Source organism: Humulus lupulus, chromosome 5 (genome assembly GCF_963169125.1).
Source record: "Humulus lupulus chromosome 5, drHumLupu1.1, whole genome shotgun sequence".
NCBI lineage: Eukaryota > Viridiplantae > Streptophyta > Magnoliopsida > Rosales > Cannabaceae > Humulus > Humulus lupulus.
In genome coordinates, this window is record NC_084797.1 from 240386928 (window position 1) to 240459016 (window position 72089).

The window sequence follows — 72089 nt, forward strand, 5'->3', positions numbered from 1 at the left end:
GAAACGACTAAAACTATAATACATTTTTTTAAACTTAATTACTTTAAGGAACTTTTCATAACTATGAGGGAAAAAATATATACATTTTAATATATGAGAATTCATTTCTTAAATTTCATTTTTTTAATAGGATATGAGAAGAATCTAAAAATATAAGAAAATAATTATCTTATTACATGAGAAATATGGGAATTTGGCGAACGAAACATAAATTTCTGGATGGTTTTTGTGCAAACATGAAATTATTATGGTATTTTTGAAACATAATATGATAAATATAGTATGTTTCAGAAATGATAAAGTTTATATGATCTTTCAAAACAAAAGATGTAACACATCAGTAAGCGAATTGGTTACTAAGTTTTTTCTTTTTTAAAAAAAAAAACATATTACTATAGACTATTTAGTTTTATATTATTAAAACAGTTTATCATTCTCAAAAACATAAAACTATGGTGCACTTACAGGCATAATCCTAGCTGCAATTTAGTAGCACTTTTAATTGAAATGACTTAATATTTTAATTAAATATGTGGAATTTAATATTAAATTTCAATGCAATTACGGTATGCAGTGGCGTTGAACATTTTAAAATATAATACTTAAATATTTGTATGAAGTATCCTGAAAAAATGCACCAAAGTTGAGTTTGTATATTTAGGTTAGTTGTTGACTTCATAAGGTTGCTTGCTCACCAAAAATTCCAAATTACAAGAAAACAACTTAGCAGAAGGAGTAGCATTGTCCATGTTGGTAAGTGAGGCCGAGATTGAGAAATTTTAGTTTTCTTTCTTAGTTTATTTGTAGGGCCATATTAATAAATTAGCTAAGAAACCTTCACGAGATGACCAGTTTTTGTTTGAGAGCCATCTGAATCCTGATATACAAAGGTTGTACGTACGTACGTGTATGATATTCTAGTCCAAAAAAGAAAGCAAAATATAATAATTTTGGAATGGAGCTTAAATTAATAGGTAGGTGATAGCTGATATAAATAGCAGCATGCAGTGCGAATCCAACACGCCAACCATGCAAAGATATTTGCAGAGAACAATCTTTCATATCATTTCATTTGCCTGCCATACGCATACTCATACTCATACACATAATTTATTATATTTGCAATAATAATTAACATATAGGATAATTCATGTTGGCGTTATATATTCTTACATAATTTATATATTCTTTTGTACAATATAGACTTATCCTCTGTGATAGACTACACTTTAATATTGTGTTTCACCACACTACTATAAAAATGATTATTTGTGTTGTCAAACTACTAGAGCAATTAATTTTTTGCGTTCGTTTTAAAAGTGAAATAGAATCACATGAAGCAAATCTGCTTGACATTTGCGTCAGTGACCAACTGTCATAAATGTAACATTTGTGTCAGTTTTCCACTGACGCAAATACTTGGCGTATTTGCATCAGTACCTAACTTCCACAAATGTTACGTTTGTGACAGTTAGACACTAACGTAAATGCTAAGTGTTTGAATCAGTGGAGAACTGCCACAAATGTCACGTTTGTGACAGTTAAGCACTAATGCAAATGCCAAGTAGGTTTGCACCAATTTTTAACTGTCATAAATATAACATTTGTGGAAGTTAGGCACTGACGCAAATGACAAACGTTTGCGTCAGTGGAGAACTGCCACAAATGTCACGTTTGTGTTAGTTGGGCACTAACGAAGATGATATGCTATGATAGATTGTTCTTTGCAAATATCACAGAGTATGCATATGGCATGCTTTGCTTAAATGTTCGCATCAGTGCCCAATTGATGCAAATCATCTGTTACAGTCAGTTTGACACTGACGCTAACGCTGCCCTTATCAGTGTCATCTGGTCACTGATGCAAACTTCTCCCAACAACAGTATCAGTGTTACAACTGATGCAAATACCATTTTATTTGTGGCAATGCTAATTCTCGGTCAAACTAACGCGTTTGACTGACACAAAAGTGTATTTTAGTGTAGTGCCACTAATATTTCTTATTATTGTTGTGTAATATAAATCACCATGTCTTAATAATTAAAATATGTGTCATAGAAATTTCGAGTTATAATTATAACTTTTTGCTATCTAGTTTTAATAGATGTTGATTTGGATCACATCCAATGAACAAGTCATAAATTTAAGGGTTATTTATCAAAATGATCTATTTTTTAAAGTCATTTTGCACTCTAACCTAATTTTAATAATTCTTGCAAAATGATCTTTCATAAATTAGACAGCTAGTCTTAAATTTAGACAGGTAGTCGAAAAATTCAAACAGTCGGTCGAAAATTTTAAACAACTGATTGAAATTTTAGATAGCTCATCGAATTTTAGATAGCTAATCGAATTTTAGATAGATGTCATTTTGTAAAATACTATCAAAAGTACATTAGAATGCAAAATTACTTAAATTTTTATTTTACTTTACACCATTCATCAACTTTTCTGTTCTTTTCTTTACATAATTTAAATAATATTTATTTTTAAATACTTTTTACAAAAAAAAAATTGAAGTGTAGCATTAGATAAAGAGAGAGAAATTAATAAAAAAATAATTTAGAGGAATAGTGTCCTATAAAAGTAGCTCAACTATGTAGCAAAGGTTACATAGATTTTTTTAGACAAATTCTTTAAAATTTAGATATTACTCTATTTTACCTTACATTTTTATTTTAGATCCATTTTTTTTTAATAAATTTGAGATCCATTTGATTGCATTTCTAAATATTTTTTTTTTAAAGATTAAAGGCATTTCTAAATATTTGAACACCATAATATTACTATTCAATGAGATCTTTATTTATCATATATTTCATTTATTTTGGTCATTTGTTAACTTTGTCCTTTATATACATATGTTCCAGCTGTCCAGGTGAACACACATAACCAAAACATTTCCACGTTATCATGTTCTCTAGCCGAAAGTGCTTTTTTTTTTCTTTGGTTAAACACAAGCTTAAATTAAAAATAACAAAAATACCAAAAAAAGAAACAATTTTTTTTATTTGAAAAATTAATTAATTTATGTGTTTTCATTATTCTCGAATGCAACAACAAATCTCGAGCCGACATACTTTCATAATTTCAAATATAAAAATAATTTTCTTTAATTTTTTCGAACATAATTTATAAATGTGAATTAATTACATTTGTCAAAAAAATATGGGAATTAATTACATAGTACAAAAACTTTAGACAATTTTCTAATTAATATTCTCACATAAAATACTTGCACTAATATGTGTCATACTCTAAGGAAAAAGTCAATAGATTTAATGCGGACAACGGACCTAAGTAATTGCGAAGCAGGTGATTACAACCCAAACCCAACTTTGTGAGTTCTTCCATGGCGATCGATGATCATTCCAAAAACCAAAGTCACATTAAAAAAAAAAAAAAGCCAAAAACAGAGCAACTTCTCAAGAGTTTACCCAACGTAAACCATTCCAAAAAGGAGAAAAAAAAACCCACAAAAAAATAATAAAAAAATGAAGAGAGAGAAAACAGGGAATAATCACTGCCTGGTGGAGGAGGACGAGGAGGGTGAGTCTGGAGAGAGAAAGTTTTAAGTTTTAAGAGAGAGAAATGAAAAGGGTAGGAGGAGGTGGGGAAGGGGGAGCAGAAAAGGAGGAAAATTTGGGAGAAAAGTTAAGGAGGAGAGTGGTTTTGGTAGGGAAAAGAGAGGGGCCCTGTACTCCAGTAGCGTCCTCATGGAGACTTTTTTCACTTTCTGGCCATCAAACCTTCATTAAAGACCCTTCTTTTACTTCTCAACCTCCCATTACTGCTGCTTCTTTTTCTGTCTCTGTTAGAAAGCTAGGAGCTGCTCTTTGGGAGCTTCAGCAATACTTGCCTCTTGCTAAAATGAACCGGGGTGTGCACAATAATGGTGGTCCTCCTCCTCCTAGGCTGCGTCACCACCTACACCCTCATCATCACCTTCATAGAGGAGACAAGGCTGCTCTTGACCTTTCTAACTTTCTGGCTGATAACTCTCCCAGCTCTCCTGAACAGGTTGGTACCTGCTAAACCGACTCTTCTTTCTTATGTGGGTTTTTCATTTTATCAGTTTTGGGTTTTTTTGTTGGTTGTGAATTCTTCTGATTGATTTTGAAGTTGGGTTTTCTTATTGAAATTTATGGTTGCGGAGAAGGTTGATTGTGGTTTTCAAGGGTTTGGTTGATAAAGCTTTAATTTTTTGACCTTCAAAGAAATGTGATTTCAAGAACTTTAACTTGTTTAAGCTTAGTACTTTGAACTTCCTTGATAGGGAGGCCTCTGTTCAGCTGGTAAGGCTGTGTTTGGTCTTCGTTATGTCATTGCTGTGATTGTTATTATATCATTCCCATTGTTTTCTTATCGAATTTATTGTGTCATTATCATCACCAACTTTTTAAACCTTGTCTGTATTTTTGTTCAGTTATAAATGTAGACTTCTCAGTCAAGTGCCATTGTACTCTTGTTCTAAGAAAACTTTGCAAGCCAATTTAATTTAGTGCTAAAACTTTGTTAACATCTAAAAGTTCTAACAACATGTGATAAATCAAATATTTGGTGAACATTTCTTGCATAGAACAAGTGGGTGTTAAATCAGTTTTGAGTTCAGTGGACTCTCCTTCCAGTCATAAATTTACTCTTTTAGCTTGTTCTTGAGGCTGCAACACAAATGTGTTTCAGCGTCGGCCTTGTGGAATGGCAATTTCTGAAGTTTCCCAGTTGGAGATTATCTCCTTGACAACTGATTTTTCCCTGATTGCCATGGCAGCCAGCTAGTGCAGGCAGTTTGAGGAGGCATGTCGCCGCATCATTGATGCAACACCATCGAACAATTGAAAGGAGCAATCATCACGCCTTGCAACCTGTATCTCCAGCAAGTTATGGTAGTTCTTTGGAGGTAAGCATCTTCTTCTTCTTTTTTTTTTTACCAATGCTCCTTTCTCATTAAAAATTATTTCCAATTTGTCTAAATTGAACATAATTTGGTTACTAAAAGAGAAATTTGTACCCAAAATATATATATTTTTACAGTTTTTGCAAAAAAAAAACATATCTTTTTTACCATTTTTATTTTTACTGTATTAAATATACATGTGGTATTATATTCAGAAACTGTATTTTTTTAAATATAAAAACTTAAAAATTGTATTTTTGAAAAAAAATCTTTCTAAGACTGTAAAAATGAATAATTTAAAAAAAAAAAAAAAGTTTTGACTTTTGCTTTAATCTATTACTTAAATCCCCCAATTTCAAGCGAAACCTTGTGTGAGCAGGTGGTTGATTAATGTTTTCCATGCTTTTCTCTTTCAGGTGGCACCTTATAATCCTGCCATTACTCCTACAAGCTCTTTAGATTTCAGGGGAAGAATTGGTGAATCACATTATAATCTTAAAACATCCACCGAACTTTTAAAAGTATTAAATAGGATATGGAGCTTGGAAGAACAGCATGCCTCCAATATGTCGTTAATAAAGGCATTGAAAACAGAGCTGGATCATGCCCGTTTAAAGGTAAAAGAGTTGCTTCGGGAACGACAAGCAGATCGACATGAAATAGATGGTTTGGTGAAGCAATTCACTGAAGATAAACTTGTAAGGAAGAGTAAAGAACAGGATCGTATTCATGCTGCAATTCAGTCTGTGAGGGATGAGTTAGAAGACGAGAGGAAACTGAGAAAGCGATCAGAGAGTCTACACAGAAAATTAGCTAGGGAGCTTTCTGAGGTAAAATCTACACTTTCTGGTGCTCTGAAAGAGCGGGAAAGAGAGAAAAAGTCGAGGAAAATGTTAGAAGACCTGTGTGATGAGTTTGCTAAGGGCATAACAGAATACGAACAAGAGGTTCGCGCTTTGAAACAGAAAGCTGATGGTGATTGGACTGGAAGGGCAGATCGTGATCGTTTGATTCTCCATGTATCTGAATCTTGGCTTGATGAGCGGATGCAAATGCAGCTAGAAGAATCTCAGTGTGGTGTTTCTGACAAGGGATCAATAGTGGAGAAATTAAGGCTTGAGATAGAAACCTTCCTTCGAGCTAAACATATGCATGCTACTAAAACTGAAAAATTGGTGTCAAGAGAGCGTAGGAATTCACTCGAGTCTGTCCATCTGAATGAAGCTGTGAGTGCACCTCAAGATGTGGATGATGATGACGACGATGATGATTCATTAGGCAGTGGTTCTCAATGTTTTGAGCTTCAAAAACCAAACAACACAGCGTTCAAATCGAATGGGAATGAAGCTGAAGATGATTGTCTTGATGACAAGGTGAAAGTGAGCAACACGAAGAAAAAAGACGAGTCCAGTGAGAGGATAAATGGGCGTAATCCATCTAGCTTGCAAGTTAAGTTTGAAGAAAAAATGGCTAGGGCTGTGTCATCTGATGGAAACAAGAAATCCCAGTTGGTAAATACAGAGCTGGGGAGAAACGTAGAAGAGAAGCCAAATGAAATAAGTATATCCCAAATGCCTGAACATCATGAAGCGACTGAAGAGACAAGCTATGAGAAAACAAAGAAACAAGACGAAATACAGCTGCTTAATTCGAACGAAACAGTTGGAAATCTTATAAGAAATCAATATTTGATGTCAGATGGAGGAAATCTACATCTTGAGAATAATAACAGCGAGGCTTCTTGCAGTAACTTGGGATGGAGGAATCATGCTAGTCCAGTACGACAGTGGATGTCAAAACTCACATCCCCAGAACTTGACATCCCCGAGTCTTCCTCAAAGTTGCCTGCGGGGTTGAAGGACAACACTTTAAAGGCAAAGCTTCTTGAAGCAAGATCAAAAGGTCGACGATTACGTCCAAAAGTTTCCAAATTTTCCTTTTAACCACTCTCTTTTTAAGTTCTTGTTGAAGGGTGTTTATTCAGGCCTATTAGGTGGTGATTGGTTCTGCATTACTTCTCAGCTATGGGAAGTTTTGTCATGTGAATATAGGCCATGGTACTCGCCTAGGCGGGTTCTGAATATCTTTGTGCTGTTACTCCCATAACTATTTTTATAGTTTCATCTTCCTCTTCTGTAATTTTGCAAATTCAAGCCTGTATATGAGTGTAATGTTGTTTCATAGATAAAGACCAATAAAAGAGACTCAAGACCAACTACAATTTTGGATATTGACCTCTTGAAATCCACAAGAGAACATGGTTGGACCCAGCTCTCCCCTTAACTACTTGGGTAGCAGAGATGTGACATGGTGTTTTGTGTGAGCCATTTTTGTTTTTGGTATCATATACAACAAATTTTCAACACTGCAGCTGTTTGAAGTCAAATTCTTTGTGGGTCTCTTCATATTTTTTTGCCCTTTTGAAAATTGGTGGGTCAGTTTCTGTTTCCTTTGAGGCCTTGTTTGCACAGTAATACTTTATTTTCATGGGGTCTTTATAACAAAAAATTACAATATTTTTGTTCTTAGCAAATTAATAATTCTTAGCTAGAGTATATTTTTTTAATAAACTTATTTTATACATATTTGGTAGGTGGGAGAAACAAGTGGACGGATAAGAGGAATGTAGAGAAGGAAAAGAAAGATAGGCAGATTACAAATACTCTTAACTTCACTATTTAAAATTCTTCTATTAATGGAAGAATACATTTTTTTTTATTCTATTTTTTAAAACTTACATATTCTCTACAAAAATTAATAAATATAATAATTTTACTTTTAAAAAAATTAATATTTATCATTTTACTTTCATCTGTTTTCCCCAAATAATTTGGACTGAGAAGTTTAAGAAAGAAGTGGAGTGTGAATTGTGATGGATAAAAATGATAATAACTCTATAAATTTATGTTGTTTGGTATTGAGATTGAGAGATAGAAATTATGATGATTAAAAGTTTAAATGTAAAATTACCATCTTATCTATTATAAAATATATAGTTAAAATGGTTTATACATTTTTTGACCCTGTATTTTTTCACATTATTTGTTTGGACCCTGTGTTTTGACAAATTACTTTTTGGACCATATGTTTTGTAAAATTGTTAAAATAGAACCCTAAATTCAATTTTAATTAAGATAAAATTGAATATAACAACACAGTTTTTAAGCAGAATGATTTTATTTTTGTTCTGAATTGTTAGTTTGGTAAATTATTTGTGATTTTAGTTGAGAAAACATTGACCAAAATCGGGTTTATGGTTCTATTTTAACTATTTTACAAAACATAGGATCCAAAAAATAATTTGTCAAAACACAGGGTCCAAATAGGTAATGAGAAAAAACACAGGGTCCAAAAAAATATAAACCCGTTATTTTTTGTAAGGATATTTATATAATATTTTGCCTTGTTCTCTAGCTATTCTATATTTTTGGAGGGATTCATGTTAGAGAATTAGGAGGGCATCCCTCCATTTTTCCTCTGCCAAACAAATAATTTTCTCTCCTAACCTCTCTATCTTTTTCAAAACATAGAAAGACTATAACTTTCCACTCTCTCTCCCTCCTACTTCTACATCCACTGTACTCTCTCTTCTTAGTGTTTAGGAACAAATAAAGAGATAAGATACCAGAGAAGAGGTAGAGCTTAGCAATGGGAGGAACTGTGTTGGAGTTGTTTGAAGTTGGGCCCTGCAAAGATGCCTACCAGATGGGCTTTCTAATAGGCCAAAGGTTTGCAAACCAGATTAGAAGCAGGTTGGGCAATGATCTCATTCTCCAAAATCAGCTTCGCCCTTTTGCACAATCCTCACAATCACAGCCGTTGATTCAAGCTCTCTCTTCCAACAACCAAAAGAGGTTCCCAAGATATTGGGATGAGCTTGTGGGTTTGGCAGAAGGTAGTGGTGTGGCTGCTCTTGATGTGAGTGAGTTGTCTTTTTTCTTATGTCGTTTGTTATGTTTTTTGTCGTTTGGTTCAGAAATGAGGTTTTTTTTTCTGGTTTGCTACTGCAGATAATACTGATTAACTTCAGGAAAGAGATTCTTCCATTTCTTCCTAAGACAGAGTTGAGCAATGTTCCTACTGTGGATGATGTCTCAGATGACTGTTCTGATGTTATTGTTATTAGTGATTCCATGGCCATTGTTGCTCACAATGAGGATGCAAATATTGCTCTAATTGACCGCACGTATAGCATAAAAGTTTATACACATTTACAATTTCTAACACCTAGCTCATTATATGTTCAATGAAATGCCCAAGTCAAGTCCTTTTTTTTTTGGCAGATATTTGATCAAAGGATCTCTTTCAAATGGGTTATCATTCCTTGCTTACACATACGCAGGAGAGCTCCCAAGTTGTGCTTTTGGGGTCAACAGTCATGGGCTAGTAAGAACTCTCTTGTTGAACCACAACATTCTTTTGATCTCTAACCTTTGTCAAAAGGGAAAGTTTGATCAGAAAACACACTTGATCACATGGCTCTGGCATTTGTGTAAACAAGTCTTAACTACTACATTATGTGACTCTAACAGGCATTTACGCTGAATTCGGTTCCACCATCTGAAAATGAGATTGAAGCTGGAGGAATAGGGCGAAACTTCATTTCGCGAGACCTACTCGAAGCAACAAGCATTGAGGATGCATTATCCGTAAGTGTTGAGCATAGAAGAACTTATTGAGTTTTCATGTTTGATTTTGATGGCTCTAACTTTTAATAATATGGTTTGCAACTTCAGAAAATCCGTTCTTCAGAAGTCTCTGTGGGGCATAGTTACAATCTAATCGAAATAGGGAGGCGTAGGATTGTCAACGTGGAAACAGCGTCCAGAAATCGAGTTTCGATCCATGAGATTGGCAAAACACCATACTTTCATGCAAACATGTATCTCCATCTTCAGGTTCCTCAGGTAAGTTTAATAATGTATCTCCATATGACCTAAATCAAGCTAAAAGAACCATATCACACTAAGGCCTGTTTAAAATAATGCGTACTCATGAAATAAAAAGTTAAACTGATGCTGAGTGTAGTGAATCTTTTTCAATTAATAACAAATTGAAATCATTATTCCATGAAGTTGCAAGATGAGAACTCAATAAGCAGGCAAAGAAAAGCAGCTGTGCTACCAAAAAATACAACAGAAGAAATCCTAGCAGTTCTTGGAGATTCAGAAGATCCAAAATACCCCATCTACATGACAGGTACTACTAGAACATAAAAAATTCTTTGATTTCCTATAAATGTCTTGATAACCTTGCTTGCCTTCTCTTCAGGTCCAACGCTCTACACTTTATGCACAGCTGTAATAGACGTAGACCAGCAAACACTGTCGATTATTCAAGGAAATCCACATAAAAGAGAAGTTTCACACATCTTTGATCTGTCTTCTAGAGATTTCAAGCGGCTATAACAAAAAGCTTATAGCAAATTATTACCTTTAAAGATTGTATTCAAGAAGACATGTTTCTGGAGCTCCTATGCACGTTCATAAAGGCCCAACATGTGCCCATCAACACATCTCATTGCTGCAACCTGATCACAATCAAATTATTTCATAATTTTTGAACTCTGAATAACATTGTAATGAAGCACACAAGTCAATGACTTTCATTTCTTCCCTATTTAAGTATTTTGTACTACCTTTCCATGGATCTCATATTTGATTGGACCATCTAGTTCAGCTCCTAATGCCATTAATTTTGTTACTGTACTGTTGATGTCTGTTACTGTGAAAGATAATGATGAAGAGTACTCCTTCTGTATTGCACGATCACTGTAACCCCAAATTAGCAAACACATTATAATAAGGTAAAAATATGTTTAAAGCATTCTCCATCAATAACCATACTAAGAAAAGAGCCAAATGCTAGTTGAAACTTAACAAATAATGAAAAGAAATATAAAATAAACACACAATTACAATTGGGTCCAGGAGTTTACTCATAACCAAAAGAATATGGCTCTTTTCTCTTTTAGACAAATTAGCAAACACATAGAAGGCAATGGAGATGGAAAAGAAAGATACTTTACATTGGGGATTGCATGAGAGCGAGTTTAAGTGGACCAGACTGAAGCTCAGCCCAACGGAGAGTGCAGACGTTAACGGTGAAGTCCAGTCCCTCCGAGTAGAATCGAGCTGCTTTGGGCACGTCCTTATGAAGCTGCATTATCCACCTAAATGAAACTGCCATTTTTCATCTGCGGAAGACTTGTGAGTAAGTAGTGAGAAACATAAAACGAAACTAGACAATTATGAAGAAAAAGAATCTCACAAAAGTCTGGTTTAATTTCACAAATACCTTTCTAATATGAGAAATTGGTGAAAATAGCCTCTTATTTTAAGTGGCTTTGCATCCTGACCTACTTTTGATAATTTTTTGTAAAATGATCTCAATCTAAAATTCGACCAGTTGTCTAAATTTTTCGACGAGCTGTCTAAAATTTTCAACTAACTGTCTAAATTTTTCGACCACCTGTCTAAATTTTCGACTAGCTGTCTAAATTATGAGAGGTCATTTTACAAATAATTATAAAAACTAGACTAGAGTGTAAAATGTCTTTAAAAAATAGACTATTTTGACAAGAAGCCCTTCTAATATTTGGGACTAAAACATTTGTTATTGAAAATCGTTCTCCTATTAGGCCGGATTTGGGATAGAGAATGAAGGTGGGCTTACATGGACTAGGCTTGGGCCTATCTGACCCGGCCCAAGACCATTTGGGGAGGGGAGGAGTGGACCAAGTCAGCAAACTGACCACATCTTCCATTTCACATGAATACCAATCAAAATTTTGGTGTTGTTTTTTTTGCACTGAAGTTTGTATCAATGTTTAGCCTTGGTTTAATTTGGTATTATGTTACTAATACAATTAGTAAGTGAAAGCCGGTTAACTTCTTAACTCATCTACCCACTTTAATTTGCATATTAAAATTATATTCAACTCAAATTATTTTATGGGACCTTGTCTAAAGGTGAAACAAATCTACTAACAATACTCAGAATTATTACAAGTTACAATACACTAAATACAATTTAAAACTCTCTTTTGAAATGTTTTATAAAACAAGCAATCAACTCTCTATTTTAGTGAAAATCTTCAAGCAACCATCCTCCTACTAGTATTATGGTTTGTTGGACTTCCTCTAGCTGCTGGACTCCCTCCAGCTTCAACTCGAGCTGCCCTCGAGACTCAGCTTGAACTCATTTCAAGTTTTAAACTAGAAAAATTGAAATGAATGGTCAACTTTTACTAAAATGCCATGTGCCAATGATCAATGAAGTAATGAATGCTTCAAATCTTTCGAAAAGAATGTTTCTCGATGGAATAACTTTTTAGTCGCTAAAAATGTAGAGTTAACACGCACAAAACAAATATATATACTAGGACACAAAAGAAGAAAACCAACTAAGTAAAACATGTGCTGAATTAATAATCAAGTACTACTGAGCTTTCAATATTATAGCATGAAAACCATGTCTAAATATGAAATTCAAAACAGGACAAAAATTTACATTTACAGTAAGACAGTATAATTAACAAAAAAAAATGCTTACCTTAGTGAATATGGTAACTTTGATCGACCATCAAAGTTATTTAGTGCATTAAAACTTTTGCTGCAAGTAAAAAAGATTTCTTAAGATCATTTTGCAAAAAAAAATCAGCATATTTTTTTCTTTGTAATATAGAGTTAGGGATAGTATATTGTATAATATGAAATAATTCATTACATGTCTCTTCTTATTATTGAAAATTAGTATGGTATATAAGGGAGCATATATCTTATATTGTGATGCGGGCACCATCTTCATTGCATTATCTAGTGACAATGGATCTAATAAATTAGATTATTTTGACTTGGACCCTGTCAGGGTGGTTGGTACGAGATTTGAGTTTGTAGGAGTAGACTTAGAGAGAATTTAAATTAAGGGAATGTAAAATTCAAGTATTTAAAGAGGTTAAGATTATACTCAAATCATGTTAAAAAATGGAATTTACTTGAAAACACAAATCCTCAAGCCATTAAAAATAAATTTACCAAACACGAGATAAATTTGACATTCTAATTCCCACCAAACCAATCTAACATACCAAACACCTCTTAGTCTAACATACCAAAAGATGCATGCTTTCTCGTAAATATCTTCAAAAATATATATTCTCACTCATAAATGTGAGAATGAGAATCCATGACAAATAATTTTTTATACATGGTCATTCTACAAAATTATATTTTTGAAATAAAATAACATTGAATTAAGCCAGACCCCGACTCATGTAAAAAATATCTATTTATGCTCGCATTTATTTAATTATATCAACTAATTCATCTTAATCATCCCCACTCAGATTACCAAGTAATACTAGTTCACTTACAATTTTTTTTTCAATATTGAAGAAAATTGAATTTCCTTCATAGTTGAGGCTCGTCAACTTCACATGCTAATGGCATTTAGAGGTATAAAAAAGAATAAAACAAAAAATAGAGAGATGTTGTGTGAAATAACCAGCTATATAAGTTTATAAATATCTTAATTAGTGCTAGAGAATCTCACGTCAAAAAAAGTGTGAATTTTTTATGGACAAAATAATTTAAGGCTTTTGGTGAGTTTTTATTTATTTATCTTATTTTTAATAAATTTGGGAGCTTCCAATGCACTTATCTCATTTATTATATTGTATTATATTATTACACGTAGATGACTCCAAAAATAATTTTTCTCACTATTTTCTTTTGAATGTATATTAATTATCAAGACTAGTATGTAAAGGAAAGAGTTTGATGCAAAATGACTATTAATAGTGTATGAAAGTAAGTAAATGTTTATGTTTTTAATTTTATAGTAAAATAATTTAACTGCATTTTTTAAATTACATATTATCAAATATGTCTTTTAACAAATTATTATTTTATTCTAAATATTTAATATTATGGTATATGTATATTAATTTTGTTTAATTAATTTTTATTTTAAAGTTATTTTGATTTTTTTTATGAGTTGTTTAATGATATATCGTACCACAAAATACATTTATTGAGTTGAAAAATAATATACAAACAAAACTTACAAAATTATTACTAAAAAACGTACATACTATACTAACAAAACTATATACTACAATTATCTATAGTAAGATAGAAACTAAATATCATAAAAAAAATGATATATCATACCACAAAAAATATATATACTAGTTGGAAAATAATATATCGACAACCCATAAAAAACTTAAAAAATCAATACAACCTTAAAATAAAAACTAATTAAACAAAACTAATATATATACTATATTGAAGTCATACACTCCTAAATAAATAAATAAAAATTCAGAAAATGACAATTTAGATAATCAACAATGTAAAATGGTCATTTCTCCACAATTTTAAAAATAAAAAAATTAGCTTCTTCATATAATTATTTTGATTCATTTACCATAATTTCTTAACATCATAATGTATTACTTATTATTTTTTAAAATAATAAAACATGTGGAAATGCATCTGGCCAAATTAAAAGGAAGAGTGAGTGAATGTTTAAATTTTATTCCAATCTTAGGTAAATGGCATATGGAATATGCTGTAGCCCTACACCTTTCTATATGGAATATGGTAGTGTATGTATATGGAAGTAATATATGTTTAAAAAATTATCTCTCTAAACATATATATATATATAAATATATATGAGAATTCTCTTATAGGTTCTTCACTTTAAGCTCTATCGGTGGAGCTATTCAGTGTTCTCGATCTGTAAACAGTTTTTGACACGATTTTTTTTTATGACCGTGTATGTTGTAGTTGTTTAGAGCATCCTGCAAATTTTCTGAAAATTCCGAATAGTTTACAGTACTGAAAATTAAGTTCAAACATGTTGTTTTTTATGCACATAAAAAAATTAATTACGTGTGTAAGAACATATTTGAACACTGAGAACCCCACTGGTAGGACTTAAATTGAAGACCCTATAAAAAAAAATTCATATATATTTTACAGGGTTGTAATTATAATTTGAACAGTTTTTGGTGAGAATTAGTAGAACATAGTCACATACTTTATTTGGAATAAACCATTAATTCCAATTGTTTATTTTAAATTCATGATTCTGGTTTAATGTCTTGAAAAGAAAAATAAAAAGATTGCGTATGGGAATTTGCAAGTAAATTTAAGACATCTCAAATTTAACGTATACTACAAGTACAAGATGTGTGACACTTTGGTTATATATAATATACTATTAATCATTCCTTTATATACATATTTTCTTTAATCCTTCCTATATATATAATAGTATAAATTCACAAATTTATATTTTGCTTAGTTTTATTTATAAAATTTATTAATTAATTTTATTAGATTTGTATGATTATTATTTAAATTTCAAAAGAATAAACAATATTATATATAAAAGAATAACATAAACTTATTAAAAAAAAAATTAAACCAAAATATTATTTATAATTTTTTTTAAATATATATATATATAATACTATAACTTTTTAGATCACAAACTATCATACTGAAGATATAAAACATTCATGATATTATTCACATTATATCTTAATGATTGAATAATAAATTTTTTTATTCTTGATAAAAGATAAAAAAAATTTAAATAGAAGATAAATATTATTATAATTTTTATGTAGTTACACATTCATATTATTTATATACACACGATACTTATATATAATATATTTATAATATTTATTGTTATTCAATATAAATAAATAAATAAATATTTATATAAAGTTAGATCAAATAAAAAAATAACATTTTAAATATAAATAATATTTTTTTAATAAGAATATGTATTATATATTATTACTCTAATGATATTTTATAACATTTAAATTTATATTAATATAATTATTAAATATTATTATAATAATAATATTTAAATTCAAATTAATATAATTAGTAAACAATTAGGATTATATATTTATATTAATATAATTATTAAATACCTAATCTTGTATTATATATTCTTATAGTTATGATATTTTATAACATCTTAATTTAAATTTATATTAATATAATTATTAAATATGTAGTCTTATATTAAATATTATTATAATTATGATATGTTATAATATTTGAACTCATATTAATATAATTAATAAATATCTATTTTTAATTGGTTTTAAAAGTATATTCCGTTAAATATTTAGAATATTCCGTTAAAATTAACAAACAAAAAAAACTGTAAAAACTCAGAAAAATTGTTAACTACACATGTTTACCCAAAAAACAGCTGTTGATGACGTGGCAAGAATTTTCGACACGTGTCAGATATACTGTTCGCCTATCGACTAGAAACATTTCTACATGCAGAGATCAAGTTTTATATATGACCAGACTGATCGTATACTCCGTGCATTTATGTAAAGATCTGTACAGTTGTAATGATATCCGAGAATATCTCTTCATTATGACTTGAAGATCCGTTTATTAAGGGAAGATATTATTACTTGATTCATGTAACCCTTCCTGAGCCTATAGATATGCAAGGAATAGCTCAGGGAAGGGGATCGATCTTTTTCTCTTTTTCCGAACTCTATTACTATTATCCATCGTTTGTATTGCTTTTCTTCCTCTAAGGTCTGTGAAACTCAGGAACTCTAGTTCTTTGATCACACCTTTGGAGTTCAATACTAATAATAGTATCAAGTGAACGTAGGTTATTACCAATCACTGGGGCTGAACCACTATAATTCTTGGTGTTCTTTATTTTCCATTAGATCGTTTTCTCAGGCTCTTTATTATTTTTCTATCGTTTTCTAGACTCCGTGTCATTGACCAAAACGAGGGTCAACATTCTGTTGCTTTCATTGAGAGTCGAACTCAAGAAGATCTAATGGCAAAAACTACCAAGAAGACTGGATAGGCTGCCGCTGCGCCATCCCAACCTCCTCCCCCAAATGTGGCTGAAGATGAACCTCATTTGGAGTTTGATGAGGAGGAGTTGGACTCTGAGACCCTGAAGACAACACGGGGGGTGTATCAAGACGAGTTGGCCAATCTGAGGGCCAATAAGGAGAATGCTGCTGAGATAATGGCGTCGCAGCAGAGGGAGATAGAGCACCAGCGCCAGGAGCTGAGCGAGCGTCAGACGGAGATGGACCGTCGGCAGAGGGATACCATGGCAGCCCTTGAAGCAGCCATCCAGTTGGCTAGGAATTAGGCTGCGCCAGCCTCACAGCCTGATCAACCCCCAAGCGGGCCACCTCAAAGGGGTCCCAATCCTAGTCCTCCGCTCCAGCCAATAAGCCCTCAGAGGCCAGAGCACCCACCTATGCCTCAGGATGATGTCCCACCAATGGATCCTGAGACGCAACCTCCGTCTCAAGCTGGTCGAGGCAATCCCCTGCGCTCGAGGCAGAATAGGGCTGGGCAACAGCCCCGCAGCCCTAGACGCCCAGGGGGTGAAGAGCCGCATCCGCCGAGTAGGGGGCAGCATCCTTCTGCCAACAGAAGGAACTCAGAAACAGGCTCTGCGGTGAGGGGTCCCCCACGGCATGACAATGCACGGGGACCCAACGACCAACGCAAGCCTCCCCCTAATGCTCGAGAAATACCAGCCCAAGGAGGCAACAGAGGAAATAACCGGTTGCACCATAGCCAGTCACGGTTCAGAGATGGCCACGGCTACAATGAGGCCGACTCAGGCAAAGAAAATGCTGGTCAGAGGAACGAAGAGAGAGGTGGAGGCAGGAGCCCCCCACCTAGAGAAGACCGACCAGCAGGTCATAACGTTGGGGGGCAACCTAGACAAAATAACATCTTTAGCCGACTCGAAGCCAGCGAGCAGCGGCAAAGAGACGATGACTTGAGGGATGTACTCAACGACCGCCGAGAAAGGCACAATGAGTACATTCCCCCGACACCAGAGGCCCCAGCAATTCCAGAAGCCGTTCAGGCTCAAATCGATGCCCTGAACCAGGCTGTGCAGCAGGTGGTCGGGGGGCAGACATCACACATTGAGTACGATCGGAGGAGAGGCACCCCTTTCGTACAAAGGATTGATGTAGCAGAAACCCCCAGCAAGTTCAAGAAGCCAACTCTGCCAAATTTTGACAGGTACGGAGACTCGGTATCTCATGTTAACAAATTTGAGATACAGATGGACATTCAGAAAGTCCCTGAAGATGCTCGCTGCAGGATCTTCCCAGCAACACTTTCTGATGCCGCCCAGGAATGTTTCTTTAAGTTCCCTCCTGCAAGTATAGTATCCTGGGAGATGTTCATAAAGGAGTTTTACGGGAAGATCTACATGGGTCGTGTGCACCCCACCAAGGCGAACCAACTGGTCGAGATACGCCAGAAAGAGGGGGAGCCCTTGAATGAGTACGTCCAGCGCTTCATGCGAGCTGCAGCAGGAGACAAGACTATGGGCGATGAAGGCAAAATGATGGCCCTAACTGCTGGCGTTAGGCGCCATTCTCCCCTCTAGAGTAGCCTCAGAAAGCATGGGGTTAAAAGTACCCAGGAGTTTTTAGATCGAGTTGATCGATACATCAAGCTTGAGGACGTGATTTCTAATGAAGGAAAATCGCAAGAAAAAGACAAGGGGCCCAAGGAAGAACCTGCCAAAGCCGCCAACGGGCCTAAGCCCAATGGCAACGGCAAAGGCAACGGGAATGGCAACGGTAAGAATGGTGGAAAGCGGGCAAGTAACGAACCCTCGACCTCCGAGAGTAAGCGCCCCAAAGGTAATCGGTATGAACCGAAATTCACCAATTACACTGCCCTTGTTGAAAGCTGAGCCGAGGTTTACCAGGCGACCAGCACGAGCGTGCCCTACAAACGACCCGCACCAATAAGGAAAGATATCTCCAAGAGAGATTCAACAAAGTTCTGTCGTTTTCATAACGACTACGGACATGACACCAATGAGTGTAACCAGCTGAAGGACGAAATTGAGTTCCTGATAAGACAGGGACATTTAAGAAGATATGTGTGAGCCGCGGGAGGATCTCAACGCGAGGCTCAAGGTGGTAACGAGTCGGCGCTTGCACGCCAGCACTCGCCACCTTTACAGCCAGCTCCCGTGGCAGGTACCCTACTCACCATCTGCGGAGGCCCACATCTTGTAGGAGATAGTGGAAAAGTGAGGGAAAGATATGCTCGAACCCTACACCACAACCAGGACATCGAGATGATGAGTGTCGAGGATCGTGCACCAAAAAAGGTTCGAACAGAGGAGGAACTGATCACCTTCTCTGACGACGACGCCCAGCATGTGCGATTCCCACACTCCGATCCGTTGGTCGTGGATGTCCAGATCGTGAATATGATGGTAAAAAGGGTGTTGGTCGATACAGGAAGTTCGGTCAACATCCTCTATAAGTCCTCACTGGAAAGGATGAAGTTGTCCGTAAAGGACCTAGAGCCATGCAACCAAACCATTTATGGTTTTTCCAGAGAAGGGCTCGCCCCGGTAGGGTCGATTAGACTCCCAGTCACAGCAGGCGCTGCACCCGCCAACAAGACATTACTCACTACTTTTATAGTAGTTGATTGTCCTTTGGCGTACAATGTTGTGATAGGGAGACCAATTCTGGTTGACCTGCGAGCTGTCACTTCTATATGGCACCTCGCCATGAAATTCCCAACGGACGCAGGGGTAGGATGCGTGTTGGGAAACCAAAGGGAAGCGAGGGAGTGCTACAACGCCTCGATCACCAAGGCAAAGAAGGGTGTATCGAGAAATGCCACCGGGAAGGAGTTGCAAGTGGCAACTGATGATCAAGCCCGCTCAGGTGATAATCTTACCAAATAGGGCATTGCCCAAAGTGAGGATAGAGACTTAGATCCTCGCTTTGGGGATTTTGAAGAAGAAGTGAGCCCCATCGAGGACCTTGAAGAGGTCCAACTCGATAAGGAAAATCTGACCAGGGTTGTGAAAGTCGGTAAAAACTAAGAGACAACAACAAAACAAGCACTGGTGGAGTTCTTAAAAGGGAACCAGTATGTCTTTGCCTGGGCGCATAAAGACATGGTCGGGATAGACCCTGCAGTCATCAGCCATGTCCTGAACATCAACAAAAACTTTCCACTAGTGCAACAAAAAAGAAGGCTGCTTGACAAAGACAGATCAAGGGCCTTGAAAGAGGAAGTCGAGAAGCTGAAGGAGAATGGGTTCATCAGAGTGGCGTTTTATCCATCGTGGGTCTCCAATCCCGTACTCGTGCCCAAGACGAATGGCAAGTGGCGTACGTGCGTGGATTTTACAGACCTAAATAAAGCCTGCCCCAAAAACTGTTTCCCACTCCCGAGGATCGACCAGCTGGTCGATGCCACTGCAGGACACGGGACCCTCTCATTCATGGATGCATACTCGGGGTATAATCAAATTAGTATGCATCCCCCTTATGAGGATCACACAAGCTTTCGAACTGATGCAGGGCTCTACTGTTATAAGGTGATGCCCTTTGGTTTGAAAAACGCTGGTGCGACTTACCAGAGACTCGTCAACCACATGTTTAAGGAGCTGATCAGTACGAACATGGAGGTCTACATTGATGACATGCTGGTTAAGTCAAAGAAAGCAGAAGGGCATGTAAAGGATCTGTAGGAATGCTTCAATGTCTTGAATAAATATAGGATGAAGCTAAATCCCCTTAAATACTGCTTCGGAGTGGGATCAAGGAAGTTCTTGGGATTTATAGTTAACTCAAGAGGAATTGAAGCTAATCCCGAGAAAATAAAAGCCCTGATCGAGATGAAGTCGCCAGCGAAGATAAAGGATGTCCAAAGCCTGACTGGTAGGATTGCTGCTCTAAGTAGATTTATTTATAAATCAACAGACAAATGCGTCCCATTTTTCAATCTACTTAGAGGCAATAAGAAGTTTGAATGGACAGATGAGTGCGAACAGGCCTTCCAAGCACTAAAAACGCATATGGCGCAACCACCCATCCTATCAAAACCAGTCGATAAAGAGACTTTGTTCATCTACCTGGCAATCACGAATTATGATGCTAGTGTTGTTCTTGTAAGAGAAGAAGAAGGTGTGCAGAAGGTTTTATATTACGTAAGAAAAAGGTTGATCAGAGCAGAATTGAGGTATCCCCCCATTGAAAGGTTAGCCTATTGCTTAGTTTTGGCCTCTAGGAAGCTGCGGCCTTACTTCCAAGCTCATCCGATTACGGTAATGACCGACCAGCCTCTTCGACAAATCTTGCAAAAGCCAGAGGCTGCCGGAAGGTTACTGAAGTGGGCAGTCGAACTCGGGCAGTTCGACATATCTTACCTGCCGCGAGCAGCGATAAAAGGACAAGCCTTTGCTGACTTCATCGCCGAATTCACAGAGCCCACATGTGGCGAGCAAATTGAGGAGCCCAGCAAGCCTGAATGTCAAATCCAAGCACCCCCTTGGAAATTGTTTACAGATGGTTCATCTAACAAATCCCACGCAGGAGCAGGAGTGATATTGATAACGCCGGAAGGGCATCGATTTCACTGTGCAATTAGATTTGACTTCACTGCTTCTAACAATGAGGCTGAATATGAAGCATTACTCGCTGGACTGCGGTTAGCCAAGGATATGAACATAAAGGTGCTTGACGTATATAGCGATTCTCAGCTGGTGGTGAATCAAGTCTTGGGAGAGTACCAAGCGCGAGGTTTGAAAATGGTCACCTATCTAAACAAAGCAAAAGATCTGTTAGCCCAATTTGACAGATACAGTCTCCAGCAAGTACCTCGCGATCAGAATTCCAATGCGGACACTTTGGCAAAACTGACAAGTGCAAAGGATGCTGATACTCTAAACATAGTGCCAGTCGAGCGACTATCAGTACCAAGCATCCAAGCAGAAGAAACCACTCTGGTCATCCAGATGGCGGACACATGGATGGCACTGTATGTAGAATATCTGTCAAACCGTGTACTATCAGCAGACAAAAACAAAGCTAGGACCCTTCAGTGGCAAGCTGCTAGGTATATCCTGGTCGATGGAATCCTGTACCGAAGAGGATACTCACTGTCACTCCTAAGATGTATTACAAAGGAGAAAGCCAAGGAGTTGATGAAAGAGGTACACGAAGGTTTTTGCAGGGACCACGCTGGGGGGCAAAGTTTGTCAAAAAAGATCTTAAGACAAGGCTATTTCAGGCCAACCATGAATGAAGACTCAATGGAGTTCGTGCGAAGATGTGACAAGTGTCAGAGATTTTCTAAGATCCCACGAGCAGCTCCCAATGAGTTAAAGCAGATGCAAAGTCCATGGCCCTTCGCAGTTTGGGGAATAGATCTAATCAGATCCTTGCCTACAGGAAAGGGTGGTGTAAAATATGCAGTGGTTGCCGTCGACTACTTCACCAAATGGGCCGAGGTTGAGACACTCGCAACCATAACGACCAAGAAAGTTCTCGAATTTGTGGTCAAGAACATCATTTGTCGCTATGGATTACCAAGGAAGATAGTCTCGGACAACAGTACCCAGTTTGACAGCGATCTATTCACAGACTTCTGCAAACTGCATGATATTATCAAAAGCTTTTCCTCAGTTGCTCATCCCCAAGCAAATAGGCAAGTTGAAGTAGTTAATAAAACGCTAAAGGATACCCTGAAGAAAAGACTTGAAGAAGCTAAGGGAGCATGGCCAGAGCAGTTACCTAAAGTCCTTTGGTCGTACAGAACTTCCCATCGGACAGCAACAGGTCATACCCCGTTTTCCTTGGCATACGGGTATGAAGCTATGTTATCTGTCAAGTTAGATGCACCCTCACATCGCAGATTAACATACGACCAAGACTCTAACAGCCAGCTACTGATGGAATCCCTGGACTCGATTGATGAAAGGCGTGAACAAGCCCAACTTCGAGTAGCTGCTTACCAACAGAAGGTCGCCCGGTATTTCAACTCTAAGGTACGAGATAGAAAATTCAATGTTGGAGATTTTGTACTTCGAAGAGTTTTCCTTAACACCCGCGACCAGGCTGCTGGAGTACTCGTGCAAAATTGGGAAGGGCCTTACCAAATTGATGAGGTCCTACCCCCAGGCACTTATAAACTTGCACGCTTAAATGGAGATCTCGTTCATCGCTATTGGAATGGAGAACACCTGCGCAAGTTTTATCAATGAACAATTCTTCTAAAAGAATTGGCTTGTATAAATTACATTTTACAAGTTTTGGAAAATGTAAGATCTTATTGATCACTCATACAGACATGTTTAGTCCATTTATTACGAGAAATAAAAGGGACTGTGCTCAGCCAGCCATTTCTTGCCAACTATTGTATTTATTACAAGTATTTGCTCATTACGTGTGTTTTGCTGTATTATCATTTTATTCATATAAACTACGAGCAGTAATGTTTGAGCAGGTTCTGGTCAAGGCAAGTCACCAAGGACCTAAAACTCCTCGATCACTTGGGGGGCATATAAGGTACAAGTAAGCAAAGCATATCGTTAAAAGGTATGTAACACATGAGCAAAATAAGTGAAAGCATGCTACGGTACTTAGAGTATTTTTCAAAATTTTATATTTTGTTAAATCAAACCAAAGTACTATGCTAAGTTTGGTCATGCGAACAGATGTTATAATAATATGTAAATATGTTATAATATCAAAACGAATCCTTTTACACCGCAAGCAGTCACTGCTCGGATGTAATTGTTTAATTAAAAGGAAAAGATGCCCATGCAGCAAACAAAAATTATATATTGTCTTTACATCACGACCCGTAGGTCGTGTAGTTGAAAAAGATGAAATATAAGAGAAAAAAAAAAGACTAAGGAGCTGGAGGATCTTGGGGAAGGTTCTGGTCGACAGCGCCTGCAGCCTCGTTGCTTGCCCCGTCCATCCCAGCGGCCAGCGAGATTTCAGGGGAACCAGCAACCCTTGATTTTTCTTCCTCAGCCAACTAAGCAGCGCAGCGAGCAAGCTAGGCAGCCCTCGCAATTTCTGGAAGGTAGTCAAAGTTGGCACCCTGATTATGCTTCCAGAAGTCATAGAAGCATCAAAGGATGGCACTCTTGTACCTCTCCAAATTGCCAGTGTTGGTTTTCTCTAACTCCTCAATCCTGCCCTCCAGAGTAGCGGTCTCCTGCCTACTCGTGACCAGATCCACCTCGAGCTGTTGGGCCGCCCGGAAGTTAAAGCGGTTGGACTCCCTAAATTGGTTCCTCTGCTCGCGAACCTTTTCCAGAGACTTCTTTTTCTCATCCGAAACCTTCACTAGTTGCGCCTTTTCCTCCTCCACCACTGCCAGCTACTCAGCATGTTTGGCCTAAGTAGCCTTAATTTCAACCTCGTGCCATTGCTCCGAGGTTCTGGCCTGCTCGGTGATGGCGCCCAGGCGGATTCGGTCGGCAGTGAGGGTCAGCATGGCCTACAGTCAGAACAGAAGTAAGACAAAATAGTAAACTAAAAGAAGACATGTTTTCGCAGAGAAATGGCTTACACTGGTGAACTCGTTCAGGGCACGGTTCAGGATTGGGTTGACCCCCATCGTCTCTGTAGCAGCCATTGCCTCTCGGAAGTGGTCGTGCTTCGCGATCTTGGTGATCCTCTCATTGATCGGTTTATAGGCGCGACCAACCATCTCGCCCCCGGTAGGAGTAGGATCAGCCTGCTGGAATTGGTCGGTCGGGGCCGCGAGAGGAGTAGTCGATCCAACCGGAGCAGAAGGAGTCTGTTGCTCGTGGGGAGGAGTTGGAGTTGCGGTGGCGGAGGGCCTGTCTTCCGAAGGGCCTTCATTCCGAGCTTTCTTCACTTAAGGCGCTTTGATCGGGGAGGTCGCGGCAGCCTCAGGAGTACTGTAGAGGTCGAATACATTGACGGAGTCCATGTCTGAAAAAGAAAAACAAAGTTGTACAGTTAGATGGCATAAATGACCAAGTGTATTACGTCAGAAAAAGAAGCAAAGAAGGATTGCAAAGTCAAATACCTGAGCTATTATTACTGGTCGCTATCCTAAAGACTCTACTAGCCTTATACTCAGTCTTTGACATGAAGAAGTCTGGACCTAAATGTGGAGCATATTTAAAGTTGCCATCCTCGTCGAATAGATGACAGGGAATTGGCAAATCGTTTAAAAGGGAAATAACTATACCATTGTCATCCGACGAATCGTCAGAAAGTTCAACAGGCTCGGTGGCCTTCTTTTTTCCTTTCCTCAAGGGGGCCGATGGCCTCTTTGCTGGGGGAATGGCAGCAAGTTCCCTGATTGTGACCCTAGTTGGCCTCCTCCATGGAGGTGGCACTGGGGGTTGCTGCTTGGGTTCCTTCTCGGCAAAGGCATTCCTTGCTGAAGGCACCCTTGTGTCCTAATGAGGGGCCAAGAGGCCAACCAGCCTAAGGTTAACCTCCGTAACCAGATGCTTGACGCTCTTTTCTGCGTCAGTCATGCTGGCTAGGAGCACCGATCTCAACTCCATTTCTGGAGTTGGGTCTGGTCGCAGCCATGGACCTAAAAGATAATAACAGTTTAAGAGAATGTGGAGGAAGACAGGAAATGAAGAAATGACGACTAGTGATACGAAAGTTTTACCTCCATGTGCGAAGGCCAGGTTGTCCGCGACTAAGTCACTCGTGAGGAAGTACTCCTGGTAGTACCTCCCCACGTTTGATATATAGGTCGTGTTAGTCAGGAAGGTGCGCCCGGTTTATTGATGACAGAAGTGAAAAAACCCCGTGCCTTCTTGGTTTGGGTTGGATTTGAGGTCAAACAGATAGTTGACCTCATGAGGCGTTGGCACGGGCCATTTCTTTCGGCTGTATAAGATATAGAGTGCAGCGAGCATTCTATATCTGTTTGGGGTTATTTGAAATGGGGCAACTCTGAAATAGTTGGCTACCCCCTGGAAGAATGAGTGAAGAGGCGAGGTAGCCCCTGCCTCGATGTGAAACCTCGACCAGGCGCTGAAGGCGCCCCCAGGAAGGATCGCTCTTTGGTCTTGGCTGGGTCTGACTAAGGTCACCCCCGTGAGATCGTATTTCTTAAGATAATTGGTGATCATCCTGATCGTCACCTTGCTCGCAGGAACCAAATGCCACTCAACATCTCGCTGAATGGCGTGTCGGGGTCTGGCATGTCTTTGGATGTTGGGGTTGGAGGCATTTTTGTCTCGACCACTGGTCGAGGGAGCGTCAGCCGAAAGAGTAGGCTGATGAGAAGAATCAGAAGTTCTCCTTTTTTGGGCTTTGGTTTTTGTGCGAGCCATGTTTTGAGTCAAGACACGGGAAGTGTTTCGATTGGCACAAGAAAATGGAATTTCAGGTATCAATGAAGAAGGTTGTTCTTCGTCCTCGAGCAGTTGAGCTAGTAGGTCGTCGTCGATGGGTCTCTCTCCTCCCCACGGGTCTTGCATGTATATTGCGAACAGAGAAATAAGGAGATGAGACGTTGTACAGTCCCAGAATTTTACTTAGCTAGTTAGATAGTAGTATAAATAGCAATATCTAGTATTAGTTTGTAGTATGTTAGATTTCGTGGATTTTGGTTCAAACCGGGACTTAGTTGGAAACTCCTAGCAATAGTTATGGATTTTATAAGTTTAACCTATAGTTTAAGAATATTAATTATAACATAAGGTTTGATTAATATTGTTAGTTATTAATATGATAATTATTATAACCTAAGGTTTAGATAGAGGTAATAAGAATATGACACTTGTAATGAGCATGGTTATTCCTAAGGTTTAGATAGAGCCAATAGGATTATGACACTTGTCATATGCATGATTATTAAGGAATTATTATTTTAATGATAAAATCAGGGAAATATAATACTTAGTCTTCACTAGAATCTATTAGGAGCATGACATTTGTCACAATTTTATTTATTTGTGGATTAGGTTGTTATTTAGATAATTAAATAGATTTTCCGTAACTTTAGGGTAGTGTAACTTCTGACCTATTTTTGACCTAGTTATGTTATGAATTTCGAAAAATAATATTTCTAAAAAGTTGTAGATAATTGAATTATCTTTATAACGGTATAAAGATGGTCTAAATCAGAGTCCTACAGTTCTAGTTATGTTGATTTTACTGTAGGTAAATTTAGAGTTACGAGATTTAGGGAGTTAGAAGTTAGGATTCTATTTGTTTTTATTATTTTTGTTTTTAATTTTAAAAATCAAGCTTTGACTCCTTAAACCTCTCTCTAAACAATTTGACCAAGTCCTAAGCCTTTGAATGAAGAATATTCAAATATTTTCAATTAAATTCATTATTTTTATTTAAAGCCAAAAAGAAGATTTTTATTCCTAGAACTCTATAAATAGGACTTAGAACCCAGCTCTTCTCCTCACTCTTCAGCTGTGATCATACTCTAAGGTGTTAGTGAGAACATAAGAGTGATACACTTGGGTGGGAAAGGAAAAAAGCTTTGCCATTCTTAAGCTTTATAAAATACTTGGGAAGTGAGGTTTAGTATATTTCGGTATTGGAGTTAGACCAATCCATAAGGTCAACTAATGTACTATTATTCTTTAAGTTCAATCCTTTAAAAATCTTTAGTTTCTTTAGCCCTTTTATTCAGATCCTAACTTGTGATATTGGTTTTGATTAGGCTCTTGAAACTTAAAGATCTTTCTTGGTAAGTTTCGTCTTGAAGGTTTAGTTTCCACATTTATTCTTTACTCTTTAGAAATACTCTCTATTCTTATTATTGGCTTAGGAGTGTTCCAAGTCCCGCATTAGTTCTCATATCCCGGTTTTGGTAAGGAAAATATGATAGTTTCTATATGCTTATGTGTATGTTTATGCTATAGTACGCTATGTTATGTTTATCTGGGGCTCATAGTTGCTTAGTGCCCTAGTGTTTATTATTTTTATGTTTATAGTTATGATTTACCCTACCTCAGATATTAGACAGGGGACCTACATGGGTTATCATATACTATCATGTGATCTACCCTACCTTAGATATTAGACAAAGGACCTAGATGGGTTATCATATACTATCATGTTATCTAACCTACCTCAGATATTAGACAGGGGACATAGATGGTTTATCACATGTCTTAATGGCCATTAATAGTGTAGTCCTATATGGTATACGTCTTTATAGTCATATGTTCATATGTTTATGTTTATGTTTATGCTTATGATATATGTTTTTATAGTCATGTGTTTTTAGTGTATGCTTATGATTGATTATGTATGTTTTATAGTATATGATGTAGTTTTATGCTTATGTATGTGATGTATGTTTTTAGTAGGTTTTCATTGCTGGGCATTAGGCTCATTCCTTTATTTTTAGTGTGATGCAGGAAATTAAATATGGAGGACGGAAGGATTCTTGGAAGCTTGGCATATGTGTTGAGGATGAACGGACTGAGTGGACTGCGTGTCGATCAAGGATGACGTTTATTTTAGTCTTTTAAATTATGTTTTGATGTAATTCCGCAATTAGTATTTAAAGTTTATGTTTTTTTGTTTTATCAAACAATGTTTTTACGTTTTAAATAATGGGTACCCATACCATATTTTACATTCTATTTTGTAATATTTACTTTGGAATTTTAATAAAGTTATTATTTTTTCTTATGTATGTTTTCTTCAAAGTAGCACTAACTCTAGTAGTTTTAATGGTCCATGGTCTTAGAAATAGTTGGGTCATTACAGACGCCCAGCCTGGGAGCTTATGTTGAAAGTTGGAATAACGTTGCTCGCGTCTACGACCAGCAGCATTCTAACCAAAACACTAAGTTTTATGCGAACAGTTTGAAAAACGGTTCAAAAAGTGAAAATAAAAAGTTTTTCTCGAAAAAGTTTTTTCAACTCCAAAGGGGCGGGAAAAACCCAGTTTTTCAGCTAGCGTAAAAATCGAATTTTTACTTCGATTTTATGCCCGAAACCTATGATCCTGACTATCAAACTGATTCCCAACTCCTACAGAGCAAAACTACACTACCCTATCAAGCATCAAACTGTATACATAAAATCCTTACGAATTTTTACCCAAGAACATAAAAAGTTTCGAAACTCAAAAGCAGTATGCAAGGCATCTCAGAGGGTTTAAAAAATTTACCTAGATGAAGTTTGAAGATTCTGAAGTGGAGCGACTTCGGGCAAGCGAACGAAAGATCCTTGGAACGGCGACGGAAAACCTTCGAAGTTTTGAGCTCTGGGATGGAGTTCTTGAGAGTTCTTGGCAAGAAAATGGCGAGTAAAATGTTAAAAGGTAAAAGTGAGGATTATTTATAGAGGCTGAGATGTGTTAAAAAGGGGTAATCATGAGTTACCTTTTTCAAGGCATGGGGGAGTGTAATAGTCGCCGAAAAGGTTACTTGGAAACCGAAAAGGCATGATTGGATGTGATTAGGTCATAGGTTTCAAGAGCGCACGAGAGGCTCTGACAGATTTCGTGGGGTATTCGACAAGTTAGTTTCCTAAGTTTACTTATTGTTGGTCGCAATAAATAAACTTGGGGGCAAATGTTTACCCAAAAAGCAGCTGTTGATGATGTGGTGAGAATTTTCGACACGTGTCAGAGATACTGCTCGCTTATCGACCAGAAACATTTCTACATGCAGAGATCAAGTTTTATATACGACCAGACTGGTCGTATACTCCGTGCATTTATGTAAAGATCTGTACAGTTGTAATGATATTCGAGAATATCTCTTCATTATGACTTGAAGATCCGTTTATTAAGGGAGTATATTATTACTTGATTCATGTAACCCTTCCTGAGCCTATAAATATGCAAGGAATAGCTCAGGGAAGGGGATCGATCTTTTTCTCTTTTTCCGAACTCTATTACTATTATCCATCGTTTGTATTGCTTTTCTTCCTCTGAGGTTTGTGAAACTCAGGAACCCTAGTTCTTTGATCACACCTTTGGAGTTCAATACTAATAATAGTATCAAGTAGACGTAGGTTATTACCAATCACTGGGGCCGAACTACTATAATTCTTGGTGTTCTTTATTTTCCATTAGATCGTTTTCTCAGGCTCTTTATTATTTTTCTATCGTTTTCTAGACTCCGTGTCGTTGACCAAAACGAAGGTCAACAACACACTTTTTATACATGAAGATATGCGTTTTTTTAAAAAGGTAAATATTATTTTAGTCCCTATGTTGTGTAAAAGTTATGGATTAGATCCTCTATTTTATTAAATGACAATTCAAACATTGAATTTTGAAAAATAAAACAAAATAATACTTGGAGCCTGATTTTAGTTAAAGTAATTTAAAATATAAGATCAATTGTTGGATACTTAATAAAAATACGATGGTGTTCAGATAAGCATATAAGGTTGACGAGAGGGAAATATTATATGTAAAATTATTTTGACTAAAATCAGGCTCAAGATATTATTTTGTTCCATTTTGTAAAATTCAGGATCCAAATTGTTATTTAACAAAACAAAAAGTCTGATCGTAACTTTTTATAATACATGGGGCAAAATAGTATTTATTATTTTAAAAATTCTACTACAGAGTAGAAATAATATTTAACATAGTTTTAATCAATTTTTTGAAAAAAAAAATTATGAAAGCTCCAAAATACTCTTCAATAAAAGTATGACTAAAATGAATTATGTATTTAAATATGAAAGTTTTGTTTTATTTTATTGTATTGTATTCAAATGTGTTGCTATATTTTATTTTAGATAATTAATCAATATAATTTAAATAAGAATAGTTTAGAGAAATTTTTTAAAATATATCTTATATTGACTAAAATAAAATAAATTTTATTTCTAATTGGTTTTGGCAATTACAAAGTCTCTATATTGTTAAATTTTTAAAAGCTTAAGATTAGTAGTAGTACTGTCCAAAGAAAAAATTATTTTCCCTTTATTATGAGAATAACTAAATAGTAACAACAATGAAATAATAATAATATAGTTAACTTGTTTATATAAGGAAATTATTCTATATTGCCGAGTGCCGACTTCCCGGCATGAGGAATTCCCTTAAAATGATGCCAAAATATATTTAATGTTTTTTTTCTTCTAAAATTCTAGATGATGATGATGATGGCATCTACAACTACTTAATTATTAATTATTTGATGTTAATCTTAGCTAGTTAATTAATGATTAGTGTCAAATACAAAAGCTCCTTAATTTGGCGCACCTAAGTTAATTCTTATCCCAAAATGGATATTCTTGCATATTTATGTTTAATTATTATCTCTTTTAAGGGAATAATATATAATAAATACTAACTTCTTAAGAATAAGAACAATATAACAAAAATATATGTACATGCATCTAAAACAAAGTCTTATCTCATATCATATTTATTTTTGGTTTATAACTAAATATATGTGAATTTATACATTTTTGGATCATGTATTTTAAATTTATTTTCTGTTTAAACTATATATTTTGACAAATTATTTTTAGGACTTTCTGTTTTGTAAAATAGTTCAAATAGACTTCCGCAAGCTGATTTTGGTCAAATTTTTTTTAATTAAAATCACAAATAGTTCACTAAACTAATAATTTAGAACAAAAGCACGTTTTTTTTACCTAACAACAGTGTTGTTATATTCAATTTTTTGTCATCAAAATTAGATTCAAGGATCTATTTGAACAATTTTATAAAATATAAGATCCAAAGTGTAATTTTTTAAAATACAGGATCCAAATAGATAATGAGACAAAACACATGGTCTAAAAAGTATAAATGCAAAATTATATAATTTTCAATTTTTTTAAAATTTTAAAATAGATTCTATAATTGTTAAAAAAAATCAATAATAATTTTGTTTTAATTCGAGTCAAAACTTAGTTTTTAATAAAAACTAGAAAAAAATCTCTATATATGATAAAATTAAATTAATATTTTAAATATTCTCAACCAATTTTTTTTGTAAATAAAACTACTTCTATAGATTAAAAATAAACTATATTGAATTATTTAGTTTTATTTAAAAAAAATATATTAATTGTATTAAAAGTATTATTTTAAATTTTTTGATTAAATAATTATAAATAAGCAAGGGTATTTTTGAGTTTTTACTAAAATATTTTGGGATAAAAATTATTGCCATTTATTTTAATGATTATAAGATTTACTATATAATTTTTAAAATTAAAAGTTATGTCTAGCAATTAGTTATAATTTAATAGTATAAATATAGTATAAACTCTCTATAAAGCAAAATATTAGAATATTGGAAGTGTGTAAAGCGAAAACAAGACATTTCAAGCTTAATATTTCAAAGAATATGCTTAGTAGAAAAAAGTTATAAGAAAAACCGAATAAATTGATATGAAACCAAAAAAAAAGGAAGGATAATATGTATGATATTTGGCTAGTTAAGCAACTTAAGTGAAATTAGGATAAATATTGTCGGGAAATTTGCTGCGAAAATCATTTAGTAGTCTAAAAAGTTTCACTTAAGTCACTAAATAACTTTTTTGGCAGTAATAGTCAATAAGTAGAATGAAATGTTGCACCTAAACCATTAAATAGATTTTTTTGTGGCAAAAGTTAGTAAGTAATTTAAAATATTACATTTAAGTCAATAAGTAGTTTTTTAGTTGCAAAAGTCATATTTTATACTAATTTTATCTCAATTTTAATTAATTAATAATAACATAAAAATATGTAATTCTAACAGGGAAATTTGAGTATTTATGCATAATGTAAGTGCATATATAAAAAAATATCATTCTTTAACATCATTCCAAAATAATGCTAGTATTTGTTTGGTTTCCAAAAATACTTTATTCATTTTTTTAGCCTCCATCCGTCTTCCCTCTCGGGTCACCTTTATTCTTTGGACACCATCTATCCATTCCTTATCAATTAAGATACTAATTTATGCATTTCGAATAAATCTATACATGATTTTTTGGTTTTTTTTGCAATTTTTTTCACAATTTTTTAGATATGAAACGTAAAAATTTGCAGAAAACTTGATATACCTTGATAGACCTCAATGTACCTCGATGCCCAGCTCGATGGGCCCTTAAAAATTATGATTTTCAAGAAAAAAAGTATCCGCCTCGATAGGCCTCGATACACCTCGATAGGCCTCGATGCAAATAATTGCAATTAATAAAAAATACATAACTTTTCACTCGAGTGTCCGTTTGAGGTAATTTTTTTTTTGAATTTGGGTATTTTCTTGAGATCTACATGTCTAGGATGTGTACACACACATTTGGGAAGTTAAAAGTTTGAAAACATACCCAACTTTGAAAATATAAGGGAATTGTTTTGAACTTTGGTGTGTTTTCAAGCTTTTAACTTCCCAAATGTGTGTGTACACATCTTATATATGTGGATCTCAAGAAAATACCCAAATTCAAAAAAAAAAAATCACCTCAAATGGACACCCTAGTGAAAAATTATGGATTTTCTATGAATTTCATCGAGGTATGTTGAGGCTTATCGAGGTGGTATCGCGACATATGATTTTTTTCATGAAAATCATGATTTTTAAGAGATACCTCGATAGAACTTGATGTACCTCGATGCCCAGCTCGATAGGCCCTTAAACATCATGATTTTCAAGAAAAAAACCATCTGCCTCGATAGACCTCGATAGGTCTCGATGAAAATCAATGCAATTGATATAAATTGCATAACTTTTCAATCGGGTGTCCGTTTGAGGTGTTTTTTTTTAATTTGGATATTTTCTTTAGATCTACACGTTTGGGATATGTAAACACACATTTGGGAAGTTGAAAGTTTGAAAACATACCCAACTTTGAAAATATAAGGGTATTATTTTTTAACTTTGGTGTGTTTTCAAGCTTTCAACTTCCCAAATGTATGTGTAAACATATTAGACGTGTAGATCTCAAGAAAATACCCAAATTAAAAAAAATCATCTCAAACGGACATCTGAGTGAAAAGTTATGCACTTTCTATTAATTACATTGATTTCCATCGAGACCTATCGAGGCCTATCGAGATCTATCGAGGCAAGTGGTTTTTTTTTTCATGGAAATCATGATTTTTAAGGGCCCATCAAGCTGGGTATCGAGGTACATCGAGGTCTATCAAGGTATATCTTGAAAATCATGATTTTCATGAAAAAAATCATTTGTCTCGATACCACCTCGATAAGCCTCGACATACCTCGATGCAATTAATAGAAAATGCATAATTTTTCACTAGAGTGTCCGTTTAAGGTTTTTTTTTTTTTGAATTTGGGTATTTTCTTGAGATCTACACATCTAAGATATGTACACACACATTTGGGAGGTTGAAAGCTTGAAAACACACAAAAGTTCAAAATAATACCCTTATATTTTCAAAGTTGGGTATGTTTTCAAACTTTCAACTTCCCAAATGTATGTGTACACATCCCAGACGTGTAGATCTCAAGAAAATACCCAAATTCAAAAAAACATCACCTCAAACGGACACCCGAGTGAAAAGCTACGCTCTTTTTATTAATTGCAATTATTTGCATTGAGGCCTATCGAGGTAGATGATTTTTTTTCTTGAAAATCATGATTTTTAAGAGTCCATCGAGCTGGGCATCGAGGTACGTCGAGATCTATCGAGGTTTATCGAGTTTTCTACAAATTTTTACGTTTCAGATCTAAAAAATTACAAAAAAAACCAAAAAATTATGCACAGATCTATTCGAAATGCATAAATTAGTATCTTAATTGATAAGGGATGAAGGGATGGATGGATGGTGTTTGTTATTCAAAGAACAGGCACGGTTGACGTGGCAGACTTTTTGAGCACGTGGCTGACACCAGGCAAAAGGTCCGTTCGACCATCGGCCAGGGAGATTCCCATGGCGTAACATTTGAACTTTATATACGACCAGCTTGGTCGTATACTGGATATATTTGGAGAAAATCTTATGCAGTTATGATTATATCCGAGATTATCTCCCATGATTTCCTGAATATTCGATTAATTAGGAAAGAATATCTGTAACTGATTCATGTAATCTTCCTTGAGCCTATAAATAATGAGAAATAGCTCAAGGAAGGGACTTTTGGTTAATTTTTGAGTTCATACTTTACAAGAGAATTAGAGCTATCATTGTATTAGTCACTTCTCTAAGGTTTATGAAGCTCGGAGAACCCTAGTTCTTTCATCACTCCTTTGAGATTCAATATTAATAATAGCTTAAGTGGACGTAGGTGATTACCAATTCTTGGGGCCGAACCACTATAATTTACTGTGTTCTTTACTGTTTTTGTCATTAAATCTATTCCAACACCTCTGCCTACATCAAGCATTTGACTCCGTGTCAGTTGACCAAATTGAGGGTCAACATTCTGGTGCTTTCATTGAGAACTTGATACGAGATTGTTGAAGCACTGATGATGAAAACAACAAAGAAGACTGGGCAGGCGGCTGGCGCTGCACCATCCCAGCCTCCTCCTCCCCCAAACATGGCTGAAAATGAGCCACACTTGGAGTTTGATAAGGAGGAATTGGATTCTAAGACGCTGAGAAATACCCTGGGGGTATTGCAAGATGAACTGGCCAATCTGAGGGCCAGTCAAGAAAGTGTTGCGGAGATTATGGCACGACAACAACAAGAGATAGAGCAACAGTGCTAGGAGCTAAGTGAAAGACAGGCGGAGATGGACCGTCGTTAGAGGGAGGCAATGGCAGCCCTCGAAGCAGCCCTACAGTTGGCTAGGAGTCAAGCTGTACCTGCCTCACAGCGTGATCAACCCTCAAATGGGCCACCCCAAAAGGGTCCCAATCCTAGCCCCCCAATCCAGCCGACGAGCCCTCAAAGGCCCGAGCAGCCACCTGTGCCTCAGGATGATGTCCCACCAAGGGATCCTGAGATGCAGCCTCCATCCCAGGCTGGTCGCAATAATCCCCTGCAGCCAGGGCAGAATAGGGCCGGGCAGCAGCCCCGTAGTCCTAGACGCCATAGGGGTGAAGAGCCGAACCCACCGAGCAGGGGGCAGCGTCCTTCTGGCAACAGAAGTAACTCAGAGATAAGCTCTGCGGTCCGAGGCCCCCCACGGCATGATAATGCACGGGGACCTACCTGTTATACCCAGATTTCGAGCCATAGTAAATATGACCTCGAAAGCTGAGTTCGCATTAAATGGTCTCGTGAAGGTTAGGGTATGCTCTACGATTGTAAATCGAGCCTGCAAAGTATGATACATGACCTCGAATGTAGTGACCTCGAAATGATCTCGATCTCAAAAGGTAGCTCTTAGAGCCCCTCATCTTAAGGAACAACTTCGGAGCAGGGATCTCGAGCTCAATGTACTATCTCGAAAACAATGTTAGCTCGGGAGATGTCAGTGGCTCGCACAATGACGTGAAACCTGAGATGCTGAAGCCTTGGAGATACGCTATGACCACCTTGAATATCTACAAGTACTGTAAACATGAGATGTAATCCTCATTTATTGATGTAAATCCCCAAGAATCGTGGGATATTATTTAGTCAGTTATATGTTTCCTGGTCTTCAGGGACGTTTCCTTTTTTATCTGATTAAAGGCATTTAAAGCCATTTATTTTATTCACAAAAAAGTAACTACCCAAAATATGTGGGATAGTATTCTGCATCCTTCTCTATAAATAGAGAGGTCATGCACCATTGTAAAGGACCGAAAATCTGATCCTTGAGAGAAAACTCTGGAGAATTCTTGCTAAAGAATTGTTCAGAGATAATCTTGAGATTAATAACAGAGACTCGTGGACTAGGCAGATTTAACTGCTGAACCACGTAAAAATCGTGTGTTTGATTCGTTTGTTTCTTTTGGCCATTGTCTTTAATTGTTTACGTGCTCTCTTCTTTTATCTGTTGACGAAAAACGGCGTCAACAGTTTGGTGCTTTCATTGAGAGCCTCAAGCATCCATCCCAGAGAGATTCATGGCTGCAAACAAACAGAACACTCCTTAAGAAAATTACCCAAGGCGTCCTGGAAAACAACCAATGGAGAACCCGGACGCTGAAGAAAGGAGTGGGTCCTCTGATTCCCGGGGACCACCTCCACAACCAAGGGATGAGGACATGTACTATAACCCTGAGCGTTATGTCCCTATTGTAGAATTGGAGAATCGGCAGCTGAAACAGCTGTTGGCAGATGCCAACAAACGTAACGAGGAGTTGACTAGGATAGCCGCGGAGGCGCAGGTGGCTCAGCCCCCGCTTCCGCGCGCAGACCAAGTCCCTCCTCCAAGGGACGTGCACGTTCCTCCCCGGAGGCCCCGTGGACGTCCACGAAAAAATGCTGCCACAAGGAGGCCAGCATAACCTCCAGCACCAACAGAGCCATCCGCTCCTTCTAGGCCTCAGAGGAGTACCCGAGCTCGGGTCCCGCCTAATCCACCTGTGGAAGTGCCTGCAGGAACTGAGAACAACCGAGCTCCTGCCGAGGCTCGGAATCAGGTTCCTGGTAGTGCACCAAACGCAACTGGCCCATCTCGGGCAAATTCAGGACCCTCCAGGCCGAGGCAAGGACGACAACCACCGTCACCTATACGGTTTCCTCCGTCTCCCATAAGATATCCTTCACCTCCCCGCAGGAACGCTCAACCTGGTCGAGATCAGGATCAAGGGCGTACAGGGGAAAGACAAGGAAACAGGGATACGTTCCAGGGGCGGAAAGGCGCGCCATCCGAGAGAAGTCAGACGTCCCGATCTCGCACTGCAGAGACAAGGCGACGTAGAAAGGATCCACCACGAAATGACCGATCGATGAGTTTCACCAGTGATGAGTCCGGAGAAACTAGGTCTGTCAGTAAACACGACCGGGGTCGTAAAAATACTGGAAATCACAAGAGCCATCCCGACCTGCGCAGTCATCTGAATCAGAGCAGGGGAAAGGGAGATCAGACAAATCCGGATCTTAGGAATCATCTGAATGGGCGTAGAGATCCCTCATGGAGACGCGAGCCTGGGATCGCGATTAATGACTATCAATTCCAAACACCACCTAAGGACCCAGTCCAAGAAAGGATGGATCAGCTCGAAAAAGCCTTTAGGCTTTTGAAGAATGAACGAGGGAGTGGTCGATACGAGGACTCTGATGAGGAGCTCGAGCCGTTTGCTCCCAATATTTCTAACACTCAGTTTCCCCAAGGGTTCCGGATTCCTCACGTCCCAGCGTTTGAAGGAAAAACCGACCCGTGTAGCCACCTGAGTACATTCAACACAATTATGAGAGCCAGTAACGTAGGTTACGAGCTCAGATGCATGTTGTTTCCGACATCATTGGCCGGACCTGCCAAGAGTTGGTTCGAGAAGTACAAGAGACACTCGATAACCTCGTGGGATCAATTGTCTAGAGACTTCAAGAAGCAGTTCCGAGCTATGATGGGAGTCAGACCAGAGGCGTCCACTTTGACTAACGTCCGGCAACAGCCGGGTGAGACACTGAAAAGCTACCTGACAAGATTTAATTTAGAGGTCGCCCGGGCACGAGATGTGGACGACAGTGGACACTTGATGGCCATCCGAGCTGGTGTGTTGCCTGGAAGTGCCCTTTGGGATGACATGCAAGGGAAACCGGTGAGGTCAATAACCGAGTTTAACAAACGGGCGCAGAGATTTGTCAATGTAGAGGAGGCGAGGTCAACGCTAAAAGCGACCTCGCAAACCGAAACTACAACGATAAACATTAACTCCGCCTCAACCTCGGCTGACCCAGCAACTTCACAGCCTACCACAGAGAATCCCTCTAAGAGGAAAAAGAGCGAGGGAAATAACCCCGAGGCTGAAGGGGGAAAGAAAAAGAAAGGAGAAAGGTATTACTCCATATATAAAGTACACACCGAGCTCAATGAGTCTCGGGAAAATATATACCTGGCTAATGAAAACTAGGTCCCCTTCAGGCGTCCGGACCCAATGAGGAATCAAAAGTCCAAGAGGGATTCCAGCAAGTACTGTCGGTTTCACAGAGACACCGGACACACAACTGATGAGTGCCGGCAGCTGAAGGACGAGATCGAAGGGTTGATCTCGAGGGGTTATTTCCGGCAGTATGTCAAAAACCAGAGTACTGGACAGACTACTGCCAGCCAGAGAGTAGCCGCGCCTCCAGCAGCACAGAATAATAACTCCCGATCCCGGGAAGAAGACAGGCCTCCGCCGATAGATGGAGAGGACGTAATAACCATCTCGGGCGGTCCTCATCTCGCAGGAGGAGGTAGAAATGCTCAAAAGAGATATGTTAATGAACTGAAGACAGGGGACGGGTCTCCTTATGAACCCGAACCAAGGGCACCAAAAAGCCAAAGGGTTGAAACTCAGCCTATAACCTTCACCGAGGAAGATGCCTCCCATGTCCAGTTCCCTCATCATGACCCACTTGTCATCACCCTGCAGCTTGCCAACAAAAGAGTGCGCCGAGTTCTCATAGACAACGGGAGCTCAGTTAACATTCTTTATAAAGCGACACTAGAGAAAATGGGACTCTCCCTTCGCGACCTGAAGGCTTGTGCAACCACTTTGTACGGCTTTTCTGGAGAAGGAACCGCCTGTATGGGGTCCATTGAACTCCCTGTGACCTTGGGAGACTATCCAGTCTCGGTAACCAAGATGATGGAGTTCGTTGTAGTAGAGTTACCATCTGCCTACAATGTACTGCTCGGGAGACCCGCCCTGGTCGGGCTGGGGGCAGTTTCATCTGTAAGGCATCTAGCCCTTAAGTTCCCAACTCCAAGCGGGGTCGGAACATTGAAAGGAGATCAATTGGCAGGAAGGGAGTGCTACAGCATTTCCTTAAGGGGAAAGAAACAAACGAGCGCTCAAGCACTCGTTGTCATATAGAATAAAGATGGGAAAGTTTTAGAAATTGATGAGGAGATTGATCCGAGGATTGAGGAAAAGGTTGACCTCCAACCTTTGGAGGAACTCGAAGAGGTTCAGCTCGATGAATCTGATCCCTCAAAAAAGGTGAAGGTCGGGAAACACCTCCAAGACGAATCAAAATAGCAATTAATTTGCAATCTGAAGAAAAACCAGGATGTCTTCGCGTGGTCACACTCTGACATGGTGGGAATAAGCCCTAATGTAGCAAGCCACGCGTTGAATATAGACAAAAGCTTTCCGCCGAAGCAGCAAAAGCGAAGGCAGCTGGATGAAGACAGAAAGAAAGCACTAAAGGAGGAGGTGGACAGGCTGAAAGCAAATAATTTTATAAGGGACGCTTTTTACCCTGATTGGGTGCCCAATCCAATGTTGGTCCCAAAGCCCAATGGGACGTGGAGGACGTGCATTGACTACTCGGACCTCAACAAGGCCTGCCCGAAAGACTGTTTTCCCCTGCCGAGAATTGATCAGCTCGTAGACGCCACGGCGGGGCATGGTCTGATGTCGTTCATGGATGCCTATTCTGGATATAACCAGATTCCCATGCATGCCCCCGACCAAGAGCATACGAGCTTCATTACAGATAAAGGGCTCTACTGCTACAATGTCATGCCATTCGGACTCAAGAATGCCGGAGCCACGTACCAGCGGCTCGTAAACATGATGTTCTCAGAGCAAATAGGGAACAACATGGAAGTTTATGTTGACGACATGCTTGTAAAGTCTCAACTTAACAAAAACCATGTTGATGACCTCGAAGAGTGCTTTGGCGTGCTCAGAAAGTACAACATGAAGTTGAATCCTCAGAAGTGCACTTTTGGGGTGTCTTCAGGAAAATTTCTGGGTTTCATTGTCAATTCTCGTGGGATCGAGGCTAATCCCGACAAAATAAAGGCCCTCATCGATATGCCTTCACCTCGGAAGCATAAAGATGTTCAAAGCCTGACTGGCAGGATGGCAGCTCTGAGCAGGTTCATCTCGAAGTCAACAGACCGCGGTCTCCCATTCTTCAACTTATTGAAAGGAAGTAAGAAGTTCGAATGGACAGATGAGTGCGAGCTAGCCTTTCAGGAGCTCAAAAAGCACCTAGCTGAACCGCCCATTCTATCAAAGCCTGAGACGGGAGAAGTACTGTTCCTGTACCTCTCAACTACCGAACACGCGATAAGCGCGGTGCTCGTCCGAGAGGAAGAGAGAATACAGAAACCCGTCTACTATATCAGTAAAAGATTACTGGGGGCAGAGTCAAGGTATCCACTGATGGAGAAGCTCGCCCTCAGTCTGATCCACTCATCTCGAAAGCTCCGCCCTTACTTTCAGGCACATCCTATCCATGTACTGACAGATCAACCACTAAGGCAAGTCTTGTCTAAACCAGAGGCGTCTGGTCGACTCCTAAAGTGGGCTGTTGAGCTCGGACAGTTCGAGATCACCTACCATCCGAGAACGACCATCAAGGCACAAGCGTTGGCGGACTTCATAGTGGAGTGCACCGGTATCGCCGACGACGAGGTAACAACCACGGCCCACGAGCTGTGGAAACTTTACGTCGACGGGTCGTCAAATGAAAATGGAGCGGGGGCAGGAGTTATTCTGATCACTCCTGCAGGGAGCAAATTTCACTCTGCGTTAAGGTTCGGCTTTAAAGCATCTAATAATGAAGCTGAGTACGAGGCTTTACTTGCGGGACTACGAATAGCAAAAGAGCTTAAGGCCAAAGCTATACATTGCTACAGCGACTCCCAGCTCGTAGTTAATCAAATCTTGGGAGAGTACCAGGCTCGCGGCACAAAAATGGCAGCTTATCTGGAGAAGGCAAAGTCCGCATTGGAGTTTTTTGAGTTTTATGCAATCGAACAGGTTCCCCGAGAACAAAACTCAAACGCAGATGCCTTAGCTCGCCTCGCCACCTCCGCCGAAAATGAGGAGCTGAATGTTGTACCCGTAGAGCACCTGTCAACGCCCAGCATTACTGAGCCTGACGAGGAAGATTTGTGTATGATCGAGACAGAGCCGACCTGGATGAGTCCGATAGTTGAGTACCTCAAAAATGGAATTCTTCCAAAAGATCGAAATCAGGCTCGGAAACTAATGTATCAACTTCCTCGTTACACCATCCTGGACGGAAGGCTATACAGAAGAGGGTATTCCATGCCATTGCTCAGATGTGTAACTCCTCCCGAGGCAAAGAAGATTATTGAAGAAATTCATGAAGGGTTCTGCGGAGACCATACCGGGGGGCATAGCCTGTCCAAGAAGATTATACGCCAAGGATATTTCTGGCCAACCATTAAAACGGATTCTTTCGAGTACGTGAAAAAGTGCGACAAGTGCCAGAGATTCGCCACGATACCCCGAGCTCCACCTTCCGAACTAACCATGTTGACATCCCCATGGCCTTTTGCGGTATGGGGCATCGACCTCATAGGCTCACTCCCAATTGGCAAAGGAGGAGTAAAGTATGTTGTGGTCGCGGTTGATTACTTCACAAAATGGACGGAGGCTGAACCATTGGCGACCATAACCTCGAAGAAGATCCTAGATTTCGTGGTAAAGAACATCGTATGCCGATATGGAGTGCCAAGAAAGATTGTGTCTGACAACGGAACCCAGTTTGATTGCGACTTATTTACCAACTTTTGTAACAAGAACGGTATAATAAAGAGCTTTTCGTCAGTGGCTCACCCTCAGGCGAATGGTCAGGTCGAAGCCGTTAATAAAACTCTCAAGAGTCCCTTGAAGAAAAAGTTGGAAGAAGCAAAGGGACGATGGCCTGAGGAATTACCCCAAGTCCTTTGGGGATATAGAACTACAGCTCGGACATCAACTGGGCATACCCCGTTTTCTCTAGCATACGGTTGCGAGGCAATGTTGCCCATTGAGGTCGAAATTCCAACGATTCGAACTCAGATTTATGACCAAAGTTCCAATCATACTCAGCTCGAAGAAACCCTAGACTTGATCGAAGAAAAAAGGGAGGAGGCTCAGCTAAAAAATGCTGCTTACCAGCAACGGACCACGAGATACTTCAATAAGAGGGTTCGAGACCGAAAGTTCTGAGTGGGAGACCTGATTTTGAGACGAGTATTCTTAGCAACCCGAGATCCAGCAGCTGGGGTGCTTGGGCCGAACTGGGAAGGACCATACCAGATAAAGTCAGTCATCCGACCGGGCGTATACAAACTTGCGAGATTAGATGGGAGCCTGATACCTCGAGCATGGAATGGCGAACACCTTAGACCATATTATCAATAGTGTAGAAAGTGTCGCCTGTAACCATGATTTTTTGTATTTAGTTTGTTTTTGAATTTCAAATAAAGGGTCTACTTTGTTTCACATGTAATTTATTTTTATTTTTGATCTCTCTTAATTTAATAACCTATGATCACACTCATAGGATATTAAGGGGGCATCATTGGTATACATACCACCAGCTTAAAAAATAAAAAATATACATAAAGTATTTGGATATAACCAAGTACGCAATATTAGATAGTTCGGACATAACCGAATTATCAAACACAAAGTATTTGGACATGACCAAATGCGCGAGCTTAGATAGTTCGGATATAACCGAACCATCAAAACCTAAATATTTGGAGTTAACTAGATGTGTAGACACAACAGGTTTGGAACAAACCAGCCAAATTATCGATCGATGATAAATGGGAGCCTAAACCTATTGCGAGATAAGTCAAAGACGAGGCTGGAATATCTTAGAAATATAGTTTCGAACTCTTAACCTCGGAGCTAAAATACTGAGGATGAGGAAAAGTAACTAAAAAAGATATAACCAAATCATTCATATTACATACCATATAAGTACTTTCGAGTTCATGGTTGGAGTAATATCCGACCTTGATAAATGACGAGGTCGGAAACGGATAATCCGAATAAACTATGCATGAATGCATCGAATTTCGAGCCTAAAATCCAAACTATGTTTGTATGCATAAATAAACATAAACGAGTTCATCAATTATAAGAATGTGCAAAATATTTCGAGTCAAGAAATGTAAAGCATGTAAAAAAAAAATAAAAAATTAAATTAAATTAGTCAAAGAAATTGTTTCAGCCCCATGGGCGTAATTCACAATAATTACATAAGGGGACGCAGCCCCGATGACTGATCTCCCCGAGGTCAGACTCAATGAAGAGGAGTCTCCTTGGCCTTCCCAACGGCACCGGACCCCTCAGGACGAATAGCATGACTATCCTCCTGAGCTCCCTCCGAAACGGTACCCGGAGCAGCCTTTTCCTTCTCGAGCTGCTCAACTTTCTCTTTCTCGAGCCGTTCAGCCTCTTCCTTCTCGAGCCGAGCATTCCATCGTTCGAGGACGGACGCCTCGTGGGGACCCAAAAAACTGGTGTCCAGTTCTTCGTTATAGGCCCACATCTGGTACATGGCTGAATCGACCGCCGTTTCCTTCTTTTCTTTGTACTCGGCAGTAAGGCGGGTTTTGATATCCTCCATAAGGTCGAGGGTGACGGCCTTGTCTTCCTCGAGCTTCTTATTGGTCTCCCGAAGCTGGGTGTTATCTTTCTTTTGCTCCTCGAGTTCGTTTTTCAGCTTTCCGAGCTCCTTGGCCATTTCCTCACGCTCCTTAACTGCTGCCTCGAGCTTAGTATTCGCCGCCTTCAGGTCATCATTCGCTCTAAGGTGGAGGTCCCTCTCCTCTTGGGCGTGGGTCCTGCTCGAATGGATCTTGTTGTTCAGCTCGTAATTGAGCTGGGCAGTGAAAGCAAGAGCCTGAAAAAAGGAAGAAACCATCATTAGCCTCGAGAAAGTATGGATGTAAGCAAAGGGAATATAGAAGGACACTCACCGCGGCAGTGTGCTCGATACTCTTCTCGTACAGGACAGTGCGGTCTTGGGTGCCAGTTAGACACTGCCACTGAGGAGCCTTAAAACTGCCGTAACTCTGGCCGATCCGGGACATCACATCCGAGATCAGCGTAGATCCGTGAGGACCGGCAGCATTATCCACCACATACAAATCCATATGGGTGGAGATGGTTAGCTTCTGAGCTCGGGAAGCAGAAGGTCTTTTGGCGAGCTGAGTAGAAGGCGTTTGACCCGCCACAGGAGGTTGGGATTCGACCACGGCAGCGATACCAGTCTGCGAGGCCGGCGCCACCACAGAGACGACGGCCTGCGAGGGTGGTATCGTCGTGGGGGCGTTAGTCTGGCCAGTCGACGCAGCAGCAGAGCTCGAAGCCGGCAGGGGAGGAGGAGGCGTTTTCCTAGATCTCTTGGAGCCTTTCCCAGGCTGGCTGGTTTTCAGTCCCCCTGCCCTGGGGCGTTTGTTCCTCTTGGCACCCGCATTGTCGATAAGGGCGTCGAGGTCGGAGTCCATGTCGCCTGCACAAGTCATCACAGTGAGTCAGTAAAAGAGATACAAGTTACTTCAACATCATGTATAGAGTGGTGAAAGAAAAAACCTAACTGGAACTTTCCCCCGAGTTTGAGCTTGGGGACCATGAAATTCCCCCGTCTTCAGAAGAGGCGGGGGGAGTGCCTTCCCTATAAGTTGGTGATAACCTCGAAAGGTCCCTATAATCATTGGTCCCATACTGCACAGCTATCCCATTCCACACCTCGTCCGTGGTATACATAGTGTCGTATTTCCCGAGCCCACTATCAAACCTATGGATACAGTCATCTACCCAACTCCATATGTAGAAGTGGTATCTATCCTGTGGGCACGAGACTAGTCTATTGGGCCTGTGTTTTAATAAAGTAGGAGACCACATTCGCGAAGTAGGAAGGGTTTTACCTCCACCGGAGTCCGAACTCGAGGCTTCGTCATTGGCCTCATTTCCCGACCGCGGACTTCTCGAGCGAATTGGGAGAGACGCTTTCCTTTCTCTCCTCGGAGGAAGGGTGCCTGTGGGCAGTGGCACTTCCTCCCAGCGTTCGTATTTTTTACTGGACCAGTCAGAGGTTGATTGGCCCTGTCCCAACAACCCACAAGCTCGAAGCTTGTCCTCGTGTAATAGAAATGAGAGCGACAGCTTGCCGTAGGGGAGTCGGAGCAGGGCCTCTCTGTGCTCCGTCATTGTTTCGTCAGGGGTGGGACGCTGAAAGTTAGCTGAAAGACGAGGTACATTTCAACTAAATATGGATTTTAGGGCTAAAATTCCGAGCTTAAAAATAGAAAGTAACGAGAATACTTACGGATCCGCCTGAACGAACGGTGTCGAGACGGGGACAGACCGTCTGTCCAGAAAAAAGCCTTCTTGAAGTCAGGAGGGTGGTTCGGAAGATCTTCAAAGATCTTTGTTTCTTTGGGGTAGCTCGAAAGATAATAAAAGCCATCCCCTCCTCGAGCTCGGGAGGGATTACTCTTCAAGCAAAAGAGATATAAAATCTCTTGGGGTGAAGGTCCTGTCCACCCCTGCTCGTGGAACAAGGACCTCAGGGCAGATAGCACCCTGTATGAATTGGTGTTGAGTTGGAATGGAGCCAACCCAACAAAATCAATGAAGTCGCTGAAAAAGGACTTCAGGGGCAGCAGAGCTCCTGCCCTTATATGTTCCTGGCTCCAGGCCGCGAATTTTACACTGGAATCGCGACCCCCAGGGGCGAAACAGCTCCGTTCGTGCCTTGTCGGAGCTCGACACTTCAGTGTGTCCAACGAACTAAGGCCATGGAGGGCCAGGATATCGGTTATTTGGTCGGCGGTGGTAACCGAGCTCTGGTAGAATTCGGCTTCAAACATCTCCCTCCTAGGCTGTGAAGACGAAGGCACCGTCATTAAGGAAAACTGGAGTTCCCCTGGGCGGTATGCAACCGTGACTTTTAACGCTGGGTCGAGGGGGATTGGCCTAGGACCTGGGTTGGGCTCCGGATAAATGGCCTCCCGAAGGACTTTTCTCTTCTTTTCAATGACCTCGTCTATCTGACGACGATAGTGGGCTCGAATGTCCTCCTGCTCGCGCGCAAGCTCGTATTCTTTTATCCGACGTTGGTTCCGGGCAAAGACCGATTCCGGGCTCGGAGATTTGGGCTCGTAAGAGATTGCTCGTAATGACCCCCACCGTCTTTCCAGATTCTGTGACATCTAACGAGAAAGAAAAAATGGTGAGGGCCATGCATGCAAGGATCACGAGCTCGATAGGATGAGCTCGGATATCTAACGACAAGAAACTAAGTATTAAGACCCTCACTAAAGAGTCAGAGCGCGTGTTCCACAAGGGAAGAAAAAGAACGTGGATGATTTTTTGAAAATCCCGAAATTCAAGGGAAAGAAAGGTGGCGGTTAGCCAGGAAAGGGCTTTTTCGGGTTTCGTGTAATTGTCAAGAACAAGGGTTTTTACCCGAAAACTTGGTGTACAAGAAACATAGCCTAAAATTTTCAAAACCCAGAAAGTTGAAACGTTGTTCAAAGGACAAAACTGGGCATAAACCAGAGGCGAACATCCAGAAAGAAATTCCAGAAAACATAAAGCCTATTGATCCAAAACCTCCTATCGTATCATTCTATTATACGCAGCAAGTACGACATAACAAAAAAAAAAAAAAAAGAGCTAAAAACAAAAATGGCATACTTACACAGTGATGGTGATTATAGCGAAATCGTCGTTCGGAGAAGAGGTTGCAAGAAAGAACTCACTGACTCGAACAGACCAGGGTTCCTTTGTTTTTTGGGTTGAGAAAACATGCACGGGACGGAAGCTTCTTAAGAAAGTTTCTGGCTTTCTTGTTTTTTCTTTTCTTTCTGGTTTACGATGAACAAACGTAAAGAAGAAGACGAAGAGGAGATCTTATATATATAGGTGGGAAAACTAAATTGATCAGGAGCGTTGGTTAAAATCCTCAACAGATCGAATGGAGGGGAATCGGTGATAAGATGGCGCCGAAAAGTTGTCAGACGAACGATAGTGGGCGTGTTCCCAAGGTACTCAAGTACCTAAAGTGAGCAATACCCATCTGGCACGTGTCCGTTTTTAAGAGTGTGACGGTATGGTTCCCAGAAAGAGTAGTTCAAAAGTTTCCTTCTCTTAGGACTCGAACAAATATTTTGAGGGGGCAAAATGTTATACCCAGATTTCGAGCCATAGTAAATATGACCTCGAAAGCTGAGTTCGCATTAAATGGTCTCGTGAAGGTTAGGGTATGCTCTACGATTGTAAATCGAGCCTGCAAAGTATGATACATGACCTCGAATGTAGTGACCTCGAAATGATCTCGATCTCGAAAGGTAGCTCTGAGAGCCCCTCATCTTCAGGAACAACTTCGGAGCAGGGATCTCGAGCTCAATGTACTATCTCGAAAACAATGTTAGCTCGGGAGATGTCAGTGGCTCGCACAATGACGTGAAACCTGAGATGCTGAAGCCTTGGAGATACGCTATGACCACCTTGAATATCTACAAGTACTGTAAACATGAGATGTAATCCTCATTTATTGATGTAAATCCCCAAGAATCGTGGGATATTATTTAGTCAGTTATACGTTTCCTGGTCTTCAGGGACGTTTCCTTTTTTATCTGATTAAAGGCATTTAAAGCCATTTATTTTATTCACAAAAGAGTAACTACCCAAAATATGTGGGATAGTATTCTGCATCCTTCTCTATAAATAGAGAGGTCATGCACCATTGTAAAGGACCGAAATTCTGATCCTTGAGAGAAAACTCTGGAGAATTCTTGCTAAAGAATTGTTCAGAGATAATCTTGAGATTAATAACAGAGACTCGTGGACTAGGCAGATTTAACTGCTGAACCACGTAAAAATCGTGTGTTTGATTCGTTTGTTTCTTTTGGCCATTGTCTTTAATTGTTTACGTGCTCTCTTCTTTTATCTGTTGACGAAAAACGGCGTCAACACTACCGACCAACGCAGGCCACCCTCTAACGCTTGGGAAGTTCCAGCCCGAGGAGGCAACCGAGGGGACAGTCGGTCCCACCATAGCCAATCGAGGTTCAAAGATGGCCATGGTTATAATGAGGCCGACTCAGGCAAAAGAAATGCCAGCCGGAGGAATGAAGAGAGATGTGGGGGCAGAAGCCCACCACCTAGGGAAGACCTACCAGAGAGACGTAACGTTAGGGGGCAGCCCAGACAAAACAACGTCTTTAACCGGCTCGGAGCAAGCGAGCAGCGGCGAAGAGATGAAGACTTAAGAGATGTACTCAATGACCACTGGGAACGACACGATGAGTACATCCCCCAGCAGCAGAGGCCCCGGTGATTCCTGAAGCCGTGCAGGCCCAGATAAACGCCCTGAACCAGGCAGTTCAACAGTTGGTCGGGGGAAGAACGTCTCATATCGAGTACAACAGGAGAAGAGGCACTTCTTTCGTTCAAAGGATAACTTTGGCAGAAACTCCTAGCAAGTTTAAGATGCCCACGCTTCCGAACTTTGACGGGTATGGTGACCTAGTATCTCATGTCAACAAGTTTGAGATACAGATGGACATTCAAAAAGTGTCCGAAGATGCTCAGTGCAGGATCTTTCCTGCAACACTTTCTGATGCTGCACAGGAGTCGTTTTTCAAATTCCCTCCTGCAAGTATCATTTCTTAGGAGATGTTCGTAAAGGAATTTTACGGACAATTCTACGCGGGTCGTATGCACCCAACTAAGGCGAACCAACTGGTTGAGAAACGCTAGAAGGAGGGGGAACCCTTGAAAGTGTACGTTCAGCGCTTCATGCGCGCCACAGTAGGAGCCAAGACTTTGGCCGATGAAGGCAAAATGATGGCCCTAACTACAAGAGTTAGGCGTCATACGCCCCTTTGGAATAGCCTCAGGAAACATGGGGTTAAGACTACCCAAGAATTTTTGGATCGAGTTGATCGATACATCAAGCTCAAAGATTCCATTGCCAACGAGGGAAAGCCCCCAGGAAAAGATAAGGGGACTGCAGAACCCGCCAAAGCCGTCAATGGGTCAAAATCCAACGGCAACGGTAAAGGCAACGGGAACGGCCATGGCAATGGCAAGAATGGGGGAAAGAGGCCCTATAATGAACCCTCTACCTCCGAGAACAAGCGCGCTAAGGGCAACTGTTATGAACCAAGGTTCACTAACTATACTGCCCTCGTCGAGTCTCGAGCAAAGCTATATCAGGCCACAAGCTCCAGTGTGCCTTACAAAAGATCCGCTCCCATTCGAAAAGAAATGTCAAAAAGAGATACAACCAAGTTCTGTCGTTTTCATAACCACTACGGACACGATACAAACGAGTGCAACCAGCTGAAAGACGAAATCGAGTTCCTTATTAGACAACGACACTTGAGGAGATACGTACGGGCCTCGGGAACTTCCCAACGAGAATCTCCAAGTGGCAACGAGCAGGCGCCTGCACGCCAACGCTCGCCACCTCTGTAGCCTGATCCCGTAGCTGGCACTTTGCTCACCATCTGTGGTGGCCCGCACCTCGCGGGAAACAACAGAAAGGCAAGGGAACGATATGCTCAGACCCTATGCCACGACCAGGACATCGAGATGATGACTGTGGAGGACCGGGCATCAAAGAAGGCTCAGTCAGAGGACGGTGAAATAACCTTCTCTGATACGCCCAACATGTCCGATTCCCACATTCCGATCCGCTGGTCGTGGATGTGCAAATTGCCAATATGATGGTAAAGAGAATGTTGGTCGATACAGGAAGTTCAGTAAACATCCTGTATAAGTCTTCGCTGGAACGCATGAAGTTGTTCGTCAAGGACTTGGAGCCCTGCAACCAAACAATATACGGCTTCTCTGGTGAGGGACTCGCCCCAACAGGGTCAATCAAACTTCCGGTAACGGTAGGTACAACGCCTGCTACCAGGACATTACTCGCTACTTTCATAGTAGTCGATTGTCCTTCGGCGTACAATGCAGTAATCGGAAGGCCTATACTAGTTGACCTTCGGGCCGTCACCTCAGTATGGCACCTGGCCATGAAATTCTTGACAGACGCAGAGGTAGGACGCGTGTTGGGAAATCAGAGGGAAGCAAGGGAGTGCTACAATGCCTCAATCACGAAGGCAAAGAAGGGAACATCGAAGAGCACTCCCCCAGAGAGGTTGCAGATGGCCATTGATACACAAGCCCAATCCGGTGATGGAGTCACCAAATAGGGTGTTGCCCAAAGTGAGGATAGAGATTTAGATCCTCGGTTTGGGGATTTTGAGGAAGATGTTGGACCCGTCGAGGACCTTGAAGAGGTCCAACTTGACGAAAAAATTCCGACCAGAGTTGTAAAGGTCGGTAAAAATTTAGAAGCAACAACAAAGCACGCACTGGTGGAATTTTTGAGAAAGAACCAGGAAGTTTTTGCTTGGTCACATAAAGACATGGCTGGGATAGATCATGCAGTCATTAGCCATGTCCTGAACGTAGACAAAAGCTTTCCACCCGTGCAACAGAAAAGAAGGCTGCTCGATTAAGACAGATCGAAAGCCTTAAAAGAAGAAGTTGAAAGACTGAAGGAGAATGGGTTCATCAGGGTGGCGTTTTATCCATCGTGGGTCTCTAATCCAGTACTGGTTCCCAAGCCGAACGACAAATGGCGAACCTGTGTGGATTTCACAGACCTTAATAAAGCCTTCCCAAAAGATTACTTCCCACTCCCAAGGATCGACCAGCTGGTCGATTTAACTGCAGGGCATGAGATCCTCTCTTTCATGGATGCATACTCAGGATTGTAATGACCCACTACTCTAGACTTTTTGGACCATTAATGAAACTATACATACAAATTCCTACTAAAACTTACATTTGCGAAAATACCATAATTTTATTAGAACTTGTAGAAATAAGAGTTACTTCATAAAATAAGTAGGATATGGGATCCCATTGTCTTAAAAACAAAACATAATTTAAATTAAAAAGACATTACATAAATAGTGCGGAAAATACATGTAAAAAGACATAAAACAAAACTACATCATCGAATCGAATAACGCTCGGCTCCTTGACTCCATTCACCATCGATACACAATCTCCAAGCTTCCACGAACCTTACCGCCACTAAAAGCTATTTTCCTGCACATAAAACAAAAAGGAATGAGCCTAATGCCCAACAAGGAAAATCTAACACATAGTCATAAACATAAATTTCGTAATAAACATAAAGATATATCATAACACTTATTACATACACTTATTATAATGGCCATTATTACTTGGGGTCCCATAGACTAAACAAGTCATATGCCCATGGGATTAGTGGGGTCCTACTAGCTAAGTAGGTCATATGCCCATAACCCATTTGGGGTCTTGTTAGTCATATGGGTCATATGCCCAAGCCTACAAACATACACATTTCATAACATATTTATAACATATTTCATAACATATCACTTAGGATAACACAAGCATAAAACATATAGATTCTATCCTATTTTCCTTACCAAAGTTACCGGGATAAGAGGACAGCGTTGGGACTTTTTGGAACACTCCTAAAACCATATATAACAGGGTGAGTCTAATGAAGAAAAAGAGATGAAATGAAAGGAATGGAAAGACTAAACCATTGAAAGTCATACTTACCAAAACTTATGTGCTCAAGAACTTAGATTCCCTAACCAGAATAAGAATGAGGTTAGGAGACTGAGCAGAAGACTATGAGAAAGAAAATAACATAAAACAAATGAACTAGAGTTTTGGTTTACCTCAAAGACTTGTAAGACCAATCTACACCACAACCGAAATACTATAGAACCTTACTTCCCAAAGTGTTTGATAAGCTTATGATGTTTAAGCTTATGATTTCCCCAAAACCCAGGTGTTTATACTCTCACACTCACTTAGCACTTGCAGCCTCTGAACTTAGAGCAAAAGGTGAATAATGGCTGGGTACTAGGTCCTATTTATAGAGTTTAGGAATGAAATGATCTTGATTTTACTTGAATAAAAATAATAGCTTTTTAGGTGAAAATAATTTGAATAATCGTTCAGCAGAGGCTGAAGACTCGTTCAAAAGATGCTAGACTTATGAAGAAGTTGAATGGCTGAAAGGAAAAAGAATTCAAAAACATTTGAATTATGCTGAAGGAGGCGATATATCGCCCCCTGTAGGCGATATATCGCCTGGGCCAGTATGCCCGAGGCGACCGTGCATCGTCTCGTGTTTTCCGTATCTACGTGCTGCGATATATCACCCCCTATAGCTGCGATATATCGGCACACGCTGATTAATTAAACACGAAATTACACATTTTTAGCTAAGTTTGAATGGAGTAAACAGCCTTGACTAAGCCCTCAACGTATTCAAAGCTGTTGACTGACCCTATTGCTTTCAAACTTTACTCCTTATTAAATTTAATCCTCAAAATACTTAATCTTTAATCACCCATTCATAACATGTGATTAAAATCCTATTGGTTGATATCTAAACCTTATAGTATAATAAATATTATTCTTAATATCAGTAATATAATCAAACCATAGGTTAAAATTAATATTCTTAAACTATAGATTAAACTTAGAAAGTCTATAAGTACTACTATGAGTGTCCAAATAATTCCCGGTCTGAACCAAAAATCCACAGTAACAAAGATAATACTATACATACTATAATACTACTAAATAATTAGCTAAGTAAAGTTCTTGGACTCTACAAGGATACAATCAGATCAGTATGCATCCCCCTGACGAGGATCACACTAGCTTTCGGACCGATACAGGGTTATACTGTTATAAAGTAATGCCCTTCGGACTGAAAAACGTTGGTGCGACTTACCAGCGATTGGTTAACCACATGTTTAAGGAGTTGATCGGAATAAACATGGAGGTGTACGTAGACGACATACTGGTAAAGTCAAAGAAGGCAGAAGGACATGTGAAGGATTTGCAGAAGTGTTTCAATGTTTTGAACAAGTATCAAATGAACCTAAATCCTCTCAAGTGTTCCTTCGGAGTAGGGTCAGGGAAATTTTTAGGATTCATTGTCAATTCGAGGGGAATTGAAGCCAACCCAGAAAAAAATCAAAGCCATGATTGACATGAAATCGCCGGTGAAAATCAAAGATGTACAAAGTTTAACTGGATTGCCGCGCTCAGTAGATTCATTTCAAAGTCGACGGATAAATGCGTCCCATTCTTTAATCTACTTAAAGGTAATAGGAAGTTCAAGTGGACTGAAGACTGCGAACAGGCTTTCCAAGCCTTAAAGGTCCACATGGCACAGCCTCCTGTCTTGTCAAAGCCGATAGATGGAGAAACTTTGTTCATTTACCTGGCGATCACCGAATATGCTGCTAGTGCGGTGCTAGTAAGAGAAGATGAAGGTGTACAAAAGGCAGTGTATTATGTAAGTAAGAGGTTAATCGGGGCCGAGTTGAGGTATCCTCCCATTGAAAGTTTAGCCTATTGCTTAATTTTGGCCCCAAGAAAGTTACATCCTTACTTCCAAGCCCATCCCATCACAGTCTTAACCGATCAGCCCCTCAGGCAAGTTTTGCAAAAGCGAGAGGCTGCTGGACGTTTGTTGAAACGGGTAGTCGAACTCGGGCAGTTCGATATAACGTATTCACCGCGAGCAGCAGTAAAATGACAAGTCTTGGCTGATCTTATCGCCGAATTCACCGAGCTCCCAGACGACGAGCAGTGCGAAAAACCTAACGCGCCTGAGCCCCAAGTTGAAGCTCCTTCATGGAAGTTATTTATGGACGGATCGTCCAACGAATTTCACGCAAGAGCAGGAATGATATTGATAACGCCAGAAGAGCATCGATTTCACTGCGCTATTAGGTTCCATTTCACCACTTCAAACAATGAAGCCGAGTATGAAGCACTCCTCGATGGGCTGAGGTTGGCCAAAGACATGAGTATAAAAGTGCTGGATATTTATAGTGATTAACAGCTGGTAGTGAATCAAATCTTAGGGGAGTATCAAGCACGAGGCCTGAAAATGGTGGCCTACTTGAACAAAACCAAAGATCTGTTGGCGCAGTTCGAGAAATATACCCTCCAGCAAATACCTCGAGATAAGAATTCAAACGCAGATGCCTTAGCCAAACTCACGAGTACGAAAGATGCTGACACTTTGAATATAGTGCCAGTGGAGCGGCTACGTGAGCCGAGCATACGAACAGATGAAGCCATTATGGAGATATGATTAGAAGATACATGGATGGCACCGTACTTGGAGTATCTCACTAGCGGCATACTACCATCAGATAAAAACAAAGCCAGAACTCTTCAGAGACAGGCTGCTAGACACATACTGGTCGATGGTGTGCTGTACCGAAGAGGATGCTCCATGCCACTGCTCAGATGTATTACACCAGAAAAGGCTAAAGAGCTGATGAGGGAAGTGCATGAAGGCTTCTGTGGAGATCACGCTGGGGGGCAGAGCTTATCGAAGAAGATTCTAAGGCAGGGTTATTTCTGGCTGACGATGAACGAAGACTCAATGGAGTTTATGCGAAAATGTGATAAGTGTCAGAGGTTCTCCAAGATCCCACGCACAGCTCCTAATGAGTTAAAGCAGATGCAAAGTCCGTGGCCCTTCGCAGTATGGGGGATTGATTTAATTGGGTCCTTGCCAACAGGAAAAGGTGGAGTAAAATACGCAGTTGTGGCAGTCGACTACTTCACCAAATGGGCCGAAGCTGAGCCATTTGCTACCATAACGACAAAGAAAGTGCTTGACTTTGTCATCAAGAACATTATTTTATCGATATGGATTGCCCCGAAAGATCGTCTCAGATAACAGCACCCAGTTCGACAGTGACCTATTCACAGAGAGGCATGGAATCATCAAAAGCTTTTCTTCAGTTGCGCATCCACAAGCAAATGGGCAAGTCGAGGCAGTAAATAAAACACTAAAGGATACCCTGAAGAAAAGACTCGAAGAAGCTAAAGGAGCATGGCCAGAACAGCTGCCTGAAGTGCTTTGGTCGTATAGAACTTCTCATCGAATAGCAACAGGTCATACGTCGTTTTCCTTAGCATACGGGTATGAGGCTATGTTGCCAATCGAGCTAGATCCGCCCTCACATCGAAGAATCACATACGACCAAGACCAAAATAGCCAACTGTTGATGGAGTCCCTAGCCTCAGTTGAGGAGAAAAAAGGGACATTTACCTCCTCGAGCGAAGGCCAGGTTGTTTACAGTCATGTCGGGTGTGAGGAAATACTCCTGATTGTATTTCCCCACATTGGAGATATGGGTGGTGTCACTTAGGAATGTTCAGGTTGTTTCCTGGTGACAAAAATGAAAAAAGCCCGTCCCGGACTCTTGGGGGTTGGACTTAAGGTCAAAAAGGAAGTTGACATCGTGAAGAGTAGGCTCTGGCCATTTTTTGAGATTGTAAAGGATATAGAGTGCAGCGAGCATTCTATATCCGTTGGGAATAATTTGAAAGGGGGCGACGCCGAAGTAGTTCGCCACCCCCTGATAAAAAGGATGAAGAGGAAGGGTAGCCTCCGCATCTATGTGATACCTCAACCAGGCGCTGTAAGCGCCTCCAGGCAAGTTATCCCTCTGGTCCACAGTGGGGATCTTGAGATTGACCCCAGTGAGGGGATACTTCCTGAGATAATTAGCCAGCATTCTGGAGTCACCTGGCTAAGGGGAGAGAGGTACCACTCGACATCAAGAAGGGTTGAATACCGAGGGCGAGCTCTGACCTGAATGCGAGGGTCCGGGACAATGTTTTCTCGATCGCTGGTCAAGGGAACCTGAGCCTGCGAATCAGGCTGGGCAGGAGGATTTGGATTGGCTTCGGGATTTGATTTCTTTTGGCCAGGAGTTTTAGAACGGGCCATTCTAGACGATGATGGTTGAGGTTTGGAAGAAGAGAGTCTTGAAAACGGAATTTAATGAACGCGTTGAGCAGGCTGTTCTTCACCTTCAAGCAGTTGCGCAAGAAGATCGTCTTCAATAGGCCGCTCACCTCCCCACAAATCTAGCATTAAAATCTGCGGACAGAAAAATGGGGAGGTGAGGATGGAGAGTCTAGAAAGGTGGTTAGAATAACGCTGGTCGTGTATAAAAGTTAAACTTTTATACAACGGCATTCTAACAAAAAACCAAAGTTTTCCACACGAACAGTTTGAAAAACAGATCAAAAAGTGAAAGCAAAAAGTTTTTTTTTTCAAAAAAGCTTTTTCAACTCCTTTAAGGGCGGGAAAAACTCAGTTTTTCAACTAGCATAAAAATCGAATTTTTACTTCGGTTTTACGTCCTAAATTTATGATCTAGACTATCAAACTGACATAGAACTCCTAAAAGGCAAAGATACCCCATCCTATCTAGCATCACTCAATAAATCCCCTATTTTCATGCATTTCTACTAAAAAACATAAGCAATAGCATAACCTAGAAGTTAAATCACAGCGTCATGCACAACGAAAACAAAAAGTAGAAAAGTTCTGAAACGTACCGAAGTGAAAATTATGGAGGTTGGAAGAAATTCCAAACGTAAGCGAACAACAGCTGGTGGTTCTTGAAACGCTGAAGGATGATCTTCGGGAAGTATGAAGGTTCTGGTTTAGGGTTTCTTTTTAGAGAAATGGCTTGCGTAAAAAGGAAAAGGAGGCTCTGAGGGGGCTATATATATTTTTTGTTTGTGGCATGAAAAAAGAGGTAATCATCAGTTTCCTCTTTTCGAAGCATGGGGAAAGGTGATAGCCGTCAATGGATTGCTTGGGAACCGAAAATCCGTGATTAGACAGGGGTAGGTTGCTTTTTCCAAGAATGCATGAACCACTCTGACAGATTGGGTGGGATAACCGAAGAGTCGTTTGCCTTAAAGTTTATTTATTACTGGTCGTAATAAATAAACTTGGAGGGCAAATGTTATCCAAAGAACAGCCACGGGTGACGTGGCAGACTTTTTGAGCACATGGCTGATACCTGGCAAAAGGTCCGTTCGACCATCGACCATCGACCATCGACCAGGGAGATTCCCATGGCGTAACATTTGAACTTTATATACGACCAGCTTGGTCGTATACTGGATATATTTGGAGAAAATCTTATGCAGTTATGATCATATCCGAGATTATCTCCCATGATTTCCTGAATATACGATTAATTAGGAAAAAATATCTGTAACTGATTCATGTAATCTTCCTTGAGCCTATAAATAATGAAAAATAGCTCAAGGAAGGGACTTTTGACTAATTTTTGAGTTCATACTTCACAAGAAAATCTAAGGTTTGTGAAACTCGGAGAACCCTAGTTCTTTGATCACTCCTTTGAAATTCAATATTAATAATAGCTTAAGTGGACGTAGGTCATTACCAATTCTTGGGGCCGAACCACTATAATTTACTGTGTTCTTTACTGTTTTTGTCATTAAATCTATTCCAACACCTCTGTCCACATCAAACATTTGACTCCGTGTCAGTTGACCAAATCGATGGTCAACAGTGTCCAAAGAATAAAGGTGACTTGAGAGAGAGAAGACGGATGGATGCTAAAAAAATGATAAGGATATTTTTGGAAACCAAACAAATACTAGTATTATTTTGGAAATAATGTTAAAGAATGATATTTTTTTGATATATGCACTTACACTATGCATAAATACCCAAATTTCCCTTCTAACATCAAATTTTTTTTTAAAATTTATTTTACAAATTAAAAAAAAACAAAAGTTATAATATGAAAAATTATTTAATTTTAAATAAACTAAGTTTTAATTCAATTTAAGTTATATTATTTTAAAAAAAATTAATTTAACTAAAAGTGAATAATATTTTTATATCAAAAATTTTAAAATCATTTTTTATTTTAAAAAGGGATTTCATTTATTATATTGATGTTTTGAATATATATATGGTTAGACATTTTATGATTAATTTAAATCAAGTTAAAATTTGTGTAAAATGTGACTTTTGCAACAAAAACAACTACTTAGTGACTCAAATGCAACATTTTAGATTACTTATTGACTTTTATTGCCAAAAAAACTATTTAATGACTTATCTTACAGACAATTTTTGAACTTTTGCCACAAAAAAATTACTTAGTGATTTAAATACAATCTTTTGAACTATATAAAGATTTTTGCCGCAAATTTGCGTTGTGGACTAAATATAGTACCACTCCCCTATTATTGTGCCTCTGGAAAAGTATCCCTTTCCACCTATTTTGAGATATATTATTATATCTTAATACAAGATAATAATAATATTTATGTTCAAATTTTATGTGGGTGCTTATTAATATTATTATTATTAATAAGAGTGAGAAAATAATCTATGAGTTAATAACAATCCATTTTAAAATGATTTATTATAAATTTAATGAATAAATCTGTAAACAATCCGACTAAAATTCGACCACACAGTTGAACAAAAATCTACTATGTTTTCAAAAAACACAAAAAAGCAGAGTTATTAGAATTATTCATGAAATAATGAAAATGTTAATAGAGACTTCTTAATATATTTATTTATATAAATATATATGCTCTCAACTCTCGGATGTATTTATATATTAAGTGCAAGCAATGCATGTTTAGTTTTATTTTAAAAAAATTATTAATTAATTTTATTAAGTTTTTATGATTATTATATAAATTTTAAATAAATAAAAATATTATATATAAAAAAATTATATAAACATATTAAAAAAATTTAAACTAAAACATTATTTATTTTTATTATATTATTTTTTTAATAGAAGAGATGTATGTGTAATATTTCTAAAATATATATAATTAGAGTTAGCTAGCTACCATAAACTGCCTGGATAAGACAAGTGTTTGTACACCTAAGTCTAATCCACCAGAACTGTAATAATTCATAGTGTACATACTCAAATCTGTAAACAATGGTCATAACCAAATATTGAAAAGAAAAAAAAAACCCTAATTAAATAATCTGGCTCTCGCCACTCAAAGAAGTTTCACACAACTTTTACTTTAAACGTTCAAAGAAAATATATAAAGATTGTTTGGAACTTATGTTTTGTAAAATTATTTAAATAAAATTCTAAATTTAATTTTGGTCAATATTTTCTTAATTAAAATCATAAATAATTTAACAAATTAACAATTCAGAACAAAAATAAAATCATTTTGTTTAAAAATTGTGTTGTTATATTTAATTTTTTCTTCATCAAAATTGAGTTTAGAGTTCTATTTCAACAATTTTACAAAACATAAGATCCAAAAAGTAATTTATCAAAATACAAAATCCAAATAAATAATGAGACAAAACACAATATTCAAAAAAAATATAAATCTAATATATAAAGTGAGTGTGTTAGCCTTTAATCATCAAGATTTGCTCGCAGTAGATTAATCAATATTTAACCCTTAGGCAACTCCATCCCAAAACACAATAATTGTGTTCAATCAACACAAAAGACATGTAAATTTAGCATTGTATTAAATTTTCATTCCAACCACAACCCTGAAAAAAAAAATATAACTTACACGTATAAATAATAATGATATATATTTTAAAAAATTATTATTATAATATTTAATAGTAAATTTTTTTTTAAGAAAAGGATCAAACCTATTTTTGTCGTTGTCTACGGTACCCACCAAATATATAGAATAGTTTTTAGAGTTCGATTGGATTGATTTTTGTGTGATTTGAGCACAAATATTGTAGTTGGAGAAGCCCTTAACCAATTTATTATTAACTAAATTTGTCGCTAGGTAATTTTCACCCACTTCAAAGTCGTTTTTTTATACACAAAAGCATACAATAATGATACTAAGTATGAAGTTTTATCGATTATATAGAAATCAAGACAAAAAAAAAAAAAGGACAATTGCACAATTATTAATTATTAAGTCATTTCTCGTAAGTGGTATCTTAACTTTTTTTTTTTTTTTAAAAAAAACATGTGAATGATATATGATTAGAATTTAGAAGGCAAATCATGAAGACAGAAATTTCCAACTATCATATATAATTGTTATCGAAGGGGACAATGAAAAAGATAGATGACATGTGAAGATTTTGGCCGAGAACTATTTTATCTTTTAAAATGTCTTGTCAAAACATAATTTTTGTTATTTTCTCTTATACTTTTACATAATACCATACATCATATTTTTTATATTTTATTTTATATTATTTAAATATTATATTTATAAATATTAATTTATTAGTTAAAATCAAAGAAAAAAATTATAAAACAAAATAATAATAATAAAAAATAACTAATGGGAGAGAGATTGGAAAAAAAAGATAAAAATGTGTTAAAATTATATTTAATGAAGCCTTAAAAGCTTAGCTACATTTGGTGAAAAATATATTGGTGTTAGAGCCTATACCAATGAAGATAAAGTCCTTAACTATTTATTTTTACATATTTACTAGTTTAGAACATTTATAAGAGCACTCCTAATGGAAGAGGTAAAATGTCTTATTTTTTATATGTTATACCCAGATTTCGAGCCATGTTAAATGTGACCTCGAAAACTGGATTCGCAGCGAATGAACCCGTAAAGTTCGAAGTATGCTCCAGGATTAAATATCGAGCCTGCAAGACTCGAGACGACCTCGAACGTGGTGGCCTCGAAACGTTCACGATCTCGAAAGGTAGCTCCCGTGACGCATCTATCCTCAGGAATGACCTCGGATCAGGGGGTCCGAGCCTGACGTACGTACAATATCGAAGCCGTATGACCTCGGGAGATGTCATTAGCTCGAAAGCTGATAAGAAACCTGGGAGATTAAGGGCTTGGAGATATATGATAATGACTTTGAATATCTATAAGTGTTGTTTATAAGGGGCGTGTTCTGCATTTATTATTGTAAATCCCATAAAATCATGGGATATTATTCGATTAGTTATACGCCCCCTGGTCTTCAGGGGACGTTTCCTTTTATATCAGATTGCAAGCATTTAAAGCCATTTATTTTATTTATACAAAAAGAGTAACTACCCAAAATATGTGGGATAGTATTCTGCAACCTTCTCTATAAATAGAGAGGTCATGCACCATTGTAATGGATCGAAATTCTGAACCTTGAGAGAAAACTCTGAAGAATTCATGCTTAAGAATTTTCAGAGATAATCTTGAGTTTAATAACAAAGACTCGTGGACTAGGCAGATTTAACTGCTGAACCACGTAAAAATCGTGTTTTGTGTTGTTATTTTTTGATTGGTCATTACTGTTTGTTGTTTACGTGCTCTTCTTTCACTGTTGACGAAAAACGGCGTCAACAGTTTGGTGCTTTCATTGAGAGCCTTAAGCATTCATCCCTGAAAAAGTCATGGCCACTAACAATGAGAACATACCTGAAGAAAATTACCCAAGACGTCCTGGAAAACAGCCAATGGAGAACCCGAATGTTGAAGAGAGAAGTGGGTCTTCTGAATCCTGGGGACCACCTCCTCCACCAAGAGATGAGGATATGTACTACAATCCTGAGCAGTATGTTCCTATTGTGGAACTTGAGAACCGGCAATTGAAGCAGCAGCTGGCAGAGGCCAACTGACGGAATGAGGAGTTGGCAAGGATAGCCGCAGAGGCGCAGGTGGCTCAGCCCCCGCCTCCGCGTGAAAACCAAGACCCTCCTCCAAGGGACGTGCATGTTCCTCCCTGAAGACCCCGCGGGCGTCCACGAAAAGATGCTGCCACAAGGAGGCCGACTCAACCTCCGACACCAGCGGAGCCATCCGCTCCACCTAGGCCCCAGAGGAGTACTCGAGCTCAGGCCCCGGCTAACCCGCCTGTGGAAGTGCCTGCAGGAACTGAGAATAACCGAACCCCTGCAGAGGCTCGGACTCAGGTACCTGGGAGCGCACCAAATGCGACCAACCCATCTCGGGCAAATTCTGGACCCTCTAGGCCGCGACAAGGGTGGCAGCCACTGTCGCCTATATGCTTCCCTCCATCACCCATAAGATATCCTTCGCCCCCCCGCAGGAACGCTCAACCCGTTTGAGATCAGGGTGAAGGGCGTGCGGGGGGAAGACAAGGAAACGGGGAGACTTTCCAGGAGCGGAGAGGCACCCCATCTGAGAAAAGTCAAACGTCTCGGTCTCGCACGGCGGAGACGAGGCGGCGTGGGAAGAATCCATCATGAAATAACCAAGCAATGAGTTTTACCAGTGATGAGTCCGGAGACACCAGGTCGGTCAGTAAGCATGACCGAGGTCGTAAGAATACGGGAAGCCGCAAAAATCGTCACGACCTGTGAGATCACCTGAATCAGAGTCGGGGTAATGGTGACCAAACGAATCCGGACCTGAGGAATCGTTTGAATAGGCGTAGAGATCCCTTGCGGAGACGCGAGCCTGGGATTGTGATCAATGACAGCCGATTCCAGACAGTGCCTCTTGCGGACCCAGTCCAAGAAAGAATTGACCAGCTTGAAAAGGCTTTTAAGCTTTTCAAAAACGAGCAAAGGAATGATCGGTATGAAGACTCTGACGAGGAGCTCGAACCATTTGCTCCTCATATTTCCAATACTCCATTTCCTCAAGGGTTCCGGATCCCTCATGTCCCAACGTTTGAAGGAAAGACCGACCCGTGTAGTCACCTGAGCACGTTCAACACTATCATGAGAGCCAGTAACGTGGGTTACGAGCTCAGGTGCATGTTGTTTCCAGCATCATTGACAGGACCTGCCAAAAGTTGGTTCGAAAAATATAAGAGACACTCAATAACTTCTTGGGGGCAGTTGTCTAAAGACTTTAAGAAGCAGTTCAGAGCAATGATGGGGGTCAGACCAGAGGCATCCACCTTAACTAACGTCCGACAACAACCGAGCGAAACACTAAAAAGTTACTTAACAAAGTTTAATCTGGAAGTCGCCCGAGCTCGGGACGTGGATGACAGTGGGCACCTAATGGCTGTCCGAGCTGGCGTAATGCCGGGAAGTGCCCTTTGGGACGACATGCAAAGGAAACCGGTAAGGTCCATAACCGAGTTTAACAGACGAGCGCAGAGGTTTGTCAATGTAGAGGAAGCGAGGTCGACGCTCAATGCAACTTCCCAGCCCGAAACTACAACGATAAACATCAACTCTGCCTCAACCTCGGCGAACCCAGCAGCTCCAAAGCCTGCCACGGAGAACCCCTCCAAGAGGAAAAAGAACGAAGGAAGTAACCCCGAAGCCGAGGGAGGAAAGAAAAAGAAAGGGGAGAGATATTTCTCCGTGTATGGAGTATACACCGAGCTCAATGAGTCTCGGGAGAACATATACCTGGCTAATGAAAACCAGGCCCCCTTTAGGCGTCCGGACCCGATGAGAAATCAAAAGTCCAAGAGGGACACCAGTAAGTATTGCCGATTTCATAGAGACACCGGCCACACAACCGATGAATGTCGACAACTGAAGGACGAGATCGAAGGATTGATCTCGAGAGGTTACTTCTGGCAATATGTCAAAAACCAGAATACTAGTCAGGCGGTCGCGAGCCAGAGAGTAGCTGCGCCTTCAACGACACAAAACAATAGTTCCCGAGCTCGGGAAGAAGACAGGCCCCCGCCAATAGATGGAGAGGATGTAATAACTATCTCGGGAGGGCCTCATCTCGCAGGAGTGGGCAGGAACGCCCAAAAGATATATGTTAACGAGCTGAAGACTGGGGACGGGTCTCCTTATGAACCCGAACCTAGGGCTCCAAAAAGTCAGAGGATTGAGACACAACCAATAACCTTCACCAAGAAAGACGCCTCCCATGTCCAGTTTGCTCACCATGATCCGCTGGTCATTACTCTTCAGCTGGCCAACAAGAGGGTCCACCGAGTTCTCATAGATAATGGGAGCTCAGTCAACATACTTTACAAAGCAACCCTCGAGAAGATGGGACTCTCCCTTCGCGACCTGAAAGTGTGTGCAACTACGTTGTACAGCTTTTCAGGAGAGGGAACCGCCTGCATGGGATCCATTGAGCTCCCCGTGACCTTGGGAGACTACCCAGTCTCGGTAACCAAGATAATGGAGTTCGTGGTAGTAGACTTACCATCTGCCTACAATGTGTTGCTCGGGAGACCCGCCCTGGCCGGGATGGGGGCAGTTTCATCAGTAAGGCATCTGGCCCTTAAGTTCCCAACCCCTAGCGGAGTCGGGACATTGAAAGGAGACCAATTAGCAAGGAGGGAATGCTACAGCATCTCCTTGAGAAGAAAGAAACAGACGAGCGTACAAGCACTCGTCATCGTACAAAACAAAGACGGAACGGTCTTGGAGATCGACGAAGAGATTGATCCAAGGATTGAGGAGAAAGTTAACCTCGAACCTTTAGAGGAGCTCGAAGAAGTTCAGCTCGAGGAAGCTGATCCCTCGAAGAAGGTGAAGGTCGGAAAACACCTCCAAGATGAGGCAAAATAGCAATTAATTTGCTTTTTGAAGAAAAACTAGGATGTCTTCGCGTGGTCACACTCAGACATGGTGGGGATAAGCCCGAATGTAGCAAGCCACGCACTGAACATAGAAAAAAGCTTTCCCCCGAAGCAACAAAAGCGAAGACAGCTGGACGAAGACAGAAAGAAAGCACTGAAGGAGGAGGTTGACAGGTTAAAGGCAAACCGATTCATTAGGGATACCTTTTACCCTGACTGGGTAGCCAATCCGGTGTTGGTCCCAAAGCCCAATGGGACGTGGCGAACCTGTATTGATTACTCAGACCTCAACAAAGCTTGCCCAAAAGACTGTTTTCCGTTACCAAGGATTGACCAGCTCGTGGATGCCACGGCGGGGCATGGCTTGATGTCGTTCATGGATGCTTATTCTGGATATAACCAGATTCCCATGCATGCCTCCGACCAAGAACATACGAGCTTCATCACGGATAAAGGGTTATACTGCTATAATGTCATGCCATTCGGGCTCAAGAATGCTGGAGCCACATACCAGCGGCTCGTAAACATGATGTTTTCAGAACAAATAGGGAACAACATGGAGGTTTATGTTGATGACATGCTTGTCAAGTCTCAACTCAACAAGAACCATGTTGATGACCTCGAAGAGTGCTTCGGCGTGCTCAGGAAGTATAACATGAAGCTAAATCCTCAGAAGTGCACTTTTGGGGTGTCTTCATGAAAGTTTCTGGGCTTTATTGTAAACTTTCGTGGAATCGAGGCTAACCCCGACAAGATCAAGGCCCTGATCGACATGCCCTCACCTCGAAGGCATAAAGATGTCCAAAGTCTGACTGGCAGGATGGCAGCCCTAAGCAAATTCATCTCGAAATCTACGGATCGTGGTCTTCCATTTTTCAACTTATTGAGAGGAGGTAAGAAGTTTGAATGAACAGAGGAATGCGAGCTGGCCTTTCAGGAGCTCAAAAAGCACCTTGCGGAACCACCCATCCCGTCAAAACCTGAAACGGGAGAAATACTGTACCTATACCTTTCAACCACCGAACACGCGATAAGCGCAGTGCTCGTTCGAGAAGAAGAGAAGGTGCAAAGACCCGTCTACTACATCAGTAAAAGATTACTGGGGGCAGAGTCAAGATACCCATTGATGGAGAAACTCGCGCTCAGTTTAATTCATTCATCTCGTAAACTCCGCCCCTACTTTCAGGCGCATCCCATCCATGTACTGACTGATTAACCGCTTAGGCAAGTCTTGTCTAAACCAGAAGCTTCAGGTCGACTTCTTAAATGGGCTGTTGAGCTCGGACAGTTCGAGATCACCTACCACCCGAGAACGACCATTAAGGCACAGGCATTGGTGGACTTCATAGTGGAATGTACTGGTATAGCCGACGACGAGGTAATAACCACGGCCCACAAGCTGTGGAAACTTTACGTCGACGGCTCATCAAATGAAAATGGAGCGGGGGCAGGGGTCATTTTGGTTACCCTCGCAGGGAACAGATTTCATTCTGCCTTAAGATTTGGCTTTAAAGCGTCGAATAATGAGGCTGAATACAAGGCTTTACTCGCGGGACTTTGTATAGCAAAGGAGCTCAAAGCAAGAGCTATACATTGCTACAGTGACTCCCAGCTCGTGGTTAATCAAATCCTAGGAGAATACCAGGCTCGTGGTACAAGGATGTCAGCTTATTTAGAGAAGGCAAAATCCGTGTTAGAGTGTTTCGAATTCTATACTATCGAACAGGTTCCCCGCGAGCAGAACTCTAATGCAGATGCCTTAGCTCGACTCGCCACATCCACCGAAAATGAAGAACTGAATGCTGTACCCATAGAACACCTACCAGCACCTAGCATTAACGAGCCAGAAGAGGAAGATGTGTGTATGATCGAAACAGAGCCAACCTGGATGACCCCAATAGTTGATTATCTCGAAAACGGAGTCCTTCCAAAAGATCGGAACCAGGCCCGAAAGTTGATGTATCAACTTCCCCGTTACACAATTTTGAACGGAAAGCTATAGAGAAGGGGATATTCCATGCCGTTACTTAGGTGCGTAACCCCTCCCGAAGCTAAGAAGATCATTGAAGAAATTCATGAAGGATTTTGTGGAGATCACACCGGGGGGCATAGCCTGTCCAAGAAGATCATACGCCAAGGATATTTCTGGCCAACCATCAAAACGGATTCTTTCGAATACGTGAAGAAATGCGACAAATGCCAGAGATTCGCCACGATACCCCGAGCTGACCATGTTGACTTCCCCATGGCCTTTCGCGGTATGGGGCATCGACCTCATAGGCTCTATCCCGACTGGTAAGGGCAGAGTAAAATATGCTGTGGTCGCCGAGGATTACTTCACAAAGTGGACGGAGGCTGAACCACTGGCAACCATAACTTCAAAAAAGATCCTTGATTTCGTAGTAAAAAACATCGTGTGCCGGTATGGGGTGCCGAGGAAAATCGTATCCGACAACGGAGCCCAGTTCGATTGCAACTTGTTCACCTACTTTTGTGAAAAGAACGACATAATAAAGAGTTTTTCATCAGTAGCTCACCCTCAAGCGAATGGCTAGGTCAAAGCTGTGAACAAAACTCTCAAAAGTTCTTTAAAGAAAAGGTTGGAGGAGGCAAAGGGACGATGGCCCGAAGAATTTCCCCAAGTCCTTTGGGGATATAGGACCACAGCTCGAACATCAACAGGGCATACCCCGTTCTCTCTAGCATACGGCTGCGAGGCAATGTTGCCCATCGAGGTGGACATCCCAACGATCCGAACTCAGATTTACAATCAAAGTTCAAACCACACTCAGCTCGAGGAAACCTTAGACTTGATTGAAGAAAAGAGAGGAGAGGCTTAGCTGAGAAACGCTGCTTACCAGCAACGAACTACCAGGTATTTCAACAAGAGGGTTCGAGATCGAAAGTTCGGAATGGGAGATCTGGTGTTGAGACGCGTATTCTTGGCAACGCGAGATCCAGCAGCTGGGGTGCTCGGGCCGAATTGGGAAGGACCATACCAGATAGAGTCAATCATCCGTCCCGGTGTGTACAAACTTGCGAGATTGGACGGGAGCCTGGTACCACGAGCATGGAATGGCGAACACCTTAGACCTTACTATCAGTAGTGTAGGAAAAGTGTTGCCTATAACCATGATTTTCTATCTGTATTAGTTTGTTTGCTTTTTGAAATTCATCAAATAAAGATCTATTTCGTTCAATATATCATCTCTTTTTATTTTTTATTTTTGCAATCTCTCTTAATTTAATAACCTATGGTCACACTCATAGGATATTAAGGGGGCATCATTGGTATATATACCATCAGCTTAAAAAATAAAAAATATATAAAGTATTTGGATATAACTAGATGCGCGAGCTTAGATAGTTCGGACATAACCGAATTATCAAAAACAAAGTATTTGGATATAACCAGATACGCGAGCTTAGATAGTTCGGACATAACCGAATTATCAAAAACAGAAAACGTTTGGAGTTAACCAGATGTGCAAACTTAACAGGTTTGGAACAAACCAGCCAAAAAACTAATCGACGATAAAAAGGAACCTAAACCTACTTCGGGATAAGTCGAGATCGAGGCTGGAATATCTTAAAAAAATAGTTTCGAACTCTTAACCTTGGAGTAGAAACCGAGGACGAGGAAAAGTAACTAAGCGAAAAAAGATATAACCAAATCATTCACATTACATACCATATAAGTACTTTCGGGTTCATGGTTAAAGTAATATCCGACTTTGATAAATAACGAGGTTGGAATCGGATAATTTGAACAAACTATGCATGAATGCATCGAGTTTCGAGCCTAAATCCACAATATGTTTGTATGAATAAATAAACATAAATGATTCATCCATATAAAATGTGCAAAATATTTTGAGCCAAGAAATGTAAAGCATATAAAAGTCAATGTTAAAAGAAATTGTATCAGCCCCATGGGCATAAATTAAAATAGTTACAAAAATAAGGGGACGCAACCCCAATAAGTGATTTCCCCGATATCAGATTTAAGAAGGAGGAGTCTCCTTGGCCTTCTCAGCATCAGTAGCACCGGACCCCCAGGACGAATAGCGTGACTATCCTTCTAAGCAGCCTCTCGAGCAGCTACACTTGCCTCAAGACGGGCATTCCACCGCTCAACATACTTGGCCTCGAGAGGACCTAGGAAGCTGGTATCGAGGTCGGCATTATCAGCCCAAAGTTTGTACATGGCTTGGTCGACCGCTTTCTCCTTCTGCTCCTTAAACCCGTCCAGGAGGCGGGCCTTCTCACTCTCCATGATGTCGAAGGTAGCAGATTTCTCCTCTTCGAGTGTAGCATTAGCCTTCTCAAGACGAGTCTTCGCCTGTTCAAGCTCGGCATTCGTCTTCTCCAGCTCCTCGAGACGGGTCTTCATTTTTTCAAGTTCGGACTTCGAGTCCTTGAGTTCGTCAGCCATCTTAAGCTGGAGATCCTTCGACTTTTGGTCCAGAGACATGCTCGTGTGCACCTCGTTGGTCAGCTTATAGTTAAGCTGTGCTGAAACGACAAGGGCCTGAAATACAAAGATTGAATTAGATCGCGAGCTGAGACACAAACATTTAAAGGAGAGTTGCGAAGGCTACCGCGGCAGTGAGTTCGATACTCTTATCATAAAGAGTATTGCAGTCCGAGGCCTTGTGCACAAGGTCCCAATGGTCGGCGCCAAAGCCTGAAAAGCTCAGACCCACTCGAGAGAGGACATCCGAGCTGAGCACAGCCCCTTAGGTCCCAGCGGCGCCATCAAGCACGAACTCCTCAATATGAGTTCGGGCCGTCGGCAGCTGAACCTTGGAGACAGAAGGTTTCTTCGGGGGCCGACCGATTGTTATTTGAGTTTCGGTCGGAGGAAGCGAGATGGGCGCGGTTGAGCTAGACGCATCAACCTGGACAATCGGTTCCTCAGTTGTGCTCGCAGTAGTCTGGGCCGTCGGGGTCTTCTCGTGGCGTCTGGGGATCTTGGATGGTCGGTCGGACCTCCGCGGGATTCTCGGACGTTTACTCTTCTGAGCTCCGGCTCCCTCATCTCTAAAAAGCACAGCGTCGAGATCGGGATCCATGGCACCTGCGCAGTTCCAATAAAGGTTAGACATAATGATAATAAGCTTGGAATAAAAAAAAAAAACCAAGTGAATAAAAGACCTAACTGGAACTCTTCCCCGAACTAGAGCTCGGGGACCATGAAATTCCCCCATCTTCAGAAGAAGCAGGGGGAGTACCTTCCCTATAAGTGGGTGATAACCTCGAAAGGTCCCTATAATCGTTGGTCCTGTATTGGACAGCTATCCCGTTCCACACCTCGTCCGAAGTATACATGGTGTCATACTTCCCGAGCCCACTATCAAACCTATGAACACAGTCGTCTACCTAACTCCATATGTAGAAGTGGTATTTATCATGTGGGCATGAGACTAACCTATTGGGCTTATGCTTTAGTAAAGTGGGGGACTACATTCTCGAGGTATGGAGGGCTTTACCATCATCCGAATCCGAGCTCGAGGCTTCGTCATTGGCCTCGTTCCCTGATGGCGGACTCCTCCTACGGACTGGAAGCAGGGGCCTTGCCTCTCTCCTCGGAGGGAGGACGCCTGTGGGCAGAGGCACCTGCTCCCAAAGTTCATACTTTTTATTGGACCAGTCAGAGGTGGACTGGCCCTCCCCCAAAAGTCCGCATTTTCGGAGCCTATCCTCGTGTAAAAGGTATAAGAGAGACCTCCTGCCATGGGGGAGTTGGAGCAGGGTCTCTCTATGCTCCTTCATTGTCTCGTCAAGAGTGGGACGCTGAAAATTAGCTGAAAGACAAGACATATTTCAACTAAGTACGGATCTAAGAGCTAAAATCTCGAGCACAGAAATAAAAATAACGGGAATACTTACGAATGCGCCTGAACGAGTAGTGTCGAGACGGGGACAGACGTCTGTCCAGAAGAAGGCCTTTTTGAAATCAGGCGGATGATTGGGAAGATCTTCAAAGACCTTCTTCTCTTTGGGATAACTCGAAAGATAATAAAAGCCATCTCCTCCCCGAGCTCGGGAGGGGTTACTTTTCAGACAAAAGAGATATAAAATCTCTTGAGGCGAAGGCCCTTCCCACGTCAGCTCGTGGTATAGCGACCTCAGGGCAGACAGCACCCTGTAAGAATTGGTGTTGAGCTGGAACGGAGCCAACCCAACGAAATCCGTGAAGTCCTTGAAAAAATACTTCAAAGGCAACAGTGCCCCCGCCCTCATGTGTTCCTGGCTCCATGCCGCGTATTTCACCTTGGCGTCGCGGCCCCCAGGGGCGAAACAGCTTTGTTCGTGGTCGGCCGGAGGTCGACACTTCAAAGAACCTGACAAGCTGAGGCCATGGTGGGCCAAGATGTCAGTTATCTGACTAGTCGAGGTAACCGAGCTCCAATAGTGCTCGGCCTCGAACATTTCTTTCCTCGGCTGTGAGGAAGAAGGTTTCCCCATTAGTGAAAATTGAAGTTCTCCTGGATTGTATGCGACAGTGACCTTTAGTGCAGGGTCGAGGGGAATCGGCCTAGGCCCTGAATTGGATTCTGGATAAAGGGCCTCCCGAAGAATTCTCCTCTTCTTCTCTATAACCTCGTCTATCTGACGGCGATAATGAGCTCGAATATCCTCCTGCTCGCGCGCAAGCTCGTACTCCCGTATCCGACGTTGATTCCGGGCGAACAGCGATTCTGGGCTCGGGGTTTTTGGCTCGTAAGGGATTGCCAGCAACGACCCCCACCATCTTTCCAGATTCTGTGACATCTAGCGAGAAAGAAAAAATGGTGAGGACCATGCATGCAAGAATTACGAGTTTGATAGGACGAGCTCAGAGTTTAGGAACAAAACAAGCTATATATTAAGACCCTTATTAAAGAGTCAGGACGTGCGTTCCACGAGAAAGAGAGGAGAGTGGATAATTTTTTGAAAATCTCGAAAATCAGGGGAAAAAGAGTGGCGGATAACCAGAAAAGGCAGCCTTGGGTTTTGTGCATTTGTTAAAGCCAAGGTTTTTTACCCGAAATATTGGTGTACAAGAAACGTCTCTTAAAATTTTAAAACCCAGAAAACAGGAATCTTGCTCAAACATCAAAACTGGGTGTGAACCAGTGATGTAAATTCAGTATGGAAATCTAAAAAAACATAAGAGCCTATCGGATAAAAATCTCCTATCGTATTATGCTAAGAAAATAAACTAGTACATTTAAAGACACAGCAAGAACAGTACGAACAAAAACTGGCAAAAGGGAAAACAAAGATTGCACACTT

General features: G+C 40.2%; 3 protein-coding genes across 5 annotated transcripts; 2 read left to right on the top strand and 1 right to left on the bottom strand.

Annotated features, from left to right (window-relative positions):
* Positions 1–3370: 3370 nt before the first annotated feature.
* Positions 3371–7126, top strand: LOC133778539 (uncharacterized protein At5g41620-like). Its single transcript, XM_062218498.1, has 3 exons — positions 3371–4021; positions 4773–4901; positions 5315–7126. Exons 1-3 carry the CDS (start codon positions 3593–3595, stop codon positions 6839–6841), a joined length of 2085 nt encoding a protein of 694 aa, XP_062074482.1. The 5' UTR covers positions 3371–3592; the 3' UTR covers positions 6842–7126.
* A 1206-nt stretch (positions 7127–8332) lies between these two features.
* LOC133778540 (uncharacterized) lies at positions 8333–10606 on the top strand. The gene is made up of 7 exons (XM_062218499.1): positions 8333–8816; positions 8909–9084; positions 9182–9284; positions 9431–9547; positions 9635–9805; positions 9974–10097; positions 10170–10606. The coding sequence occupies exons 1-7, from the start codon at positions 8547–8549 to the stop codon at positions 10304–10306; spliced, it is 1098 nt and encodes a 365-aa protein (XP_062074483.1). The 5' UTR covers positions 8333–8546; the 3' UTR covers positions 10307–10606.
* LOC133778542 (uncharacterized) lies at positions 9918–11382 on the bottom strand. Of its 3 annotated transcripts, XM_062218501.1 has the most exons (5): positions 11196–11382; positions 10927–11094; positions 10537–10669; positions 10332–10428; positions 9918–10196 (listed from the first exon to the last, which is right to left on the bottom strand). In XM_062218501.1, exons 2-4 carry the CDS (start codon positions 11085–11087, stop codon positions 10372–10374), a joined length of 351 nt encoding a protein of 116 aa, XP_062074485.1. In that variant the 5' UTR covers positions 11088–11094; positions 11196–11382; the 3' UTR covers positions 9918–10196; positions 10332–10371. The 3 variants fall into 3 exon arrangements, with proteins under 3 accessions (XP_062074485.1, XP_062074486.1, XP_062074484.1); XM_062218502.1 differs by lacking the exon at positions 11196–11382 and having other exon boundaries at positions 9918–10222; positions 10927–11160; XM_062218500.1 differs by lacking the exon at positions 11196–11382 and having other exon boundaries at positions 10927–11159.
* Positions 11383–72089: the final 60707 nt, after the last annotated feature.

What these genes read in the sequence shown, in the direction of transcription:
- LOC133778539 (XM_062218498.1), top strand. Translation starts at nt 3,593, where the DNA reads ATGAAAAGGGTAGGAGGAGGTGGGGAAGGGGGAGCAGAAAAGGAGGAA. An exon ending in CTCCCAGCTCTCCTGAACAG is followed by an intron (nt 4,022 to 4,772) that starts GTTGGTACCTGC and finishes TTGCCATGGCAG; the next exon opens with CCAGCTAGTGCAGGCAGTTT. An exon ending in GTTATGGTAGTTCTTTGGAG is followed by an intron (nt 4,902 to 5,314) that starts GTAAGCATCTTC and finishes TTTCTCTTTCAG; the next exon opens with GTGGCACCTTATAATCCTGC.
- LOC133778542 (XM_062218501.1), bottom strand. Translation starts at nt 11,087, where the DNA reads ATGGCAGTTTCATTTAGGTGGATAATGCAGCTTCATAAGGACGTGCCC. An exon ending in GCTCTCATGCAATCCCCAAT is followed by an intron (nt 10,670 to 10,926) that starts GTAAAGTATCTT and finishes TTGGGGTTACAG; the next exon opens with TGATCGTGCAATACAGAAGG. An exon ending in AATATGAGATCCATGGAAAG is followed by an intron (nt 10,429 to 10,536) that starts GTAGTACAAAAT and finishes GATTGTGATCAG; the next exon opens with GTTGCAGCAATGAGATGTGT.
- LOC133778540 (XM_062218499.1), top strand. Translation starts at nt 8,547, where the DNA reads ATGGGAGGAACTGTGTTGGAGTTGTTTGAAGTTGGGCCCTGCAAAGAT. An exon ending in GCATTGAGGATGCATTATCC is followed by an intron (nt 9,548 to 9,634) that starts GTAAGTGTTGAG and finishes TTGCAACTTCAG; the next exon opens with AAAATCCGTTCTTCAGAAGT. An exon ending in TCCATCTTCAGGTTCCTCAG is followed by an intron (nt 9,806 to 9,973) that starts GTAAGTTTAATA and finishes TATTCCATGAAG; the next exon opens with TTGCAAGATGAGAACTCAAT.